We start from the raw sequence: 70,948 nt of genomic DNA, 5'->3' as shown, positions 1-70,948 counted from the left end.
AAAAAATATATCTCCTTGGGGTGTGTTGTGATGGCAGATGATAAGCACAGGCAGCAGGGCCAAGGAAGGGGCTTGGCTCCTACTGGCACTGGGGGAACCACACAAGGACTCTGCATCCCCTTGGGGCTTCCAGGATGTGGCTGACACCAGGAACAGGAGTGGGTGCTAGATAAGGAGTATTTGTGAATGGTGGGGTGGTATAGCTGGAGATGAGACAATGAAGGGGGGCTCCTCACCGACAGATGCTGCCTAAGGGGGATGGAGACACACCGGTGCCCAGCTATCTTGGAGGAGCCCTGGGGCTGGTCAGGAAGCAGCAGCACACATAGCGTTGAATTGCTGAGGTGAATAGCTTGAGAGAGGATGCCTTCAACACCTGAGTGGAGGGAAGCTCAGCATTCAGGAGCCTCAATTCAGAGGAGCAAGAGCCACCGAGGGAAGCTCAAGTACTTGACAGGACTTTCCCAGGAGATGGCAGCTCAGCTGACACAAGCAGGTGACTCGCGGTGGGGGGGGGGCACCACGAAGAGCAGTACCATCCCTGACTAGTTAAAAACCTGCCTCAGGGAGCACGAGTGACCATGAGCACAGCGACCAGGGCTGGTCGAGGCAGTTTGCACGGGATGGTGAGCACTTGCCATACGACCAGGGCCCGGTCTGGGAGCTCTGCTCTGGCTGCCCCAGCAGTGGCCAGTGTAGGCGCCCAGGCAGAACCGATGAGAGGGAAAGCTGCAGTGCAGAGCTCCGAGTGTAGAGGGTGTCTGCACTGGTCTTGTGAGGCGAGGGTGCACAATGGGCAGGGCTGCACTTGGTGCTCCCTGGTGGAGGTCCTCCCACAGCAGGTGTCTGAGCTGTGGGATGCTGTCAATCGGATAAAAGATGTCGGGGAAGCCGTGACGAAGCTGGAATGCTTACTCCAGGCCCAAACTGTGCAGGGGCCTCAAGCATCCGCTGTAGCTCATGGAAGGAAGGAGGCCGCTAACCCGGGAAGCTGGGAAATAGTGAAACAAAGAGGCACAAAATGTAATCAGTTCTAAAGTAATGATAAGTTTGGCTTTGTAATGAAAAGTAACCGTTTTGCCTGAAGGCAGTTTCAGGTCCTCAGAACCTCAATACAAAAGGTGTGACAAGAACAGAATGGAAAACGACCAAGGGGTGGGTAGCACCTGGGACTAGCTGATGGCCAGGATGGCAGTAGTTAAAACCTATTGATAAGTAAAAGAACAGGATGATTGCTATATCTGTAATGTTAATTAAGCTGGGAACCACCATCATATTTTGTATGAATGCGGGAAACTTTCTGGAAATGATGTAATGTTCTCAGTGACCATATAAGGATGACCTGTAGAGCAATACGGGGACACACGTTAGGAGGAGCTATCCCCCGTGTCTCCCGGCGCCGTAATAAAGAATACCTGCTTGTCAACTTGAAACTCTGTTGGCGAGTTTGTTCATGGAGTTTTCTCCGAATCAATTTGGCGACCCAGATGGGACCCTCTCTGCTCGGCTGCAGGACCCGCTGAGGACAGGGCTCCCTAGGGCCCTCGGGAGTTTTTCCTGGAGGGACCCCTCGACTCATTCGGATCACTGCGGGAGCAGACAAGGACCATCTTCAGAAAAGGTATTCTTTTATATTTTAAGGGGGGATCCTGCAAGACGCAGTGGCAGAAGGCGTCTTGTAGAAAGCATTGTATATTGGTTTGGTAAGCGTACGCATGGTGAGGAAGCCTTCCGTAAATCGAGATAGGAAATCTCGTGGGTAAAGGCGTATACCCGGCTGCTAGCGTCCGTTTGGTATACACCCACAAGAAGCAGTGGGCATCTTGTGGTTTGGGTTATGCAAGACGCAGTGGCAGTAGGCGTCTTGTAGGAAAGGTTTTTACCGGTATACAATCACAAGAGGCAGTGGGCATCTTGTGGTTTGGGTTATGCAAGACGCAGTGGCAGTAGGCGTCTTGTAGAAAAGGTTTTTACCGGTATACAATCACAAGAGGCAGTGGGCATCTTGTGGTTTGGGTTATGCAAGACGCAGTGGCAGTAGGCGTCTTGTAGAAAAGGTTTTTACCGGTATACAATCACAAGAGGCAGTGGGCATCTTGTGGTTTGGGTCATGCAAGACGCAGTGGCAGTAGGCGTCTTGTAGAAAAGGTTTTACCGGTTTACAATCACAGGAGGCAGTGAGCATCTTGTGGTTTGGGTCCGCAAGACACAGTGGGTGTCTTGTACAAAAGGTTTTACGCACGAGAGGCATCGGGCGCCCTGTGGTTTACAGACACAGGGGGCAGTGGGCATCTTGTGGTTCGGGTCCGCAAGGCACAGTGAACAAAAGGTTTTACGCACGAGAGGCAGCGGGCGTCCTGTGGTTTACAGACACAGGGGGCAGTGGGCATCTTGTGGTTTGGGTAAAGGTGTAAAACAAGAGGCAGCGGGCGTCCTGTGGTTTACAATCACAGGAGGCAGTGAGCATCTTGTGGTTTGGGTCCGCAAGACACAGTGGGTGTCTTGTACAAAAGGTTTTACGCACGAGAGGCATCGGGCGCCCTGTGGTTTACAGACACAGGGGGCAGTGGGCATCTTGTGGTTCGGGTCCGCAAGGCACAGTGAACAAAAGGTTTTACGCACGAGAGGCAGCGGGCGTCCTGTGGTTTACAGACACAGGGGGCAGTGGGCATCTTGTGGTTTGGGTAAAGGTGTAAAACAAGAGGCAGCGGGCGTCCTGTGGTTTACAATCACAGGAGGCAGTGGGCATCTTGTGGTTAAGGTCCTACAAGACACAGTGGGTGTCTTATAGAAAGTCCTGCAAGACACAGTGGGTGTCTTATAGGAAGGGTTTTGGATTTTACTGGTATTTGACTTCTATTGTGGCTTATTACAGTTGTGATTTTGGTCTTGTGATTTTTGGTATTGGTGACAGACTACTATAAATGTGTCTCTGTTTCAAGTATTGTAACTGTGGAGTGCCTATTCTGTGGCTTGTTATAGTGATGATTTTCGTCTTGTGATGTTAGTGTTGGCAGCAGGTTATAACTATTGTTTGATACGATTTTAGTCTTTGTCTCAAGTGTTGTAGCTGTGTGGAGTGTGTGTGTGGGATCCCGTGTGTGTGTGTGTGTGTGTGTGAATGCGAGATTGATAATGGGAAATCAGCAGAGTGGAGAAATCTTGAAAAAGAGTCCTTTAGGTTGCATTTTGGCCCATTGGAAGGAACTGGGAGGGTCTTCTGGGGGCTCGCTAAATAAGAAAACATTGGTGAAATATTGTAACCAATGGTGGCCTTTGTATAGTTTAAAAGATCAGGAAAAATGGCCTAAAAATGGAACTTTTAATTATGATACATTGTTATAATTAATGTTGTTTTTGAGGTGGCAAGGAAAATTGAATTAAGTAATGTATGCAGATATGACAGATGGAATGCAAAATTAATATACCTTCGCCAGATCCCTTAATTTTGGCTTTGGAAAAGGACAGGGAAAAACTTGAAAGCTAAGCTGGAGAGATGTTGTTCAGATCGTGATACTGGGGAAAGATGTTTAAAGTTAAGGAAAACCAAGAAGGAAAGTAGGGGAGCTCGGGCAGCTCCTGTGGTTGAGTGGGATGAATGCTGGGGAAATGCATGGGATGGCTCCGGTGGCTGAATTGGAGCTAGACTGACAGGAACCTGGGTAATCTACCCTAGTAGATCTACTGGTTAAATTAAAACCGGGGACTAGAGGAAATAAAGTAGAATTTTAGTGGATACAGGAGCAACTTGTTCAGAGTTAAGTCAGAGGGAAAAGAATTTGTTACAGATGTGGGAGCTAATGGTCACCAAGGAAAAAAAACAAACAAAACAAAACAAACAAAAAACTTTCTGAAACCCTTTCAGACAATTGGAAAAACAAAGGAGAATGCATAAATTTATGCATACTAAATTCTCCAAAATCTATATTAGGACTAGAAGAAGCATTTAAAGAAGGTAAAATGGAATTGAGAGTTAAAAATCAGTTAATTTCAGTTTTGAGTTTATATCTTCAACAGAAAAGCGAACAGGAGGACACCCCCTGAAATAGAAGAAATCCATAATCAAGTATATCTGGGAGTATGGGCATCTGAAGTTCCAGAAATGGCGATAAGAACTGCTGAAAAAAGGTGGACACATGCGTCCTGAGTAAAAGGACCCATAAAAGAATGGAAAAGTTGTGACTGAACCCAGAGACGCCAAGTTGACCCTCAAGAGGACTTGGGATAAGTAACTGAGAGAATTCATATTGACTCCTGTAAATTTGATATGGGAAATGCAGATATAGTTGAAATTATTTTAAGAAACCATAGGATAAGGGCCAGTACCAGTCCATGTCCTCCTAAGTGTCCCAATTGTTTGAAGCATATTATTACTCGTAGGGGAGACCAGGAACAATTTTTTGAGAAATCAATTACAGTTCTTTTGCATTCGGTGTGAAATTACCACCTCATTGGAACAGTTGTTGTGGGTCAAATACTACTGCCATAGTAGCCGACGGGGAATATACCTTTAAGCTACCAGAGAGGGCAAGACCGGAGGGAATCGGTGCTGCAGCTGAAAAGGTCTGCCGAGGGCTGCAACCCCTGGGGCTGTGACCGCTGAGCACTATGATCCTGACCGGACCTCTTTTGGTGTCGGTTCTGATAGGAACCATATGGGAAAATGCCGTGGCTTCTAAAATCATTCACAACTGTAGTGAATGCATTACCACAACTAGACAAGGGAGAGTAACCTCTCAAATGCTGATCTACCACACCTTTTATGAATGCAAAGGAACAAAGACAGGCAGTTGCATATACAATCAAACTCAGTGAGAACAAATTCAGACGGAAGATTAATTGGAATAAGTTATAATGAAGTTATAACCAATTTGAGTACCTCACTGTCAATAATTTTTGATGCATGTGATATTATAGATGATGATTTAGATACTAATTGTGGAAGTTCAGAGTAGAGGCGGTACTACAGTAGCCAACCAAAATATATTTGCCCAGGTGGATACCAATGTCACATAAATCCTGATGATGTACCTAGTCAAACGGCTAGATATCAGTCATCACACCTCTGTGGAAGAAAAGGATGGTCTTGTGTATGCTGGAATACTGCAGGCTGGAGATATGACTAAATTTAATAGCAGGAATAGCTGTACAACCCATGCCTGCAAGCCAGTAAATTTAACTGAAAAATTAGAAACAGAAAAAAAGTAACTAAAATTGGACTTAAAATATATGGAACTGAAGAAGACCCAAATGTGATTATTAGTATTAAGATCAAAGAAAAATATAAAGAGTCAATACAACATCATGTATTATCATGAAATGGAAACTGGAGTCCAATATGAAATTCCCACAGTTGCTAAAAAAATCTCTTTGTAAATCTTGCTGAAAATATAGCTAAAGCATTGAATGTAACTAACTGCCAAGGAAGGGGGGGTATAGGCATTTGTTACTAAATTGAATAATAATCAAATGGTTCGCTGTCTTGGATTTAAAGGACTCTTTCTTTGCTTAATATTGGCCAAAGAAAACCAGAATTTATTGGCTTTTGAATAAGGAAAATCCTGACACAGTAAGGAAAACTCAACTAATTTGGACAGTATTACCTGAAGGGTTTAAAACCAGTCCAACAAGTTTTGAAATCAGTTAACACTGGAACTAGAAACAAGGAATCCACCCACTCAGAGGGACTCTGTTACAATATGTGAATGACCTATTAATTGCTACAGGAACAAAGGAAGAATATGTCTCGTTAATGGTGGGATTATTGAATTTTCTGGGGCTGAATGAATATCAGGTATCCAGACAAAAGGCCAAACTAATTCAAACCTGAGTTTCCTACCTAGGATATGAAACAACAGGAGAACATAGAAGTTGGAACTGCTAGAAAGGAAGCCATTTATCAAACACCACTATCATCAACCATCAAGGAGTTCTGTACGTTCCTGGGAATGACTGAATGATGCAGACATGGATATGTGATTATGGTGTTCTGGTAAGACCACTATATGAACTGTTAAAAGAAACCTCTCTTTGGAATAGACCGATTCTGTAGAGGAGGGCTTTAAAACAGAGCTAATGAGAACTGCAGCTCTGTGACTTCCAGATGTGACTAAACCCTTTTGGCTATATTCCTATGAAGAGGGAATAGCTTTGGTCCTTGCTCAGAAGCTAGGACCCTATAAGAAGACAGTGGTGCATTTTTCAAAACAGCTGGATGAAGCAAGCAAAGGATAGCCCAGATGCCTAAGAGCTGTGGCTGCAGTTGTCATGAACATTGAAGAGGCTTGCAAATTTACCTTGGGACAAAAGATTACTGTACTAGTGTCTCATGTTGTATTAGCAGTTCTGGAACAGAAAGAAGCCCACTGGTTATCTTCTTCATGGTTTTTTTTTTCTTTTGGTTTTTGTTTTTACCAAATTTGAAAGAAACCTGGAACATGCTGAACAAGAGCCCTGGAACTGTCTAAAGACAAAAGGATAAATATTTGGACTGATTCTAAATATGCATTTGTGGTCCATGGACATGGTGACGTCTGAAAAGAATGAAAACTTTTTTTTAAAAAAAAAATAAATAAATAAATTTAAGCTGGTGACTCTGATCAGGAAACTGGAAATAATTTGGCCAATATTGGAGCCAAACAAGAAGCTGAACAATCTTAAAATCATTCTTTTAATCCCTGATGACAAACTAACAATTGAGAAATCTAAACCTAGATATTCAAAGGAGGATAGAAAATTGATTGAAGATCTCGAAGGACAGGAAAACAAAGAGGGTTGGGTTCAGATACCTGATGGGCGAATTGTAATTCCTTATAATCAACTCTGGAGGCTAGTTCAAGAGGAACATAATAAAACTCATTGGGGTAGCAACTCTTTGTATAAATATTTGGACAAACAAATTGTAGGAAGGAATCTATACACCACAGTTCAATCAGTGACAAAACAATGTCAGCTCTGTCTTAAGAATAATCCTAAAACTGAAAACAGAAATCAAATTGGGACCATTGGGAGAGGAAATTATCCGGGACAGCAATGGCAAATAGATTTCTCTGAATTACCAAGAAAAGGGGGTTACCAATATTTGTTGGTGTTAACGGATACTTTTTCAGGATGGCCAGAAGCATTCCCTTGTAGAATAAATAATGTAAGACAAGTAATTGGAACATCGTTGTATGATATACCTTGTTTTGGAGCACCAGAGGCAATTTCTTCTGACCGAGGCTTACACTTTAGAGCAAAATAGTTACAAGAAACTAGCAAAAATAGAAGCTGATTGGCAACTACATGTACCATACAGGCCCCAGGTCAGTGGGCAAGTAGAAAAGATGGTTCATCTGATCAGAACATCAGATTGGTAAAATATGTCAGGAAATAAATTAATATTGGTACCAAGCCTTACTGGCTCTATTAAGGCTTTGAACTAAACCTCGGTCGAAAGAAAAGGCTAGACCATGTAAAATTTTATATGGAAGACCATATCAGTCCCAGTTTAAAAGAGAAAGTCTTCTGGAAGTGGGAGAAGGCCATCTCTGAGAGTTTGACCACCTTTACAGCAGTGAAGATAAAGGAACAACCTGCTTGGATACATTATTCAAGAATAAAGAAAGCACCAGAACCAGAGAAGACATGGTGGATTGAACCCTCAGGCTCCTGGTGTATGAAATTGTATCGGTCGTAATTTGAACTTATATGATAACTGGTATACTAGTTTGGGACCAATACTTATACCTGAAATTAATGCAGAATGTTGCTAAAATTGTTAATTGTAGTGGCTGTTGAGTGTGTGCACAGTTGCCTGAATCAGGAGATCAGGGCCGTCCATTAATTGGCATTCCAGTTTCCAACACTATCTCATGGACAAATTTGTGGGTGATATCTAAAATGGTATTACAAAGCCGAATGGCTCTAGACATTATTGGCTTCACAAGGAGGGGGTTGTTCCATAATCAGTGAAAGTTGCTGTTCCTGAAACAAATCTGGAGGAAATTTGGAAATAAATTAAAATCTTTCATAAAATGGCCAAGGATGATACCTCCTGGGGGTTTAAAGAAATATGGAAAAAGTTAACTTCATGGTTACTTGATCTCTCCTGTTTAAGGCAACTGGTTGCAGGATATTGTCTTAATATTAATTACTTGTGGTATAACAAAATTTTCTTTCTGGTATTGTAAATGATCTATAATAAGTTATGAAGACTGGAAAAAGAAATGAAACTTAAGTATCAAGTAGAAACAGGACACTTTCAAAAGACTCTAGATGGTAATGGTATTATATAAAATGTTGCAAAAGAATTCGCAAAAGGACAGAAAAAGGGGGGATTGAAACAAAGAGGCACAAAATGTAATCAGTTCTAAAGTAATGATAAGTTTGGCTTTGTAATGAAAAGTAACCGTTTTGCCTGAAGGCAGTTTCAGGTCCTCAGAACCTCAATACAAAAGGTGTGACAAGAACAGAATGGAAAACGACCAAGGGGTGGGTAGCACCTGGGACTAGCTGATGGCCAGGATGGCAGTAGTTAAAACCTATTGATAAGTAAAAGAACAGGATGATTGCTATATCTGTAATGTTAATTAAGCTGGGAACCACCATCATATTTTGTATGAATGCGGGAAACTTTCTGGAAATGATGTAATGTTCTCAGTGACCATATAAGGATGACCTGTAGAGCAATACGGGGACACACGTTAGGAGGAGCTATCCCCCGTGTCTCCCGGCGCCGTAATAAAGAATACCTGCTTGTCAACTTGAAACTCTGTTGGCGAGTTTGTTCATGGAGTTTTCTCCGAATCAATAGTAACAGAAAAAAGAAGGAAGAGAACAATTAAAAGCAAGGGGCTTCCTCCTAAATCTGTTGTCCCCACCCAGAACTGCTTTGCAGTTCTGCAGGAAGCTAATGAGAAAACACACTCGTACCAGAAACAACCGGCTGGGGCACTGCTAAAGACCTCTACTGGTGCCGCAAAGAAAAAGCAGTGGATCATAGTGGTAGGGGACTCTACTTTGAAAGGAACAGAGGCACCTATCTGTCTGCCTGACCCAGTCTCAAGGGAGGTGTGTTGCCTACCAGAGGCATGGATCAGGGATGTTGCAGAGAAGCTTCCTGCTCTAATAAGTCCCACTGACTATTAACCACTTCTAGTGATCCATGTGGGCACTAGTGATATAGACAGCAGTAGCCTGGAGAACATAAATGACTATAGAGCCCTGGGAGAGGTGGTTAGGGGCTCTGGAGCTCAGACTGTCTGTTCATCGATTCTCCAGGATAAAGGGGAGGACCTTGAAAAGGCTAGGAAGATTGGCCAGATTAATAAATGGTTAGAAAGTTGGTGCCATAGTCAAGGGTTTGTGTGTCTTGAACATGGGAACCAAGTTTGTAAGCCAGGTGTACTGGGGGCTGGTGGAGCTGGTCTGACACAGAACGGGAAGAGTGATTTTGGTAGGAGGCTTGACAGACTGGTCAAGGATACTTTAAACTAGATGTGTTGGGGGAGGGGGACATCATTCCATCCCAACACAACCAGCTGCCAGAAACTATAATAAATGCTCAAAGCAATGTAGAAATATTCCAGCCGCTCCAGTGAATGAGCTGGCTTCATTTGGAGCTCGGCACACATGCCTCTATACAAACACACGTAGCATGGGGAACAAACAAGAGGAACTAGAGATGTGGGCACATCTACGGGGATATAACATAACAGGCATCACAGAAATATTGTGGGAAGGCTCCTATGACTGGAGTGTTGGAATGGAAGGTTACAGGCCCTTTAGAAAAGATAGGCCTGGCAGACAGGGAGGGGGAGTTGCCATTTATGTTAGGGATAGGCTGGAGAGTATGGAACTCTGTCTGGGGACAGGTGATCAGTCAACAGAGAGTTTGCGGGTCAGGGTTAAAGGGAGAACAGTGATAGGAGACATTATTGTGAGAATCTGTTACATACCGCCTGATCAAGAGAAATCTGTGGATGAAGCACTCTACAGACAGATAGGAACAGCCTCATGCTTGCAGGCCCTTGTTCTCGTGGGGGACTTCAACCACCCTGATATCTGTTGGAGGTATACTACAGCCAGACACAAGCAATCCAGGAGGTTCCTCGATTGTATGGAAGACAACTTCCTTCTGCAACTAATAGAGGAGCCAACCAGGAGAGGTGCCCTGCTTGTCCTTGTGCTCACCGACAGGGAAGGGCTGGTTGGAAATGTGACACTCCAGGGGAGCCTCAGTTGTAGCGATCATGAGATGGTCAAATTCAAGATCCTCAGGACAGTAAGAAGAGCATACAGCATGCTCACTGCCCTGGACTTCAAGAGAGCAGACTTTGACCACTTCAAAGCCTGCTTAGTAAAGTTCCATGGGATATAGCCCTAGATGGCAGGGGGACCCAAGACTGTTGGTTGATATTCAAGGATCACCTACTGCAAGCTCAGGAGCATTGCATCCCAACTAGAAGGAAATGCAGCAGGAGGGCCAGGAGACCTCCTTAGATGGATAAGGAGCTGCTGAGGAATATTCAAAGGACAAAAGAGGCTTATAAAAGGTAGAAGCAAGGACAGGCGGCCTGGGAAGAATACAGGGATGCTGTCCAGGAAGCTAGGGACCAGGTTAGGAAAGCTAAGGCCCAGTGAGAATTAAACTGGGCTAAGGATGTTAAGGATGTTAAGGGATTCTCTAAGTACATCACAAATTAAAGACAAACTAGGGACAACGTAGGCCACCTCTGGAAGCTATCAGGAGACCTGGCTACCCTGGATTTGAAGAAGGCTGAGGTTCTTAATGACTTCTTTGCCTCGGTTTTCACTGGCAAATGCTCTGACCACACCACCCAACCAAATCTTGGAAGGCAGATGCAGGGACTGTAAGAATGAAGACCTTAGGCCCACTGTAGGAGAGGATCTGGTTCGAGACCATCTTAAGAACCTGAACATGCATGGGAACCTGATGAAATCCATCCACGGGTTCTAAAGGAGCTGGCAAATGAAGTTGCTAAGCCACTGGCCATCATATTTGAAAAATCATGGTAGTCAGGTGAAGTTCCTGACAACTGGAAAAAGAGAAATATAACCCCCATTTTCATGATAGGGGAAAATGGATGACCAGGGAACTACAGACCAGTCAGTCTCCCCTCTGTGCCTGGCAAAATCTTGGAGCAGATTCTCCTGGAAGGCATGCTAAGGCACATAAAAAAGGACAAGCCGGTTGGTGACAGCCAGCATGGCTTCACTAAGGGGAAATCCTGCCTGACCAATTTGGTGGCCTTCTATGACGGGGCTACAGAACTGAGGGACAAGGGTAGAGCAGTTGACATCATCTACCTGGACTTGTGCAAAGCGCTCAAAACTGACCCACATGACATCCTTGTCTCTAAAATGGAGATATATCAATTTGATAGGTGGACCACTTGGTGGTCTCTCTGCTGGATGGGCAGAGAGTTGTGGTCAATGGCTCAGTCTATCTGGAGACCAGTAACAAGCGGTGTTCCTCAGGGATCGGTGTTGGGACCGGTCTTGTTCAACATCTTTGCTGGTGACATGGACAGTGGGATTGAGCGCACTCTCCGCAAGTTTGCCGATGACACCAAGCTGTGTGGTTCGCTTGATACCCCTCTACTCTGCTCTTGTGAGACCTCACTTGGAGTATTGTGTACAGTTCTGGTGTCCTCAACATAAAAAGAACATGGAACTGTTGGAACAAGTCCAGAGGAGGACCATGAGAATGATCAGGGGACTGGAGCACTTCCTGTATGAGGATAAGCTGAGAAAGTTGGGGCTGTTCAGCCTGGAGAAGAGAAGGCTGTGTGAAGACATCATAGCAGCCTTCCAGTATCCAAAGGGGGGCTATAGGGATGCTGGGGATGGCCTCTTCATTAGGGGCTATAGTGATAGGACAAGGAGTAATGGGCTAAAACTTAACCAGGGGAAGTTTAGATTGGATATAAGGAAGAAATTCTTTACTGTTAGGGTGGTCAGGCACTGGAACAGGCTGCCCAGGGAAGTTGTGAATGTTCCATCCCTGGTGGTGTTCAAGGCCAGGCTGGACAGAGCCTTGGGTGATACAGTTTAGTGTGAGGTGTCCCTGCCCATGGCAGGGGGGTTGGAACTAGATGATCTTAAGGTCCTTTCCACCCCTAAGTATTCTATGATTCTACCCAGGGACATTCCCACTGATATCAGGAAAAATGTTGGCCCATCAGGTGCCAAGCATGAGTAGCTGTAAAGGCAGGCAACGTAAGCAAAAACCCATGGGCATTGTGCCTTCAGAGAGGCCTGGGCAGAGGCTGCCAAACCCTATATGGCTCACAACCCCAAGCTCCTTCCTGAGAAGGGGCAATGAAAGCACCCTGTAAGAACTTGACCCTGAAGCCCACACAGCAGACAGGTCTGGGAACAGCTAACAGTCTGGGCAGACTGGGGGCACAGGGGAGAGGCAGAGCTATCACACTCCCCCCAGTCATGGGGGCTGGCAGTGCTGCCAGGGTTGCCCATAGGGCAGGAAATGGCCATGGGAAGGGGATGATCTTGGAAAAGGAACACCCATGGGGCATGGGATGGAACTTGGGAGGGCATGTCCATGGGGAAAGTGATACCTGTAATGGAGGAATGCCCTTGGGACAACACCATGGGAAGGGGATGCTCATGGGACAGGAATGCCCATAGACATGACCAATAAGATGACCTAGACTAGAACAGGAACCGTGCTGAGCCCATAAGAGTTTTGGGGTGCTGCAGGACCCCATTATTGGGGTCAAGAACCAGCCTCTAACACCAATACCTTGGCCAGGGATCCTTGCACATGACATCGCTAGGCCACACACAGTCCTCTATGTGGCCTGGCTGTAGCTCCGGGGCCACAAGGAAATGCCAAGCATGAGTGATGAAAGGGACTGCCCTCAGCTGCCCACCTTGCTAACCATGCTCCATCCAGGGCAAGCCCCAGCTGACAGTACCTTCCATCTGCCAGCACCTCTGGGGCTGCCCAGCCTCCCCAGCAAGGTGGTGGGTAAGGGAAGAGGGTGGCACAGGAAGGCTCTTGCCCATGTAGCTACCAGAGGGGTTCTTCTGCAGGGGTAGTCTCTGGAAAAGGGCACAGGTTGGGGCCAAACCTAGTCCCTGGTGGTGCCTATTTTTCTGGGGCTGCTAAGGGTAAAGAACAGTGCTAGCAGGCAGACAACTCTAAAGTAAGACAAAACACCTGAGCAGGGGCTACTCATCCTCCCCAAGGGTTCCCATGTCCTCCTACCACAGCTACTTAACCAGTGTTCCCAATTTCAGCATTTTTCTCCCCATTGCCCCCCTTTCATGGATGCTCCTATCCTCCTGCCATTTTGAGATGAGCCTCACCTCACCTGTCTCCCCTTAAATCTATCCAGATTGATGAAGCCTTCCAAGATCTGCCAGGCTTTAGGGCTGAAATTCCTACTGCCCAGGCCCTGCATAACTCCTGCCTCAGCATGGCTCAGCCCAAAGGCCTAGGACACCCTTCTGCCACACAATCTACATTTAAGCCTCTTTGCAGAAGCCCTTGGTTACTGCTACCCTGCTCCTCCTCCCCCCCCCCAAAAAAAAAAAACAAACAAAAAAAAAACAAAGGAAAAAAAAGCTAATAGCACATGGCCATTTTGTGCACCCGATGGTCATTGGCTCAAACAGGCTCTCCATATCCAGCCTGCCACAACTGCTCCTGTGCGTGACAGGACCAGACCCAGGCCATCTCTCATACAAAACACTGAAGTACAGCAGTAGCCCATTTTTAAGGTCAGAGAAAATAAACCAAGGAGCAAGGCAGCAACCTCTAAGTAGAAAAGGGTAAGAACCACAATTTGAACCCAACTACTGAGTATGAGGCACAACAAGGGTCAAGCTGGCAGCAGAGAGCCATGCTTGCCATCAGAAAGCCGAAGGCATACATGTAACAGTGCAGAGGAAGGAGGAAATCTCTCCACAGAGCCTGATAAACTGCTGCTGCAGCAGCATCAGAAGCTACCCTCTTCCCTGATCACAAACTCCAGAGAGAGCCTAAGAGCCCTCCTTGTGCATGCCTTCAGGCAGAGCAGATGAAACAGGGATTGCCAGACAAGTTCTTTGCTGCAGAGGAGCCAAACCAGCAGGAGACCTTGTGGGAATTCTTAAAGAGCCAAGGCCACGTAGTGAGCAATCCTGATACCCTGAGCCTTATTACTGTAAAGTAAGAAGATTTTTGGCAGGCATAAGCAACTTCAATTGTCTTGTTAGGCCTCTGTAATTTTCCACTGAAAACGTGCAGAGAATGATCTCTGCCAAGGTTGTAGTTTCCCACTGTATTTTTAGAGTAAGGTATTTAATTGCAATTATAACAAGTTATAAACATTAGCTCTGTAAACGATAGTAACCTCTAGACTAACCAATTAGAGCTCAGTATTCAAGGTTGTTACATAAGGGAGTAAGGGTATAAAAAGGAGCACTGTATCTAATAAAGGTTGGCAATCGCTTGATCACATTGATCGTCTCCGCGTTGTCCAGTGACTCCTGCGTCGACAAGACCTGACAGCTCAGGGCCAGCATCAGAGAAGCAAGAGGTATCTGCTACCTCTCTTACTTAGCACTTCTTGTCAATTAGGGCAGGGGAGAAAACTGCCAAAACAACTTCTTCTGTTAATGGGCTAAGAGGCATAAGAATGAAGAGCAACCTCAAACGCACCAAGGAAACACACATAGATGGGGTCTACCAGACTGAGGAGTGCTCAGACAGCATGTGACACAGGGTTAACAGGCAGCAGAAACTACACTGCACCAGTCCCCCACAAAGAAATTGCAAGGGCCTGCTTAGAGTTTCATGTGATTTTTTATTATTTTTGTGGGTTTTTTTTTTTTTATACAGGCTAGCATCATACTCTTTGTTAAAGCTGCTGATTCTGCCACATAAACTAAAATGGAAATTTCTGAGAATTTAAGTTGGTTCCCCTCCTTGTTAATGCACTGTCTGCCTCCCAACTGAACACTGGTCTGGATTTGTGTTTGCAGAAAACATCCCCCATATAAAGTCTGACATGCAGCTTACACCATTCTAACTGAGGAATGAAGAAGCTAAGAGTTCACTAACATTGGATTTTTTTTTCCTGTACAACGTGGCCTGATGTAGGGTTCAGTCCACAGAGGACAGCAAGTTAACCGTAGAGATCATCATCATTGTCTTCACTGTACACGTTGCCCCCGCTGTTGCCTCCTGTGCCTTGGCTTGGACCAGCACTGCCCTGGTTACTTGATGGGAACCTGTATGCAGTGGTGCAGAAGGGGAAAAAAGACACTGTTCAAAAGCCTCCTCAAAAAGTTCAGCACAATGCCCTCCCCTCCACACCAACTCCCCAGTGGCAAGGAGGACAAGGAGAAATGGGATGAGGCCTTATGGCAGGTTACACAAAAGGCTTAAACAGCTGCTGGATGTCACTCATGTTAAAAGAAGAAAGGATTGACAGACTTCAGGAGCACTAACAGAGCAGTTACAACCAACCTGCAGCACAGCCTACACCTGCTACAAGCTCAGCTAGCTGCTGTACATACTGGGGAGAATAGAAAAATGCAGTGGAAGAGGGAATTTGTTACCCAGAATCCAGCAGAAAGCTGTCTCAGTACTCTGCTCTGGGGCTGGCTGAGCTATACTACCCTCCCCCTATGATTACCTGAAGCTGCCAAAGCCACGGCTCTGCTGTAGAGTCTGTGCAAACATCTCGTATTTCCTGATGTCATTGTCACTGACAGAGCGCCGAGCAAAGCGCATGGCCTCCTCAAAGTGATCCCGGCGGATCTCAGGAACTGGGTCATCCTCCTCCACTTCCTGCAGTGGGACAGAGGGCCCAGGTGAGCTGTGTGCCCAAGCTCTGCAGCCCAACAGCTGCTCACATCCTCCCTCTAGGCCAGGATGCTCCAACACCCACCAAAGTAGGAGACACTGTGGCAGACTGAGTCACAGCTGCAGCAGGGGCCTTCTGAGCAATGCTGACAATGAGGCACCCCAGGAGGGCCTCAAGTGCCCACAAGATGAGAAATAAATGCTCCAGCTCCATGCTCTATGCTGAGAGCCCACTCATCCCTATCTGAGGATTATGGACAGAAACACATCCCATCTCATACATGAGCAGAACTGAGCTGCCTTGTCTCATGGAAAGCTCAGAGTGCCCCACTCACCATGGCAGAAGGGTTGGTCTGCCTTTCTCTTTCTCGTCTGATCTCACTCTCGATGGACTCACGGATAGCCAGTTTGCAGGCACGCTGGCAAATTTCTGTCAGGTCAGCCCCCGAAAAGCCATTGGTCATCTTAGCTAAGAAATCCAGGTCAACATCCTAATAACAAAAAAAACAAACAACCAAACAAAAAACCTCCAGAAAACCACAAAAACCACACACAAACAATCAAAACCAACCAACCAAAACCCAGAAAACCCACCAAAATGCAAGCAGACACAAAAAAAACCCAACCAAAAAACAAAACCAAAAAGAAACCAAAACCCAACCCCATCCAACTGTCCCGTGTTCAGCAGTAGTAGTAATTTTTTCTCCTTCTTGGTAGCTGGTGCAGTGCTGTGTTATTCACTTTTGGGTGAGAACGGTTGCTGATAGCAAGTATGTTTTGAGTTACTGCTCAAGTGTTTGGTTTTGTCCAAGGCCTTTTCTGAGCTCATGCTCTGCCAGGGAGGAGGGAGAGATCAGACACCTGACCCAGGCGAGCCAAAGAGGTATTCCATAGCACAGCACACCATGCTCGGGGAGGTAACTGGAAGTTGGCCGGAAGGGGGGGAGTTATCTCTCTTACGGGTTGGGCTCGGTTCTGTGGGTGGTATCATATTCTCTCTCCTTGTTTATTTCCTCTATCATTGTTTTCATTAGTGGTAGGAGTAGTGATTTGTGTTATACCTTAGTTACTCCGGGAGCGGGGAGGGCGGAGGGGGGAAGGGGTGTGTGGTGCTGCGGGAGACTGAGGTGGGGTTTTAAACCATGCAAGCTGTGTGGATTGGTTTAAACCACGACACAACCTATCCCCTGCCCATTTTCTTGGCCTATTTTCTGCTCTGGCAATGGGGAGGCTCCTGCTCTGCCCATCATGGCTCTCCTGACTGCCAAACTTCTTATTTTTCCTATATAGTTCAAGCCAAACAGATTAAGAAAAAGAGGGGGGAATTGTGATAAATACATAAATGTATTGGCTTTTGCAAATCATAGGTGTTGCTATGTGGATATATCTGTATGAGGTCACAAAGCTCACTAAAGACACAAGATTAGACAACAAGTTGAAAATGGCCAGAACTCTTGAGCAAAATGGAGTCACATAGCAAAAGAATTTGTAAAGGTAAAAGAAAAATGGGGAGGGGGGCTTGATATGAGGAAAGCTAGTGCCTGGAAAACATAGGGTTAAAGTACTTTTAGCCTAACTTAGGTCGAAGATAAAGAACAATGTGTTCTAAGTTTGTGGATTTTAGTGGCCCCACTAAACATGAATGAATGATTTCACACCATCCTTCTACTTATCAGTTAGTTTAGAGACAGAGCCTCCCAAACATCTGCTAGCTTGGGATACTCCTTGTCTGCCCATCTTGCAATAAATTTTGCAGGAAGGTCACACTGTTCTAAATCTTTGCCAGCTATCAGAAGAATTACAGATATGGCTGTTTTCAGCTCGTTTTGTGATTACTGGGCATCCAACTGTGCCAAACGTGAAAAGTACAAGAAACCAGTAGTTTTCCTAGCAAAATTATTAGAACTGGTAATCAGGGGCTGGCCATCATCTATACAGCCAATAGCTGTGTCATTGGTTCAGCAGTAGCAATCATTTTTTCTCCTTCTTGGTAGCTGGTGCAGTGCTGTGTTTTGACTTTCGGGCTGAGAATGGTTTCTGATAGCAAGTATATTTTGAGTTACTGCTCAAATGTTTGGTTTTGTCCAAGGCCTTTTCTGAGCTCATGCTCTGCCAGGGAGGAGGGGAAGTTGGGAGGAAGGAGAGATGGGACACCTGACCTAGGCTAGCCAAAGAGGTATTCCATACCATAGCACGTCATGCTCGGGGAGGTAACTGGAAGTTGGCCGGAAGGGGGGGAGTTATCTCTCTTACGGGTTGGGCTCGGTTCTGTGGGTGGTATCATATTCTCTCTCCTTGTTTATTTCCTCTATCATTGTTTTCATTAGTGGTAGGAGTAGTGATTTGTGTTATACCTTAATTACTGGATTGGTTTTTATCTCAACCCATGGGAGTTACATTCCTTCGGTTCTCCTCCCCATCCTTCCGGGAGTGGGGAAGTGGGGGGGAAAAGGGGTGTGTGGTACTGCCGGAGACTGAGGTGAGGTTTTAAACCACACAAGCTGTGCGGACTTGGTTTTAAACCACGACAAGCTGCCGCTGCCCTGTCAGCAGAAGAAGCTAGGAAATTAACCTTTGGAGGCAGGCTTGTGGTTTACACACCCCATGCTGTGCAAACAATTCTGACCCAGAGGTCAGGGTGCTGGATGACAGATTGCAGAATTCTCAAGTATTAAGTATGAGGCTATTTTAATGGAATGAGACGACTTAAACTTAACAGTGAATTCCTGTGTTAACCCTTCTCAGTTCTTATACGGGACAGGAAAGAATAAAGGTCTGGGGCATGACTGTTTGGAAATAATAGATTATCAGACAAAGGTCTGTGAGGACTTAATGGAGATTTCTTTGAAGGAAGGGTGACACCTGTTTACAGATGGGTCATCTCAAGTAATAAATGGTAAAAAAGTCAGTGGCTATGCAGTTATGGATGGCATAGAGTTAACCACAGTAAGCGCAGGTAAACTCCCCAGAGACTGGTCAGCCCAAATATGTGAACTATATGCTGTGGTAGCAGCGTTACAAGAAACAGGAGAAGGGATTGGAACAATTTATACTGGCTCTAAGTATGCTTGGGGAGTAGTTCATGTGTTTGGAAAAAATTTGGCAGGGAAGAGGAATGATAACCTCCCAAGGCAAACACCTGAGCCATGAAGCAGTAATTAAAACACTGCTAAAGGTTTTATTAATACCTCAAGAACTTGCAATAGTGCACGTAAAAGGGCATCAACAGGGGAACAGCATGATAGCCCAGGGAAATAAACAAGTAGATCAAGTAGCGAAGGCAGTGGCACTTGAGGAAAAAGTGAGGAAAAATCTCATGATGCTGATACCAGTTCAGGAAAAAGAACTATGCACAACATTCAATGAACAGGAGAAAGAGGAGTTAAAAAGAAATTGGGGCAATAGAAGATGTAACAGGCAAATGGGCACTCCCAGACAGGAGACAAATGTTACCCAAAAGTACCATGAGGGAGGTGCTCCATAAATTGTATGAAAGTACTCATTGGGGCACACAGGCACTAGTGGAGACCTTTCTTAAAACTTTTGGATGTAAGGAATATATACAGTTGCTAAGCAAATCACAAACTAATGTATAATCTGTCAGAGAATTAATAAGAAGCTACAGCAATCCTGGATAGCAAGGGGAAGGGACTTAGCTTTGTGACCTTTTCAAAGAATATAAGTGGTCTTTACTGAGTTACCCTTAACCCAAAGATGGAAATATTTATTGGTAATTGTAGATCATTTAACCCATTGGGTTGAAGCATTTCCTGTAATAAGGGCCACCTCCAGGAGTGTTATAAAAATATTATTAGAACAAATAATTCCCTGATTTGGGCTCCCTGATACAACAGACTCTGATTGGGGATCCCATTTTACAGCCAAAATCTTAAAATTGGTATCTGACAATTTGCAGATAACCTGGCAGGACCACACTCCCTGGCATCCCCAGAGCTCAGGCAGGGTCGAGTGAATGAATCAGACTCTCAAAAATCACATTACTAAACTAATCCTTGAGACTGGAATGCCTTGGACTAAGTGCCTACCTCCAGCGCTATTCAGAATACAAACTGCCCCTAGAAAGGACATCAGTCTTTCCCCTGTGAAATGCTGTTTCGATTGCCTTACTTATACCACAATGTAGAGGCCCCCACTTGGGAAAGTGGGGGGGGGGAAACACATATACTACTACATACGAGAAATATCCTCTCGATTACATAATTTGTACCAACAAGGTTTATTATCCCAGACCACAAAGCTGGAGATGCAGGTTCATCCGTTCAAAGTGGGAGACTGGGTTCTCATTAACACATGGAAAGAAGAACCATTGAGACTGCAGCAGGAGGGACCATGTCAGGTCCTACTCACTATAGAAACAGCAATTAGGACCGAAGAACATGGGTAGATGCACCATTCCAGAGTAAAAGGGCCAATGAAACCCCCAAAAGAGAACAAATGGAATATGCAAGGGAGTTATCCAAAATTTAAAATAACTCGACAATAAGTTCTCTTACAGTGACTGGACTGCTGAGCAAGTCGAAAAGAAACGCAGAGAAAAGTGCCCTAAGATTAATCTCTGGATGAGCAAGGATAATACCAGACATCACCTGCATCTCAGCATCAAACTGACTGTTAACTGGCACTGTCCTATAAATGGGTTTGGAAATTTTTCATGTAACCCATTATTCTGCATTATAAATGGTAATTATATAATGGTAAAATCATAGCATGGTACAATACCTCCACTACATTGTGCAGATAAGAAAATGCCGTTCACTAACACGCCCCCCTCCTTTCTCCCCCAACTCCCAGGGAACTGGGGAGGAGAATCCAAAGAATGTAGCTCCCACAGGTTGAGATAAGAACAGTTTAATAACTAAGGTATAACATAAATCACTAAAGCTACTACTACTACTAATAATAATGATAAAGGAAATAACAAGTGAAGAGAATACAACACCTCACCAGCCACCAACCCATAACTCACCCCACCCTGCCCAACCGAGCACCGACCGATACCTCCTCCAACCCCCCAGAGCACTAGCCCTTACAGGTAACTCTCGGTTACATCCTGGATATGACGTGCCATGGAATGGAATACCTCTTTGGCTAGCCTGGGTCAGGTGTCTTGTCTCTCCTTCCTCCCAGCCTCCCCTCCTCCCTGGCAGAGCACGAGGCTCAGAAAGTCCTTGGACAAACCAAACATTTGAACAGTAACTCAAAACATACGTGCTATCAGCAACAGTTCCCAGCCCAAAAGTCAAAACACAGCACTGCACCAGCTACCAAGAAGGAGAAAAAATGACTGTTACTGCTGAACCCAGGACAGAGTGTTTTGGCTGTAACCAAACCGTTTGGGTACTGTTCTGAGGCAATTTCTGGTAGGACAAGTGTGGGAATTGGTCTGACTGGGACAGAGTCAAATGATCAGGTGAACTCATGCAGATAACTTGTGGGAATCTAACAGATATAAGAGGACAATAATTGCATGGGTAGAGGGAACAATGGAAAACAGTGCCCCATAGTATCAGCAGAAGCCAGGGCATCTTTCTGTCTGAAGTGTAAAGATTGTCAACTAACAATAATTGCCAGGTGTGGATGGTGTAAGAGCCTCTTGAATTTTAACACTGAAATAACCTTAGAACACACATGCTTATGGTCTCGAGGCTATAGAAAAAAAAGTGGTTGAAATAATCATAAATACCACTGGGGAGGGTCTCCTAAAACTGGCAAAAATGGAAGTAAACTAAGAACAGCAGTTTATCAAAACAGACTAGCCTTAGATTATATGTTAGCTGTGGAGGGGGGAGTCTGTGGAAAATTCAGTCTCACAAACTGTTGCCTCCAAATAGATGATGAGGGAAAAGCCATTGAAACCTTGGTCGATGAAATTAAAAAGGTGGTTCACATCCCAGTACAAACTTGGAACGGGTTTGACTTGGGACTTGAAAAATGGTGGAATGAAAAATTGTGGAATGAAAAACGATGGAATTTTGGGGGATTGAAAAGTATCCTTCTGGGAATTATTGTAATTTTAGGATTATTATTTGTATTACCGTGTCTGCTTCCCATTCTGAGCAAGCAGATCCAACGCATCATAGCACAAACAAAATTTGAAGCCACAGTGATAGAAAATCCAAAACTGCAGGAAGCTCAGAAACTTTTAACTCGGTGAGAGAGAATAAGGAACAGCATGGCGCTCATTAACAAAGAAAGCAAGAAAAAGAAAAGGGGGAATTGTGAGAAAAATATAGGAGGTTTTGTTATGAGTGAGCTATAGGTAGAACAGAAAGTCTATAAGGCATGGGATTCCAGGGTGTGGGCATCAGCCAAGGGAGTCTGCGGCTGGTGTTAGGAACATCTGAATATAGATAAAGAGTTTATGTAACTGCAAGGCTTCAATGCATGCACCAGAAACAAAGTTCAGAAGCTTATTTGTGAAAAAGACTCGGAGCCTTCCTCCCCATGACCATCAGAGACCCTCCGAGAGCAGTCAGAGGGTAGGGGTTTGGGTTCACAGAAAATCTAAATAATTTCTCAGAGGAAGGCTGGCATAATCAGGAGGCAAAACCTAGAGAGGTATACACCAAGCTGTGTGGTTCAGTTGACACGCTGGAGGGAAGGAATGCCATCCAGAGGGACCTTGACATGCTTGTGAGGTGGGCTGATGCCAACCTCATGAAGTTTAACCATGACAAGTGCAAGGTCCTACACCTGGGTCGGAGCAATCCCAGGCACAGCTACAGGTTGGGCAATAAGGAAATTCAGTGCAGCTCTGTGGAGAAGGACTTGGGGGTGTTGGTCAATGAGAAAATGAACATGAGTCAGCAGTGTGCACTCACAGCCCAGAAAGCCAACCGTATTCTGGGCTGCATCAAAAGAAGCGTGACCAGCAGGTCGAAGGAGGTGATCCTGCCCCTCTACTCTGCTCTCAAGAGAGCCCACTTGGAGTACTGTGTGCAGTTCTGGTGTCCTCAACATAAAAAGGACATGGAACTGTTGGAACAAGTCCAGAGGAGGGCCACGAGGATGATCAGGGGACTGAAGCACCTCCCATATGAAGACAGGCTGAGAAAGTTGGGGCTGTTCAGCCTGGAGAAGAGAAGGCTGCGTGGAGACCTCATTGCAGCCTTCCAGTATCTGAAGGGGGCCTACAGGGATGCTGGGGAGGGACTGTTCATTAGTGACTGCAGTGATAGGACAAAGGGTAACAGGTTGAAACTTAAACAGCAGAGGTTTAGATTGGATATAAGAAAGAAATTCTTTACTGTTAGGGTGGTGAGGTACTGGAATGGGTTGCCCAGGGAGGTTGTGAATGATCCATCCCTGGCAGTGTTCAAGACCAGGTTGGATGAAGCCTTGGGTGATATGGTTTAGTGTGAGATGTCCCTGTCCATGGCAGGGGGGTTGGAACTAGATGATCTTGAGGTCCTTTCCAACCCTAACTATTCTACAATTCTATGATTCTATATCTGCTGAGTGGGTGTGCTCATCTGTCCGTGGATGATGTACCCAGCATGCTGCTATTAAAGGGCTCTTTGCTTCACAATTTCTGCCTGTAAAATTTTGATTGCTGAGCAGATTTCTCACAGTACTACATGGCTCCTTGGAACAGAGCACCAGGTAATTAAATTATTTGTAAGTACCTGGGAGAAAACAAGGGAGTGCCTGTCCGTGCCAGATGGTTGAGAACAGGCATCAGAAACATCTGATGCCCCCGATGAGAGCAGGATCAGGGCTGCTGGTGCAATACTGATGCGAAGGGTTAACCTATGTACAGGGTTGTTAGGGTCAAGCCGCTTGCTTAACAATGTTACTGCTTACTCAACAAATCCGTGCTCAAAACATATCATGCTTGCCAGAGCAGGGGGGAGGACCAAGGCTATGGATAAAAGGAATCACAATCAGAGAATCCCAAGGGTTGGAAGGGACATCAAAAGATCATCTAGTCCAACCCCCCCACAAGAGCAGGGTAACCTAGAGTACATCACACAGGAACTTGTCCAGGTGGGCCTTGAATACCTCCAACATAGAAGACTCCACACCACCCCCCCCGGGCAACCTGTTCCAGTGCTCTGTCACTCTCACAGTAAAGAAGTTCTTCCTGATGTTCACATGGAAACTCCTATGCTCCAGTTTACACTCACTGCCCCTTGTCCTATCACTGGACATCACTGAAAAAAACCTAACTCCATCATCCTGACACCCACCCTTTACATATTTGTAAACACTGATGAGGTCACCCCTCAGTTTCCTCTTCTCCAACCTAAAGAGACCCAGCTCCGTCAGCCTCTCCTCATAACGGAGATGTTCCACTCCCTTCATCATCTTTGTGGCCCTGCGCTGGACCCTTTCAAGCAATTCCCTGTCCTTCTTGAACAGAGGGGCCCAGAACTGGACACAATACTCCAGATGCAGCCTCACCAAGGCAGAGTAGTAGGGCAAGAGATGTTCTCCTCCCCCTCTAACCACACCCTTTCTAAATGCACCCTAGGATGCCATTTGCCTTCTTGGCCACAAGGGCCCATTGCTGGCTCATGGTCATCCTCCTATCCACCAGGACCCCCAGGTCCCTTTCCCCTTCACTCCTTTCCAGCAGGTCAACCCCCAACCTGTACTGGTACATGGGGTTGTTTTTCCCCAGCTGCAAGACTCTACACTTGCCCTTGTTGAATTTCATCAAGTTTCTCCCCTCCCAACTCTCCAGCCTGTCCAGGTCTCGCTGAATGGCAACACAGCCTTCTAGTGTGTCAGCCACACCTCCCAATTTAGTGTCATCAGCGAACTTGCTGAGGGTACACTCAGTTCCCTCATCCAGGTCGTTGATGAAAATATTAAACAGCACTGGTCCCAGCACCAACCCCTGAGGGACTCCACTAGTTACAGACCTCCAGCTAGATTCTGCCCCATTGACCACAACTCTCTTCCTTCTTCCTTTCAATCAGTTCTTGATCCACCTCACTACCTGATCATCAAAAGCCCACACTCCCTTAGCTTATCTATGAGGATGCTGTGGGAGACAGTATCAAATGCCCTACTGAAATCAAGAAAAACCACATCTACTGCTCTACCATCATCCCTCCACCTAGTTACTTCCTCATACAAGGCTATAAGGTTGGTCAAACATGACTTCCCCATGGTAAAACCATGTTGTCTGTTCTTAATGACCCCCTCATCTTTGAGATGTCTAGAGATGGTGTCAAGAATAAGTTGTTCCATCACCTTTCCAGGGATGGAGGTAAGGCTGACCGGTCTATAATTACCCGGGTCCTCCTTCTTGCCCTTCTTATAGACTGGCATGACATTTGCCATCCTCCAATCCTCAGGCACCTCTCCCGTTTCCAAAGATTTACCTAAGATGATAGAGAGTGGCCTAGCAATGAGCTCTGCCAGCTCCCTCAGCACCCACAGGTGTATTCCATCCAGACCCATTGATTTATAGATGTCCAGATTGCTTAGCTGATCCCTAACCCAATCCTCATCTACCAAAGCAAACTCCTCCTTTGTCCTGACTCCTTCTGGGGCTATAGGAATCTGGGGCCCCCAGGGAGAGTCTGCAGGAGTAAAGACAGAGGCAAAGAAGGCATTCGGCACCTTTGCCTTCTTTATATCCTCTGTCTCCAGGGCACCCACCTCATTCAGCAGTGGGCCTATATTGCCTCTTGTGTTAGCTTTATCCACTATGTATTTGAAGAAGCCCTTCTATTGTCCTTAACCCAACTAGCAAGATTAAGTTCCAAGGAGGCCTTAGCTGTCCTAATTGCCTCTAACCCTACATCCTCTAACAACCTTCCTATATTCCTCCCAAGTGGCCAGCCCCTCCTTCCATAATCCATAGATTCTCTTTTTCCACATGAGTTTGCCCAGCAGCTCCTTGTTTAACCATGCTGGTCTCCTAGCTCCCTTACTTGATTTCCTACCCATTGGGATGCTCTGAAGGAACAATAACTGAGTTCCTGCTCTCTGTACCCCTAAACCGGCTGAAATCGGCTTTGCTGTTTGGACAGTGACTAAATCACCAGGGAACATGTGCAACAACTAGAGGTGAAAAGTTCAAGGAAGACTCTTTTACTTCATCTTGAGACCCTCACCCACGACTACTAGGAGACACTATGCAAGCAAGGACCTTTTACCTCGTTATAAGATGAAGCGGGAATAGGTCATGAATATGTATAATATAATTGTAATAGTTTAGAGAATAAATATAGAGAAGAACAACACTGGGGTGCGCATGCCTTTGGAGGAGCGATCTGCCATGCTCCTCAGCACTGAATAAAGCATACCTACTTTACAACTTTAATAAGTTGTGGAGTCTACCCACGTATCAATACCACTTGGCTTCAGCAATGTTTCTGGCCCTAAGGAAATGTCACACAGGTGGAGATGCTTAAACAGACCAGGAAACAGTGCTTTGAGGGCAATGAGTCATAAAGGGATAGCCAGCAGGGGAGTTGTTTCAGATGGCTCAAGGAGAGCTAGAACTTCAAACCCCTGATGGGGCCATGGGGCAAGGGTTATACAACAACTGTTTGGGAACATGAGCCCTGCCCGTGTGGGGATGGGGAGAAAGAGTAAAGAGAAAAGAATGAAGCCTCTGGAGAGCATTTCCCCAAAGCCTCATCGAGGTCGTTCTGAAACCACCCCCAAGAGAACCAAACCAAGCTCACTGCCAGCACCCACATGCACAGCCCAACTGGCTGAACCCAGATGCGCTCACCGAACTCTGGCTGCTCCCCAAGACCTCACCTCTCACTCCTTCTCATCGACTGCAACTCCCGCCACGCACATCTCTTTCCTCGGCTGCAAACGAAACGAAGCTTACCCGAATGGCGTCATGGTGGGATTTTCGGTCTGGATTTTCCCATTGGTGGAATTTTGCCATTGGTTCCCCGACCTATGTCGCCCTGTAGAACAGCCACGGCAGGGGGCAGTGTTGTGCTTGGCTTGCGACGATTAGAAAGGGAAAGGGAAGGAGGGAAGGGAAAGATTTCCGTCTCCTCGATTGGCTGAGGTGCTGGCCGGGCGGATATTTCCGATTGGTCAGTGTACGCTGTTGCTAGGCGGGTGTGACATCACGAGAGGGAGCTTCCTCTTGATGAGTTGGCTTTAAGGTGCAATCAGCGTGAAGCGTCTAATTCTCCTGCGAGCCTCTCCGAGATTCGCAGTTGCCCGTCTGTTGTTTCTCGGCTTCCCCTTGGCCTTTTCCCTCCCCCAGCACCATGGCCTCAGGATCCGAGTAAGTGTGGGCAGACCGCGGCCTAGGCCCAGCCGTGGTGGTGCTGGGCCTGGTTCGGCCTGCTTCTTTTAATACTGTATCCGCGCTGCGCTGACCAGTCCGGGTCCGGCGGCAATCTCGTTCCGGCGTTGATCCCGCTGTGTCATGCAGGTTCTGAGGAGGCGGGAGTGGGGTTGGTAGGGGGATAGGCGGCTCCTCGCGCGTGCCTGCTCAGACGTGTGCCCGCAGGGGGGGCCCATGCGTTGCTGCCCCTCCCCCCTTCCTCGGCCGGGCCTTCCCGGGATGTGTCGAGTCGTGAAGGGGGGAGGCCTGGCTAGGTCAGGCCTCCCGCGGGGGCTTTGGCCATGTCCTCGCCAGGGGTCATCCACCCTGGAATAGGCCTCAGCCAGGGAGGGCTTTGTCTTCCAGGTTCCCTGAAATCTGTGGAGAGGCTGGTGGAGCAGCTACGGGGGAGAGGCACGTCCCGGCTTCCTCCCCACAGGCCCATAGCGGCCCTCGGGTCTGGACTAGAAGTCACTTGGTATTCGAAGAGGCCGGATATGTTGTCCCGGGCTGGCAGCTGAGGCAGTCGGCTATGTTTTCGTTTCCAGAGTCTTGCCTCACTCTGTTTTCAGTTCCACGCTGAGGGTCATCTTTTGTGCTCCTTAAAAATGAGTAATGCTGATCTTTCAGCTCCTAGTCTACATGTGCAAGCCACCTCATTGCCATTTAAGAGGAGTAAAAATAGAACCTAAAGAGAATTTCCAAATCCAAGAATATTTCAAATGACTTGTTGGCCTTACCAGAGGCACTTTCAGTCCTTTTAGTGTCCGTGGTTTATCTTCTTTCCTTTTGCAACTCCTGCAACTTAGACCTACTTGGTCCTACTAAATTAGTTCTAGCAAGGTGTGCTGAGAATTTAGTGTCCCTAGTAGAGCTTGTGATGGAAGTGATGGTTTCAAAGGCATGTTCTGAATCTGAGCAAGGTGAAGAGTTTCTTTAAAAATAAATTTCTACTTTTGCAGAGTTGTTCTCATCATGTAGGAGTTAACAGAAGTTACTCTGCAACTGGAAAACATTTGCCTTTTTAGTTGTAATTTTTGGGTCAATGCTGTTGGCAGCCATCTTGTTGAATTGAGCTTTAGCACAGAGTAGCATTGCAAGAGCTGTTAGAGTGTAGTTTTTGAAGAGATTCTCATCTTCATGTGCATACCTGTCTGAAACTGAGGACTTGGTATTTTGAGAGTGAGTGAACTCACTGCTTGGTTGTTACGTGCTGTTTCAGTAAGTAGCTGCAGTGGTCAGATGTTTCACTCATTTGCTTCAATGTATAAAATGTTTTATGGATTTTTATTTATTTAATACTTACCTGGGGAAAGTAGTTCGGTCTATAACATGGATGTTCAGGGTGGTAAGAAACTACTGTCAGGTTTTATCTAGGAAGCAAGCTCATGAGGGTATTGATAAAATGGCACACCAGCATACAAAAGGCATGACTTTTCACTTTTGGTACTGAAGCTGGAATCATTTTGAGTTGGTGAATTTTCATTGTATGTTTAGCATAGACTTGCAGGAGCAACTTAATTACCTACTTCATGTGGAGCTTTGGTGATTGGTAGTAATTTTCAGAAGAATCAATAATTACTTTCTGACCTCTTCATACTGTCCACCACAGTGCATAGCTTCTGGGCATTATTGTATGCTGAACAAGGGGAGCTCTGACACAGAGATAAACAATGAATAAGTTGTAAAATGTTCCTCCCTACCTCTTGTGTCAAATGGGGCTATTGGGCTGCTTTACTGAGAGAGAAAAGGGGTCTGAGAATGGAAATGGAGAACCCATTATTGTTGGTCTTTAGGGTGAGTACATATTTGCTTAAATAAAATTGAAGTCTTATGCTTTAGTATGCCATTAGCTGTGCCATTATGTCCTCTTCTGTCTAGAGTCAAGCTTGATGCAAGCTTAGACTTTCTTTTTAAAATTTATCTTTAGAGCTGTTTTGGAATTACGTTCAGTTTACCTCTGTTGAGTTAGTGAAAGAAAGGTGAGAAAGTGTGTGAGGGAGCTGACAGAAGGGATGAGTAGAAGGAAAATTGTTGAGGAGCTTTAGAAATTTCCTAGATTAACTCTGTCCTGCCCTTTGCTAAATATTACCAATGCATGTAAGAAAGTTGGCAGGAGAGAACCCCAACCCATGCTTTATACTTTCCTGCTTAGTATTTTCAGTTTGGGCTCTCCTTTCCTGATGCATAGATATCTGGGATTGTCTGAGCATGGTTGAGGTGCACAGACGTGTTTTCCTTTATCATCTCAGTTACAGTATGAGGAATCCCCAAAGAGATGTAATGAGGACAAATAGTGATGATGATATTCTGAATTGCTACTGGAAAATGGATAGTGCTTCTCTAAGTCCTTACACTTGTCAGTAGGAGAAATAACATCACTCTCCTGTGTAGCTGTCATGTAATTTCTTAACACCTTTGTTTCTTTGCAGATAACTGAAGCTGACCCCATGCATATAAATGTATGCATGCTGTTATTTGGAGACTTTTATTCTATTTTTGTAATGCTTTTGTAAAGCTTTTCACAGAATCACAAGGGTTGGAAGGGACCTCTGGAGATTGCCTAGCCCAACCCCCTGCCAAGGCAGGGCCACCTAGAGCAGGTTACACAGGAATGTGTCTAGGCAGGTTTTGAATGTCTCCAGAGAGGGAGATCCATAACCCTCTTGGGCAGCCTGTTCCAGTGCTCTGCCACCCTCAATTTAAAGAATTTCTTCCTCATGTTGAGGTGAAATTTCTTGTGTTTCAGTTTATGGCCATTGCTCCTCATCCTGTTGCTGGGCACCACTGAAAAGAGTCTGGCACCATCCTTCTGGCACCCACCTTTGAGATATTTGTATGTATTAATGAGATCTACTCTCAGTCTCTTCTTCTAGACTAAACAGGCCCAGCTCCTGCAGTCTCTCCTCATAAAAAAGGATGACCAGACCCCTGATCATGCTTGTGGCCCTCCAGGTGACCCTCTCCAGTAGCTCCTTATCTTCCTTGTACTGAGGAGCCCAGAACTGGACACAGTACTCCAGAAGTGGTCTCACCAGTGTCAAGGAGAGGGGGAGGATCACCTCCTTTGACTTGCTGGCCACACTCCTCCCAACGCATGGCCCTCCTGGCTGCAGGGGCATACTGATGGCTCATAGTCAACATAGCATGTGTCAATACTCCCAGGTCCTTCTCACGTGACTTTCTCTCTAGTAGGTCAGCCCCCAGCCTGTACTGGTACTTGGGGCTCTTTCTCCCCTGGTGCACTACCCTACACTTGCCCTTGTTGAACCTCATTAGGTTTCTCTCTGCCCCCAATTCAGCCTCTCAAGGTCCCACTGAATGGCAGCACAGCCTTCAGGTGTATCAGCCACTGCCCCCCAGCTTTGTATCATCAGCAAACCTGCTGAGGGTACACTCTAGCTCTTGATCCAGGTCATTGATAAGCAACTTGAATAAGACCAGACCCAGTATTGATCCCTGGGGAATGACACTGACTACAAGGCTCCAACTGGATTCTGTTCTGCTGATCATAACCCTCTGAACTCTGCTATTCAGCCATTTCTCAAAGCACCTCACAAAGAGAGAGAAAACTATAAAAAAAAAACCACAAACCAACAATAAACAGAAGTGTTGCACAATACAATTACTCACTGCCTCCTGATGGATACCCAGCCTGACCCAAGCAGTGGTTAGTGCCTTCTGGGTGATTTCCCCCCAGTTTCTGTACTGGGCATGACATGCTGTGGTATGGAATACCCTTTTGGCTAGTTTGGGTCAGGTGTCCTGTCTCTGCTTCCTTCTGGCTTCTTGTGCCCATCCTCACTGGCAGAGCATGAGAGACTAAGGAAGTCCTTGATTGGGGTAAGCATTACTTAGCAACAACTAAAGCCATTGGTATGTTATCAGCACTGTTCTTAGGCTAAAGCCAAAACACAGCACTGGATCAGCTACTGGGAAGAAAATTAACTGTATCCCAGCTGAAACCAGGAGACTGTCCTGGGTTCAGTAGTAGCAGTCTTTTTTTTTTTTTTTTTTTTTCTTCTCAGTAGCTGGTGCAGTGCTGTGTTTTTTCACTTTCAGCCTGGGAACAAATGTTTTTAGTTGTTGCTAAATAATGTTTACTCTGACCAAGGACTTTCTGAGTCTCATGCTCTGCTAGGGAGGAGCAGAAGCCAGGAGGAAGCAGAGATGGGACACCTGACCCAAACTAGCCAAAGAGGTATTCCATACCACAGCCTGTCATGCCCAGTATATAAACTTGGGGCAGTTACCCAGAAGGGCTAGGTCACTGCTCAGGTCGGGCTGGGTATTGGTTGGTGGGTGGTGAGCAATTATATTCTCTTCCTTGTTATTTCTGTTATCATTATTATCATTGGTGGTAGCAGTAGTGGTTTTGTGTTATACCTTAGTTACTGAACTGTTATCTCACCCTGTGGGAGTTACATTCTTTCGATTCTCTTCCCCATCCCTTTGGGGGGGGGGGGGGGGAGTGAGCGAGTGGCTGCATGGTTTCTGGGTTGCCAGCTGGGCTTAAACCACGACACTGACAATGTGTTATTTTCAGTTTTCTCATTGAGCTTTTAGTTTTCCTGGAAATCCCAGAACTTTTATGGCTTTACCAAGACCACGTATTAGGTTAAAGATGCAATTCATGAGCTCCTTCTAGATGTGTCTCCCGGTCTGTCTTGTGTCTTTTTAGGTTTAGAGAATATATCTGTAACATCTCACATGGTCATTGAAAGGGGTGGATGTCGATTTCTTACCTCTTGCACTCTTTAATCAAGACTTTAATCTAATCCTGGAAAGGCATGTTTTACAACTCCTTCTGTTGTTAATTTAAATAATGTTGCCTTTTAATTTTTAACATGTTTCCTATGCTACCAGGATTTATGCAAAGGTTGAAAACCTTTTGGAAACAAGCTGGTTCCCCTTGTAAGCTTGCTTGGCGATGTTCCCCCTTTTACATGACAAAGAAAGGAGACAATACCATGTAGTCTGTTTTGGGAAAAAGCTCTATTTTGAGAAGTAGGGGGACTTTCGTTAACATAACACTTTGTAGGTATGTCACCACTTTCTGATACACTTAAAAATGCAGTGAGTGTGCCAAGTAATGCACTGTTGCCCCGGTCTGTGTTCATGCTGTGTAGCTGCTTGCTCTGCCATTTCCACTCAAGGTTTGATTTCTTCTGGTTATTTTTTTCCATAAAACATTGAAATTGAGCCAAAGTGTATGGCCAACACCAATATCTACAAGGCTTCCTACTCTTTACTGATGCTTCCTGCTTGCTTAGGACAAAGGAAGACTTTATGTTTTCTTTTTGGTGAGAATCAAACCAAACTGTGTCAAGTTTTCTGTTCTGACATTAGTGGCACATCTGGACTACTTTGAGAGAGTAGTCAGATGCCCACCAGGGGAAGTTACAACAGTCTGCTGCTGTTGTGGCGGGCTAATATACAACTTCCAAGAGCTCCTTTGGGAATCAGTTGGTTCAAGTTTATATTTATTTCAAAAGTGAATTGATTGCTGTATTAGATTTTGAAGTAAATAATTTAATTTGCCTTTCTTCTATTTCCTTGATGTTTGATGTGTTCCATTTTGTCAAGACAAACAAATTATCTGCCATTTATCTTGTGGCATAGTCGGCTAGAGCTGCAGTGACTCCTGTGAGGGTATTATGGAAAGGTGCTTATATAGCAGCCTTCCAGTATCTGAAGGGGGCCTACAGGGATGCTGGAGAGGGACTGTTCATTAGGGACTGTAGTGATAGGACAAGGGGTAACGGGTTGAAACTTAAACAGCAGGGGTTTAGATTGGATATAAGGAAGAAATTCTTTACTGTTAGGGTGGTGAGGTACTGGAATGGGTTGCCCAGGGAGGTTGTGAATGCTCCATCCCTGGCAGTGTTCAAGACCAGGTTGGATGAAGCCTTGGGTGATATGGTTTAGTGTGAGGTGTCCCTGCCCATGGCAGGGGGGTTGGAACTAGATGATCTTGAGGTCCTTTACAACCCTAACTATTCTATGATTCTATGATATGTATAAAAAAAATCATGAACACTTGAATATTTCTACTGGCTTGCTAGGTTTAACTAGTAGGCATTGACAGGCTAAACTTCTACGACTCTTTCTGTCAGGGGAGCTGCAGCATTGTCTTTTAATTCCCCTATTTATTTGGGATTTGGCCTGAAATAGAATTGAACTTCTGTTTTGGTGGTGGTGGTTGCATGTGATTTCAGATGAGTCTGACCAATTCTTTTGGGCAAAATATCTTACATTCAGCAACATCTCACTGATCACTTCATAGATAGCTTCATAGCTATTTCCATTTCAGGCTAGTAAAGTAGTTATATTTAGTGACAGGAAATATTCTGCTTTGAACTCCTGAAACTGATGCCTAGGAATAACATTCTCCTTTTTCTTACAAACAGTAATAGTTTCTAAAAGACAAAACAACAAAGAAATGGGTAGGCAGTGGAGAACAAAACAGTGGGGTGGCTGGAAAGGGGGGAGCAATATTACTTAGACTCATTAACTTTTGTTTTCTTTGCCAGTTTTAAAGTGGATGACTTATCAACTGCAATTCTGAAGCAGAAGAACAGGCCAAATAGGTTAATTGTTGATGAAGCCATCAATGAAGACAACAGTGTTGTGTCACTGTCCCAGGTGTGTAATCTATAAAAGCAAAGCATTTAATCTGATAATATGCAAGCTGTTGCTGTCTATTAACTTGAGTTGCAGCTTTGCAACATGAATCTAAGTATTTGTGTCAGAAGCTGCAGCAGTTACAAGTGAGGGAGGTGCTTTGTCTTGTTTTCTAACACTCTTCTATGATAAAATATATTTTGATTCTCAACTTTTAGGCTTCAGATGAATTTGTGCCCTTAGTCTGGCTTCAGGATTAGCTTTTGACTGATATAATGGGAACCTCTGCCTTTATAGATCTAGTATATTGCTTCCAAGATGTAATTCTACGAAGTCAAGTAAGTCTCCTTCAAATGCTTGTATTCTTATTTTGTCAAAAGCTTGTTCTATGCTGTTATTGTTTACAGGCAAAAATGGATGAATTGCAGCTGTTCAGAGGAGACACTGTTCTGCTAAAAGGAAAGAAGAGGAGAGAAGCAGTCTGTATTGTTCTGTCAGATGATACCTGCTCAGATGAGAAGATTCGCATGAATAGGGTTGTTCGTAACAACCTGAGAGTGCGCCTGGGTGACGTGATCAGGTGAGGACTAGTTTGCTAACTGTTGCATATCCCCGGGTGTCCTAAATAATTTGTGCATTGGCTCCGAAATTATTTGGTCTGTAGCAGAGACAGGGCCTGCAGGAAGTATTCCTGCATCTTCCAGAGGAGGTCACTGAAATCTGTTCAAGCATACGTCTTGCAGGTTAGTACTAAAAAATTTATGCTAAAGATTCTTGAAGTCTCTTCAGGACCTTCACGAACCCAGGTCCTGTCATTAAATTAAGTTGTTCTATTACCCCACTGTTGTCACAGTCATCTTCCCAAATTTACATTGTTAAATGAATTCACAAATTTTTCATGTCTAAATTTTTTATGTCCACAAAGTTAACTGTGGAAAGCTGTAAGCAACATTGTAATTGATCTCACAGTAGGGTTAGCTCAAGCACTGTGCTGCCCTATGAGAAACAGAAGTTAAAACTTGCCAGAAGTGAATGATAGAAACGTGAAACAGTCAAATAGCAAGATTAAAAGTCCTCTAGGGTTGTTTATATTCCAGTTTTTGTTATAAAATAATTTTAAAATTAGGAGTGCTTTGACAGTGTTGTAGGAAATTTGTGCAGTATTTGCAGAAGGTAGTAGGAAAGCACTGAAGTATACATCTTGGCTTATAGGAGGCAGATTCCATTCTATGATGGGAGTGGGGAGATGGGAAACATGAGCATTTCTTAAACATAAAAAAGCTAATTTGCAGGCTTAAATATGTGAGGGCTGAACATCTTCCTAATCTGGAATATTGTGCATGTTCTGGGAAAATTTGAGCCTGGTTTCTGACACTAGACTTCATGGGGTGATATCTGGAATAATCTTTAAATGCCAAATGTGTTTCATGTGAACTTTGTAGAGGGGAGGAACAAGTCTGTTCCACCCATCTCTCTACTGCTAGAAAATGCAAGTTTTAAACATCACTGTAGTTGGAAAAGAACAGTGCTTTGAGACAATCTTGATTTAAAACAAAAGTGAATCCTTACTTTAACCTGATGTGACACTGCTGTTGGAATAATTTCTAGTGTGACAGTTGTGCACTCCCCTTTTATTCTGGGACTGTCTGTAGTGGTTCTTAGCATTCCGAATGTGTTACTGATTGTCTTAGCTTTGTTGCAAGGGTCAGAACATTCATACTTCTTACCCTTAAAAGTTTTTCTTGCTGATCTTTAAGTACTTACTGTGTGACTTTCTGTGGCCTGATTTCTGCTAAAATCCAGGCTCATTAATTAATTGTTTCCTGCTTGTAGTCTGTCAACTTTTCCTTCTGGGGCAGTCTGTCTTTTTCTTTTCTGCTGTATCCTCTCTGTAAAGCATGTGGTAAAAGACTTAAGAGTATCAAAGTAACATATGAGAAGTTGCATGCTCAGCTGCACTTCCATGTAGGCTTTTCTTAGCTGTCAAACCCAGTTGAGCTTTCTGCCTCTGCCACAGCTTGGTACTCTGAGGTTTTGCTGCAGTATTTGCCTACACTGTAAAATAATAGTTGAAATTTTGATTTAGAGAGAGACCCAACCCTGTACCAACTCTTACAGTTTGTTCAGCAGTAGCTCCTTGTTGAAACAAAAGTTAGCTTATGACTCTCACAGGTCTTGAGGCTGCATTAGTAACTTGTAAATGTGCCTTGGGGATGGTGAAGGGGGACTACAAAAGAGCCAGGGGGTAAGAAGAAAGTATGAGACTCCCCAGCAGTTTTGGATAGGGCTGAGAGGAGTGAAGGAGTAAAGGCATGTGTTGTTAATACTAATGCTCTGATGGGCATGATTTTTGCCTTGTCAGCATTGTTATGCAGGAGGGAAGCCTCACCAGGGTGTTGGAAGGGCTTTGCTGGCATTTGTACTGGCTTGGGAAGGGACATCACTGTCTTTTCCAGACTAGGGTATATGCCCAGGATGATATGGTTAACTGGAGTTTTCTTCTGTTGCAGCATCCAGCCTTGCCCAGATGTGAAATATGGCAAACGTATACACGTGCTGCCAATTGATGACACAGTAGAAGGGATCACAGGGAATCTGTTTGAAGTCTATCTCAAGCCGTACTTCCTGGAAGCATACAGACCTATCAGGAAAGGTAATAGGCCCTGTTATTAAAGTCCTGGTAGGCAGCGAGTGTGAGCTAGTACTAAGACTGAATAAAGAGAATTTCTAGAAGCTTTCACAGATCTCCACAAAGCATTAGACTGACATCTGAAAAGTGAGACTTTCCTGGTGCTGGTTTAATTTTTTCCTAATCTTCAGAAGAAAGGGTAATATCTGTTGCTGACTGGCAAAGCAGCTTGATAGTTCTCTTATGTTTTTTTTTGCTACATGGGATGGGAGAGCATCAGAAAAGGTTCAGGTAGAACCTCTGTTTAATGAGATTTTTCTCCACTTGATGGGATTGTGGAGTTGCCAGAATATTAATCAGTTGACTGGCACCCTGACTAAATTCAGTTTTTCAAAGTAATTTAATAACTGTGAGAGTGCATAAAAAATATACTTTTAGAGTTATGCTAGTAGCACTTCAAATAGATCCTAATGGTGGAGTTTGAGATCCTTAGGGTGGCTAGGAGGGTGTGCAGCAAGCTGTCTACCCTGGACTTCGGAAGAGTGGATTTTGGCATCTTGAGGGATCTGCTTGGTGGAGTACCATGGGATAAAACCCTGGAGGGCAAGAGGGGCCCAATAAAGCTGGTTAATATTCAAGGATCACTTCCTCCAAGCTCAGGAGTAATGCATCCCAACAAAGAGGAAGTCGGGCAGGAACACCAGGAGGCCTGCGTGGATGAACAAGGAGCTCCTGGAGAAACTCCAGTGTAAAAAGGAGGCCTACAGAGAGTAGAAGCAAGGACGGGTAGACTGGGAAGAACATAAAGAAATAGTTGGAGCATCCAGGGATCAGGTTAAGAAAGCTAAAACCCTGACAGAACTCAGTCTGGCCAGGGACATTAAGGACAACAAGAAAAGCTTCTATAGGTACATTGAAGATAAAAAGATGAGGGGAAAATGTGGGCCCTCTCCATAAGGAAATGGGAGACCTAGTTACCTGCGACATGGAGAAGGCTGAGGTACTCAATGACTTTTTTGCCTTGGTCTTCACCAGCAAGAGCTCCAGCTATACTGTCTGTGTTGCAGAAGGCAGGGACTGGGAGACTGAAGAAGATCAAGTTCATGATCATCTAAGAAACCTGAAGGTGCACAAGTCCATGTGACCTGATTGAGATGCATCTGTGGGTCCTGAGGGAACTGGCAGATGTAGTTGCCAGGCCATTATCCATCATATTTGAGAAGTTGTGGCATTCTGTTGAAGTTCTTGCTTACTGGAAAAGGGGAAATATAACCCCCATTTTTCAGAAGGAAAAAAAGGAAGATCCAGGGAACTACAGCCCAGTCAGTCTCACTTTGGTGCCTGGCAAGATCATGGAGCAGATCCTCCTGGAAACCATGCTAAGGTACATGGAAAATAAGGGGGTGATTGGTGACAGCCAACATGGCTTCACTAAAGGCAAGTCATGCCTGACCAATTTGGTGGCCTTCTAAGATGGGGCCATGGCATTGGTGGATAAGGGAAGAGCAACTGACGTCATCTACCTTCACTTGTGCAAGGCATTTGACACTGTCCTGCAGAACATCCTTTTCTCTGAACTGGAGAGGCATGGATTTGATGGATGGACCACTTGGTGGATAAGGAATTGGCTTGATTGTTGCACTCAGAGTTGTGGTCAATGACTCTGTCCAAGTGTAGATCAGTAACTAGTGGTGTCTCTTGGGGGTCATTGTTGGGACCAGTCTTGTTCAACATCTTTGTCAGCAACACGGACAGTGGGATTGAGTGTGCCCTCAGCAAGTTTGCTGATGACACCGAGGTGTGTGGTTCTGTTGATACACTGGAGGTAAGGGATGCCATCCAGAAGGACCTTGACAAGCTTGAGAGGTGGGCCAGCACAGATCTCATGAAGTTCAACAATGCCAAGTGTGAGGTCTTACACCTGGGTCAGGGCAATCCCAAGCACAAATACAGGCTGGGATGAGAATGGATTGAGAGCAATTCTGAGGAGAAAGACTTGGTGCTGGTTGAGGAGAAATACATGAGCCAGCAGTGTGTGTTTGCAGCCCAGAAAGCAACCATGTCCTAGGCTGCATCAAAAGAAGTGTGACCAGCAGGTCGAGGGAGGCGATTCTTCCTTCCATTGTGCTCTCATAAGGCCCCACTTGGAGTACTGTGTTCAGCTCTGGGGGCCCCAATGCAAGAGGGATGCAGACCTACTTGAGCGAGTCTACAGGAGACCATGAAAATGCCCTGAGGGCTAGAGCACGTCTTCTATGGAGATGGGCTGAGAGAGCTTGTTCAGCCTGGAGAAGGCTCAGGGGACACCTTATAACAGTCTTCCAATACCTAAAAGGGGTGACAAGAAATCTGGAGAGGAACTTTTGACAAGGGCCTGTAGGGATGGGACAAGGAGGAATGGCTTTAAACTGACAGATTGAGATTTTAGGAAAAAATTCTTTAGTATGAGGGTGGTGAGGTGCTGCTCCAGAGAAGCTGTGGCTGCCCCATCCCTGGAAGTGTTCAAGGCCAGGTTGGACAGAACTTTGAGCAACCTGGTCTAGTGGAAGATGTTCCTGTCCATGGCAGGGGTTGGAACTAGATGATATTTCAGGTCCCTTCCAACCCAAACTGTTCTATGATTCTTTGACTCTAATGCAGTATAAACACCAGTTGAAGTTATACAGGTTCTATAGCCCAGTTTAACCAGGAGTTATAGCACAGTATTATATGTAATTCTGCTTCTTGAGACAATTAGTAACAACTAGTTATAACAGCTTTTTTTTTATTAAGTTGGGCCTTTTTGCCTGTTTTAGAAATGTTAAATTGAAACTGAGTAGAAAAGAAATGTGATTCCTTGTGTTTGTATTCTTAAATAGAATGTGTTCTTTTCTGTTGTATGCTGGTTTTGTTTGCTGTTTGTTTCTGGATGAAATTTGAGAACTTCATCTGCTTCAGGTGCTTGGGTAGTTACAGTACATGCAGCTTTTGAGTTAAAAATTCAGAGCAGTGTTAAAAATGCCAGTAGTGTATGCCTGTGTAACCCACTTCCTTGTCCTTTGTAGTATAGGGTTGACATTTTGCAGACATCTGTTGCAGCAGACTACTGAAGTGTGGGGTTTTATAGGTGACATCTTCTTAGTGCGTGGAGGGATGCGTGCAGTGGAGTTCAAAGTGGTGGAGACAGATCCAAGTCCTTACTGCATAGTGGCTCCAGACACAGTGATCCATTGTGAAGGAGAGCCCATCAAACGAGAGGTGAGCAGAATCATGCTGTGTGGTTCTACTGAGTCCCCCCCATCTGAAATCTGTTTTAGTGATAGTCCTTGAGAGCAGCAGTATTTGCAGTTCCTGTTTTGGCATTTTGCATATTGAATATAATGATTAAAACATCTGCTGAAGGTAGCCAGAGAAATGGGCTTCCTGTATCCTTTCTTAGATGCTGAGAAAGCACCAATGCTTAGGTTTGCTAAAGAGATGTTATACTTTGGCAGCAGCTGGCTTTACATCTGCTTCCAGATATCTCATTCTGTACTTAGATGAATCTTTTAATTCTAAAGTTCCCTCAGTCCATAGCAGGGAGGGCTAATTTCATGCCATGTGAAAAGAAAGCAATTAGTACTCTTTCAGTGAGAAACATGAGATCTCTAAATGGTTTTTAATATTTTTATTATTATTCCCCCCCAGTCCCTTAAGGTATCTAGCCTTGAGTGTACCAACCTTGAGGCAGCCTGAGTGGATTGTCTATCAGGTCTTGGCCGCCTTACTGTTACAGAGTAGGATATCTCAGAGAAATGAGCCAAGGTGGTTGTATACTTCATAAAGTAAGTTCCTTTTTACTACCTGCAAGTGAGGGTGAATGCTGATTTGTAGTTAACTGCCTTGTGAAAAAATCACCTCTCTTTGACACTTGTAAGATTATGACTGGGCACTGGGTGAGTGCAGTTTGGGTTCTTCAGGACACAGCAGAGACAGATGGGTTCAAGTTCAGCCAAGGAATGAAGGAGAAGCATCTGGGAGAGTGGGTTGACACAGCATGGAAAAGGGAAGGCAGAGGCAGGCTTCCTGGTAACTGCCTGATGGGAAGGGGTAACTAACCAGGCTCTTGAGAGAGCTATGCGCAGGGGCAGGACTAGAGGCAACGACATGAGCTGGATCAAGGAAAATTCCCAATAGATACTGGGAAAAAGACTTTCCCAAACCCTGGAGCAAGGCCTGGAGACCTTCAGTGCTTGATAGAGCCAGACCCTGAGCAACCTGCTTTGAAGTAATAGTTCCTGTTTGTGAGGCTTGGACTGAAACCCCTCTGAGATTCCAGGCTGTGTTGTTTTATTATTTTAGTGTTGCCTAATGTTGCAGATAACGAAGACCAGTAGAGATCTGGACAGCCAAATGAATGGATACTGCAAGAGTTGGTTACAGTTGGTCTTATCTGCACATCTGGATCTTGACATTTTCTCTTAATTTGAGACAGTCCCAAACGAAAATGCTATGTTGGGGAACTCTGTGGTAGCTGGGGTATGTCAAGTAATTAGAAATATCACTTAGAGTTTAAGTATATTTTGTACTGGGCTTCGTTGTCTATTGTTATCTTTGTTAACCACATCAGAAGGTTTCAGAGCTTGTTTTATGCTGGAGTCTGTAGGGAACCTGGCAGTAGAGGCTTTTATTCAAGAGGATATGCTTCAGTGAGGTGTAGGTATGTGCAGGCATTTCCCTTTGCATATCTAGGAAGAGAGAGCTAAGAAACAGTTGTAGAAGACACTAGGAAGACTTGAAAGTGAGACTCTCAAGACAGCAAAGAAATAGCAGCAAACAAAAACCCAGATTCCTGGGTTCTGTAGACTGAAAGGGGTTATTGAAGTATTGTTTTCACTGAAATGTTTAACATATTTCCTTCTGGGTAGGATGAAGAAGAGTCACTGAATGAAGTGGGCTATGATGACATTGGTGGCTGCCGGAAGCAGCTGGCTCAAATCAAAGAGATGGTGGAACTTCCCCTCCGACACCCTGCCCTCTTCAAGGCCATAGGGGTGAAGGTAAGTCCTCATGTGCACCATGTGGGTGAGTGGGCTGGCCCTTGTGGATGACTTTTGATGTTAGAGGTTTACGAGGTATTGGGAGGGGAAGAACTAATTTGGGTGTTGTTGGTTTTTGTTTTTTTGGTTTTGTGTTGTGATTTTTTTTTTGGGGGGGGGTAGTGTTTGCTTTGTTTTGGTTTAATGCTAGTGTTAGAAAAGTATTTCCTTACATGTTTTGGACACATTAAAGTACTGGCAACTTGGAAAGCGGAGGGATACTTTGAATCAGTGCTGTCAGTTATTGGCAAGGTTTTTGTTTGTCATGCAAAGTAGTGAAGGCATTGGTTAGCAATGCTGGGATGACAGCTGTTGTGTGAGTTTGCATCACAGTTTTGGACTGGCTTTATCAAATGCTTAGTATTTCACTGTGAAGGTACTTAGACATTCAGATACTAGCTCTTCACCTAAGTTCTTTGCCTTTGTCCTCAGCCTCCACGTGGGATCCTGCTGTATGGTCCTCCTGGCACTGGTAAAACACTAATTGCCCGAGCAGTGGCCAATGAAACAGGGGCTTTCTTCTTCCTGATCAACGGTAAGTTTTGTGGCTGCTTTGGGCACAGGTCTTCTGTGTGCTCATTCATCCATCTCATAATGAATGGTATTAATGGGGATTGAAGAGCTACGTATTCTCCCTGACATCCTTCCTTACCTCTTTGAAATGTGCTCTGGGGATACTTGGAGGCCATTTCTGTGGAAGTATCTATAGTGACACTTCCCTTGAGCTCGACTTGTTTTGTAGCAGGCCGGTTGGAATGACACCTTTGTGATGCAGGGACTTGGAGTTTGTCTGATTGACCATTTATGTTGGTGAAGGCAGAGCTGGGAGGGAAGTGGGTGAGATTGTTCTATATGGGTGCAGGACACTAGTTTCTGTTGCTGTCAGCATGTTGTATTCAGAAAAGGAGTAGTGCTGGTTTTCTGATTTCAGTCACTTAAACCCATGAAGGTGAAAGCAAAAGAGTGCGTGGCACAGCACAGCAGTGAGCACTGGTAGGAAAGTGACTTGCTTTATATCTCAAGGTGCGCTGAGAACCTGAATGTGCGCTGAGAACCTGAATGTGCGCTGAGAACCTGAATGTGCGCTGAGAACCTGAATGTGTGCTGAGAACCCGCATGTGCACAAGTCCATGGGAACTGATGAAATCCATCCGTGGGTCCTGAAGGAGCTGGAAAATGAAGTTGCTAAGCCAATGTCCATCATATTTGAAAAATCATGGCAGTCAGGTGAAGTTCCCGATGACTGGAAAAAGGGAAATATAACCCCCATTTTCAAGAAGGGGAAAATGGATGACCCAGGGAACTACAGACCAGTCAGTCTCACCTCTGTGCCTGGCATAATCTTGGAGCAGATTCTCCTGGAAGGCATGCTAAGGCATATGAAAAGCAATAAGGTGGTGACAGCCAGCATGGCTTCGCTAAGGGGAAATCCTGCCTGACCAATTTGATGGCCTTCTAGGATGGGGCTACGGAACTGATGTCAACTGTTCTATTCCTGTACATCATCTACCTGGACTTGTGCAAAGCATTTGACACTGTCCCACATGACATGCTTGTCTCTAAATTGAAGAGAGATCAATTTGATAGGTGGACCACTCAGTGAATAAACAACTGGCTGGATGGGTGGAGAGTTGTGGTCAATGGCTCAGTCTCTATCTGGAGACCAGTAACGAGTGGTGTCCCTCAGGGATCGGTGTTGGGACCAGTCTTGTTCAACATCTTTGCTGGTGACATGGACAGTGGGATTGAGTGCACCCTCAGCAAGTTTGCCGATGACACCAAGCTGTGTTGCTTGTTTGATATGCTGGAAGGAAGGAATGCCATCCAGAGGGACCTTGACACGCTTGTGAGGTGAGCTGATGCCAACCTCATGAAGTTTAACCATGCCAAGTGCAAGGTCCTACACCTGGGTCGGAGCAATCCCAGGCACAGCTACACGTTGGGCAAAAAGGAAATTCATAGCAGTCCTGCAGAGAAGGACTTGGGGGTGTTAGTCAATGAGAAAATGAACATGAGCCAGCAGTGTGCGCTTACAGCCCAGAAAGTCAACCGTACCCTGGGCTGCATCAAAAGAAGCATGACCAGCAGGTCACAGGAGGTGATCCTGCCCCTCTACTCTGCTCTTGTGAGACCTCACTTGGAATATTGTGTGCAGTTCTGGTGTCCTCAACATCAAAAGGACATAGAAGTGTTGGAGCAAGTCCAGAGGAGGGCCATGAGGATGATCAGGGGACTGGAGCACCTCCCGTATGAAGACAGGCTGAGAAAGTTGGGGTTGTTCAGCCTGGAGAAGAGAAGGCTGCGTGGAGACCTCATAGCAGCCTGCCAGTATCTGAAGGGGACTATAGGGATGCTGGTGATGGACTATTCCTTAAGGACTGTAGTGACAGGACAAGGGCTAACGGGTTAAACCTTAAGCAGGGGAGGTTTAGATTGGATATAAGGAAGAAATTCTTCACCGTGAGGGTGGTGAAGTACTGGAATGGGTTTCCCAGTGATGTTGTGAATGCTCTATCCCTGGTGGTGTTTAAGGCCAGGTTGGATGAAGCCTTGGGTGATATGGTTTAGTGTGAGGTGCCCCTGCCCATGGCAGGGGGGTTGGAATTAGATGGTCTTAAGGTCTTTTCCATCCTTAACTATTATTTCCAACCCTAACTGTTCTATGATTCTATGTCAGATGTAAGTGGACCATTTCTAACCTTATGTTGCTCTTGTCAAATACTTTCCAAGTGTGCGGAAGGTATCACTGCATGTCATTGTGCCAGACAGTACTTTAGATATTTGTTCTTCTGTTGCGTAATAAAAATAACATTGTCCGTCTTAGTAATGTCTTTTCTGTGTGCTGGTCTGAAGCTTAGAGCTGCAGGCAGTGTTGTAGATTGAGTTGGTACGAATTGGTAAGTTACTTGTAGTGAAACACTCTTAGTACCTGCCTGTACCAGTGGCTCTGCAGCTGGTGGGTGCCCTTTAGTCAGCTAGTGGCTTTGCACTCCTGAGGGTCAAGTTTCTTTTTCTTGGATATTTTAGAAGCATACTTTTCATTTGCTTTGGCTTGAAATATAGATGCTTCCTTGTGAACATTGTACTAAAAAGAATTTAGCTGCATGCCTTGGGGTAGCTGCCTCTCTTCTGGGTGCCACAGTGCTGTTATTCTCTTTCAGGTCCTGAGATCATGAGCAAGCTGGCTGGTGAGTCTGAGAGCAACCTGAGGAAAGCCTTTGAAGAAGCAGAGAAGAATGCTCCTGCCATCATCTTCATTGATGAACTGGATGCCATTGCTCCTAAGAGAGAGAAGGTAAAGAAAGCCTGTAGCAAGTAAAGGAGTACATCTTCTTTGATAGTGGCTGATGTGAATCCGCATTTGTCTACAGCGTAAAGTAGTATTTAACTTAATGCTTGAGTTCATTTGAGTGTTAGAAGTTGGATATTGGAAGAAGCTGATCTAATTCATGTCTGTTCTTGTGCAGTACTAGCTCCCATGCTGTGTTTTAGAGCTTTTGGTCTAATTACTTTCTCTCTTCATAGACACATGGAGAGGTGGAACGTCGCATAGTGTCTCAGCTGTTGACTCTTATGGATGGACTGAAACAGAGAGCACATGTGATTGTCATGGCAGCTACCAACAGGCCGAACAGCATTGACCCAGCACTCAGGCGATTTGGTAACCACAACTGCTTTTTTGTTGTTGTTGTTTGTTTTGGAGTTGGGGTTTTTTGTTTGTTTTGGGGGAGGTTGTGTATTTTTTCTTTTTTTTTTTTTTGTATGTGTGTAATAAATATTTTGTTATGAGCTATGCTTCAGGGGCCTTGGAAAGTTTGAGCAGAAATTAATATTAAATATCATCTGTGTGTTACATTAAACTATTGAATTATCTCCAGCTACTTGTTTGAAATTCATTTCTAGGCTTCCAGCCTTTGGTATAATTTTCTGTGCTTTATTAGGTTAGAACTTGTAGAAATAACAAAATACTTAGAGGACTGCACATTTTTTCACTTCATAAATTAAGTGAAGCTATTTCATGACTAAACACTTAAGGGGTTGTTCATGTCTCAGGTTGCAGAAGGCTCTGAATTGTCCAATTCCTCTTTTGATTGATGGGAAGTCTGGTAGTTGCTGAGATTCAGGTTTTTGAAACTTTGCAGTGTGAATGAATGTCTGCTGTATGATCAATTGGTAAAGTCAAGTTTGAGGGGAAAAAATGGCCTCTTAAATGTGTAGTGAGGTGTTTGAATGCACAGCTATGGCTAGAGGAAAATGATAGGTGTGCATACCTTAGTTAATATTGCAGTAATATGTAGGTTTCCTGCTTCCCCAGATATTGGGGCAGTTCATATTTTTCACCACTTGGGTACTGCTATGAAAGTTCTGAAAAATTAAGTCTTGGTATTTGTGTGTCTCTCTTCTGTGCTGAGGACACAAAAGTAGAAATAAACAAAAATGTCTCATGGTATGTTGGTTAGGGGAAGTATATTTTCTATAATTGAGTCTCAGGGGAGGGGAAGCAAAACAGAAATTGTTTGTGTTTATATAAACTTGAGCTCTGGTTAATATAGTAGTCTCACTTTCCCGAAATGGTTAAAGCCTTTCCTCCTTCCCTAATCTGATTCTGCTGCTGTGCTGATAAATGCTGCAGAAACTCAAAGGTCTGGCATTTTCTGAAATCATACGAGTTTGTGGCTCGTCATCATATTCTTCTGTCAGAGGAAGACAGCAGTTGCAGCACCTGTAGTTCACAGAATCAGCAGCTCAACATATGTTTTATATTCCCCAGGTCGTTTTGATAGAGAGGTAGATATTGGTATCCCAGATGCCACTGGGCGCCTGGAGATCCTGCAGATCCACACAAAAAATATGAAACTGGCTGATGATGTTGATCTGGAACAGGTGAGTAGCATGCTCTTAGGAAAGCTTGTCTCTGCTCATTTAGGACAACATGAAACTGGGCAAGTGTATGATCTCTGGGCTTCCTTCTAACTAGTTTACCAGTGACCAAAAATCCTCACTTGCTAGCGAAGAATGGCATGACCAAGTGAAATGTGTATCGGTCCAGTCTGGAAGTGCTTGTCCTCCTGGATTTGTTTGCTGTGTCATTTTCTTTAAAAATAAAGCAAGCCTGAAACAGTGCTTCACAGAGCTGGGTGAACATTATGGTGATACTGGATGGTTACTGTGATCTCTGTCCTGAATGAAGAACTGCAGTCCTTAGGGTTATCTTTCTGCACACCATCTGAATTCCAGCTGCAGCTTTGATCTAAATAGGAGGTGGAATGGCAGTGTCTTTGCCTGTTAAATATGCGATGGCACTTGTCTTGAATTTGCAGCAGAGCACTGATGCTCCTGTCCTCCAGTGTTTTGTTGTACCTCTGGGTGAGTGACCATTGCTTTGCAGAATGCTTTCTTGTATCCCTGTGAGTCATAGTGCTCCTCTTTCAGGTGGCAAATGAGACTCATGGCCATGTTGGTGCTGACTTGGCTGCTCTTTGCTCAGAAGCTGCTCTTCAGGCTATCAGAAAGAAAATGGATCTCATAGACCTAGAAGATGAAACTATTGATGCTGAAGTGATGAACTCGCTGGCTGTGACCATGGATGACTTCAGGGTAATGCAGGAATGCCCCTTTCTTTTGGGTGCAGTGTCTAATTGCTTATCTGAAGTGTGTGAACATAATGTGTTATAATTTATATAATGCTGTTTCCTCTAATGATAGTGGGCTCTGAGCCAGAGCAACCCTTCTGCTCTTCGGGAGACTGTGGTGGAAGTGCCACAAGTTACCTGGGAAGATATTGGTGGTCTAGAAGATGTAAAGAGAGAACTCCAGGAACTTGTACAGGTAGGGGTTTCCAACAGAATTTTTCCTAGTCAGATTGCAAAATAATTATGATAAAATTCAGAACCTCTTCACATTCCTGTTTGGGCTGTAAACAGGGTAAATGCAGAGTTTTTATGGTGTTTTCTTGTAATGGACTGAAAATACCATGCTGTTCCATCTTAGCGAACTTAAGCAGAGGAAGGTGCTGAGAAGCAGCATTGGGTTTTCCTTAGCTGAGTCTACAGTGACATCTTGGGTGTGTGTTTTGCTATATGCAGAAATGACAGCAGTTCTGCTTCTCTTAAGTGGAGACCAGCAGTGGGACCACTGCTGAGAATCTTGTTACGTGATGGCTTTATATGCCAGAAAGTGGATGAAATTTCTCATACCAAGAGCCTCTGAAGTGCTTTCCATCAGTGTTAGCATAGGGACAGGTGAGAAGTAATTTTGAAGCCTTCTATGGAAGGAGAAACTAGAACAAAGTTATGAATGGTCTGGAAATTTCTAGTGCCTGCCAGTGTTGGGTGGTTTGGGTTTGATATGTCCCTGCTTTCAGTTGTCACTGTATAAACAGCCTGTCTGTGAATAAAAATCTACTTTTCAGTCTTAATTTTCTGGCATTAAAATCATTGTATATCTCTGACTTTATTGCAGAGAATAAATGCTCACATCAGACATCTTGCCTGTCTCTGGAGGGCAGAGCAAATAGGTTAAATAATGAGCTGTTCCCTTTTGTTTCTGCAGGGCAGAGTGAAGCTGGGGTTAAGTGTGCTGGAAAACTACCTGAACTGGTACTTAGTTCATAGGTAGAAGTAGACTGTTTAAGGCAGCTTTACAGTTTAGCTGTGGTGCTTTTCAAACCAATGTACATTTAAAATTTCCAGTGGCACTGAGCAGGCAGAATCTTGTGCTTAACCTACTAGAAATATCACAGTGTTTCTGGTAGGAGCAGAAACAAAACTGATCTAGTAAAAGATGTCCCTGCCCATGGCAGGGAGGAGGTTGAACTAGATGATCTTTGAAGGTCCCTTCCAACCCAAACCATTCTGTGATTTTAAGGTACAGACCTGTTCTGGCTCATTGAGAGGTTTTTGTTTGGTTTGTTCCTCTTCAGTATCCTGTGGAGCACCCAGACAAGTTCCTCAAATTTGGCATGACCCCTTCAAAAGGGGTTCTGTTCTATGGGCCACCTGGCTGTGGTAAGACACTGCTAGCCAAAGCCATTGCTAATGAATGCCAGGCAAACTTCATTTCCATCAAGGGGCCAGAATTGCTCACTATGTGGTTTGGCGAGTCTGAAGCTAATGTGCGTGAGATCTTTGACAAGGTAAGTGTATCTTCTAGTCCTTGTACTGCATTTGTGCTGAGATACCCCCAAAACATTGTCTCTGCTGCACCTGCCTTACTGGCCTAGTTCTTTGTGTATTTTGTGTTTTCCCCATTTGCACCAAGAGCAGAGGCTGCTTTCCTGATGTTTAGGGAATTAATTCTCTTTGACAACATAACTATTTAAATAGCTTCCTCCTGCTATAATTTATATCTGTTGTTACAGGATGATAAATGTCCCAGTATCTTAGCAGTGAGGCTAGCATTAGGATGACGTAGATATTCTCCACATCCCTGAAAACTTGCTTTGGTGCCACATTAACCATCACCTACATACTTTCAAAACATACTACGGGTTCTTATTTTTCTGTAGATGGACTTACATGATCACTGTAGGTCCCTTTCAACTGAAGTATTCCATTCTTGTCTTGAAATATATATAGCTTGGAAAGGAGCTCACTCCTACTGCCCAGTTACTCCATAGATAGTGTGACCTCCTGTTCCAGAAGGTACCTGCATGGATTATCTTGAGAATCCTCAGTCCTGTGGTCAGGGGAGGTGCTGAAAGCAAAACTGGAAGGAGAGTGAGAGAGAAAAAATTAAATTGAGAGGGAAGCTCAGAGGCCATCTGCTCAAGCTATTTATCCAGAGCAGGAAGACAACTTGGAAATTGGGGCCTCATGTTCTGAACATGTGCTAAGGCTGGAGAATCCCTGATCTCTTCAGGCCTCATGCTAGTCTTTGAGATCTTTCTGAAGATTTTTTTCCTTATTTCTAACTGGAATTTTCTTTGCAGTCATTTGTGCCTGTGGTTTTTCATCTTTTACTGTGCATCTCGAAGGATCTGGCTTCCTTTTTCCTATATCCATTAGATAGCTGAAGACAATTATTGGATTTCCCCCCTTCCACTTCATATATCTCACCTACTGATATGAGTGCCTAAATAACTGGTTGACATCCCCAGATCTTGCAAGGAGATTTCTGGTCCAGGCAGGTTAGCTCCAGCTTTCCCTCTTCCCTCTAGGCATTGGAGTTACCACCCTTCTGCTTGTTTTATAATGCTCCTAACTTTGGGGAAATTCAGCTTGTTGGTCAGGAGAGTTTAATTGAGGGCTTGTGTGGCAGGAGACTGTTTTGGAGCAGTTCCTTCAAGTTCTTGAAGCAGCAATGTTCTGGTACTCCCCTGAGCTGCTTTAATGGTAGGGTAGGCTTAGTGTGATATCAGCATACTCTTTGCTGGGTGGTATTAACATGGAGTAATAGTTTCCGGTTGCTTTTTTCAGGCCCGCCAAGCAGCCCCTTGTGTGCTCTTCTTTGATGAGCTAGATTCCATCGCAAAGGCTCGAGGTGGGAATATTGGTGATGGTGGTGGTGCTGCAGACCGCGTCATCAACCAGATCCTGACAGAGATGGATGGCATGTCCACCAAGAAAAATGTCTTCATCATCGGTGCCACCAACAGGCCAGACATCATTGACCCAGCCATCTTGCGCCCTGGCCGCCTGGATCAGCTCATCTACATACCTCTGCCTGATGAGAAGTCCCGGGTGGCTATTCTTAAAGCCAACTTGAGGAAATCACCAGTTGCCAAGGTAGGACCTGCACTCTGATCATGTCTGGATTGGGTTTGCTGTGTGCTGCATGTGCTCTTCACAAGCTGGGGATAGAGTGGAGGGCTGGTGACTGCTCCATGCAGTACAGAGCTGGGAAGCTTTCAGTCCCTGAAGGATGGAAATTAAGAGTTAGGGAGAGGCTTGAGCTCTGAGACTAGGTATTAGGTGTGTAAGCATAGCAGGTCTTTATCATGTAGTAGAGTTCTGCCCATGATGTGGAAACAGGAAAGCCTGTTATGGCAAGATGGAAAATATTCTTTTACTCTGAAAGAAAAGTAAATGTAAAAAAAATGGGTATGAAACAGAAATTGAAGAGGAACCATTGGAGTTAATTATTGCTGAACTCTGTCATAGGCAAGAGCTGTTTCCCTTGCCTGGGGAGCAGGCAATAATGCAACTGATAGTTAATCAGGAAAAGTAGTTAAGAGCTCAAGCTTTTTTATGCTAAGCTTATTTTTTTAGGTGTTGTTGGGAAGGAAAGCTTTAAAGGTCACAGTACTACTCCCTTGATTGAGGGGAAGGAGAAGGAGGTTAGTTATCTTGGTCTGCTTGTGGCCCATCTCCATTTCCAGTCTGACTGTTTCATTTAACTCCTAATGCTGAGACCTGAGCAAATTGTATCCGAAATCCACACATCAACCTGCTTCTTCTTGAGTGTGAACAGTGCAGAAGCATTCTCCCCCTCTGCTCTTGTGAGACCCACCCCCCCCTGCAGTCTGGTGTCCAGCTCTGGGGCAACAATACAAGAGGGACATGAAGGTGTTGGAGCAAGTCCAGTGGAGGGCATGGAGATGCTTTGAGGGCTGGAGCCACCTCTCCTATGAGGAAAAGCTGAGAGAGCTGGGCTTGTTCAGCCTGGAAAAAAAGACTCTGGGGAGACTTTATTGCAGCCTTCCAGTACTTAAAAGGGACCTACAAAAAAGATGGGGGAGAGTCTCTTTCTCAGGGTGTGTAGTGATAGGATGAGGAGTAATGGTTTTAAAGTGAAAGAGGGTAGATTATATTGGATATTAGGAAGAAATTCTTTACTACAAGGGTGGTGTGAGGCACTGGACAGAGAAGCTGTGGCTGCCTCATCCCTGGCAGTGTTCAAGGCCAATTTGGATGGAGCTTGGAGCAACCTGGTCTAGTGGAAGGTGTCCCTGTCCATGGCAGGGGGTAGGAACTGGATGATCTTTAAGGTCCCTTTCAACCCAAACCATCCTGTGATTTACAGCTGCTTTGCAGGGTCTTGCTGGGTGTGTGGGGAGTGTGGCCTGCCTTTCTATGTGGTTACATTTTTTCCCCAAAAGCAAGAGCCTTTTATCAGCTCATCTTTTCCAAATTGGCCAAAGATAAGGCAGCATGTTGATACCCTGGGGTTTAAAGACACTCCTTCATTGCATGAGGGTGTAAGGTGTAAAGACAGGCATTTCTTTGCTTTGGGATATTTTGTTTTGTTGAGTTGTTGGTTTTGTGTGCATGTTGTCTGGATTTTGTTGTTGTTTGTTTGGGTTTTGGTTTCTTTTTGGTTTTGTTTTTTGGTTGGGTTTTTTTTGTGTCTGCTTGCATTTTGGTGGGTTTTCTGGGTTTTGGTTGGTTGGTTTTGATTGTTTGTGTGTGGTTTTTGTGGTTTTCTGGAGGTTTTTTGTTTGGTTGTTTGTTTTTTTTGTTATTAGGATGTTGACCTGGATTTCTTAGCTAAGATGACCAATGGCTTTTCGGGGGCTGACCTGACAGAAATTTGCCAGCGTGCCTGCAAACTGGCTATCCGTGAGTCCATCGAGAGTGAGATCAGACGAGAAAGAGAAAGGCAGACCAACCCTTCTGCCATGGTGAGTGGGGCACTCTGAGCTTTCCATGAGACAAGGCAGCTCAGTTCTGCTCATGTATGAGATGGGATGTGTTTCTGTCCATAATCCTCAGATAGGGATGAGTGGGCTCTCAGCATAGAGCATGGAGCTGGAGCATTTATTTCTCATCTTGTGGGGCACTTGAGGCCCTCCTGGGGTGCCTCATTGTCAGCATTGCTCAGAAGGCCCCTGCTGCAGCTGTGACTCAGTCTGCCACAGTGTCTCCTACTTTGGTGGGTGTTGGAGCATCCTGGCCTAGAGGGAGGATGTGAGCAGCTGTTGGGCTGCAGAGCTTGGGCACACAGCTCACCTGGGCCCTCTGTCCCACTGCAGGAAGTGGAGGAGGATGACCCAGTTCCTGAGATCCGCCGGGATCACTTTGAGGAGGCCATGCGCTTTGCTCGGCGCTCTGTCAGTGACAATGACATCAGGAAATACGAGATGTTTGCACAGACTCTACAGCAGAGCCGTGGCTTTGGCAGCTTCAGGTAATCATAGGGGGAGGGTAGTATAGCTCAGCCAGCCCCAGAGCAGAGTACTGAGACAGCTTTCTGCTGGATTCTGGGTAACAAATTCCCTCTTCCACTGCATTTTTCTATTCTCCCCAGTATGTACAGCAGCTAGCTGAGCTTGTAGCAGGTGTAGGCTGTGCTGCAGGTTGGTTGTAACTGCTCTGTTAGTGCTCCTGAAGTCTGTCAATCCTTTCTTCTTTTAACATGAGTGACATCCAGCAGCTGTTTAAGCCTTTTGTGTAACCTGCCATAAGGCCTCATCCCATTTCTCCTTGTCCTCCTTGCCACTGGGGAGTTGGTGTGGAGGGGAGGGCATTGTGCTGAACTTTTTGAGGAGGCTTTTGAACAGTGTCTTTTTTCCCCTTCTGCACCACTGCATACAGGTTCCCATCAAGTAACCAGGGCAGTGCTGGTCCAAGCCAAGGCACAGGAGGCAACAGCGGGGGCAACGTGTACAGTGAAGACAATGATGATGATCTCTACGGTTAACTTGCTGTCCTCTGTGGACTGAACCCTACATCAGGCCACGTTGTACAGGAAAAAAAAAATCCAATGTTAGTGAACTCTTAGCTTCTTCATTCCTCAGTTAGAATGGTGTAAGCTGCATGTCAGACTTTATATGGGGGATGTTTTCTGCAAACACAAATCCAGACCAGTGTTCAGTTGGGAGGCAGACAGTGCATTAACAAGGAGGGGAACCAACTTAAATTCTCAGAAATTTCCATTTTAGTTTATGTGGCAGAATCAGCAGCTTTAACAAAGAGTATGATGCTAGCCTGTATAAAAAAAAAAAACCCACAAAAATAATAAAAAATCACATGAAACTCTAAGCAGGCCCTTGCAATTTCTTTGTGGGGGACTGGTGCAGTGTAGTTTCTGCTGCCTGTTAACCCTGTGTCACATGCTGTCTGAGCACTCCTCAGTCTGGTAGACCCCATCTATGTGTGTTTCCTTGGTGCGTTTGAGGTTGCTCTTCATTCTTATGCCTCTTAGCCCATTAACAGAAGAAGTTGTTTTGGCAGTTTTCTCCCCTGCCCTAATTGACAAGAAGTGCTAAGTAAGAGAGGTAGCAGATACCTCTTGCTTCTCTGATGCTGGCCCTGAGCTGTCAGGTCTTGTCGACGCAGGAGTCACTGGACAACGCGGAGACGATCAATGTGATCAAGCGATTGCCAACCTTTATTAGATACAGTGCTCCTTTTTATACCCTTACTCCCTTATGTAACAACCTTGAATACTGAGCTCTAATTGGTTAGTCTAGAGGTTACTATCGTTTACAGAGCTAATGTTTATAACTTGTTATAATTGCAATTAAATACCTTACTCTAAAAATACAGTGGGAAACTACAACCTTGGCAGAGATCATTCTCTGCACGTTTTCAGTGGAAAATTACAGAGGCCTAACAAGACAATTGAAGTTGCTTATGCCTGCCAAAAATCTTCTTACTTTACAGTAATAAGGCTCAGGGTATCAGGATTGCTCACTACGTGGCCTTGGCTCTTTAAGAATTCCCACAAGGTCTCCTGCTGGTTTGGCTCCTCTGCAGCAAAGAACTTGTCTGGCAATCCCTGTTTCATCTGCTCTGCCTGAAGGCATGCACAAGGAGGGCTCTTAGGCTCTCTCTGGAGTTTGTGATCAGGGAAGAGGGTAGCTTCTGATGCTGCTGCAGCAGCAGTTTATCAGGCTCTGTGGAGAGATTTCCTCCTTCCTCTGCACTGTTACATGTATGCCTTCGGCTTTCTGATGGCAAGCATGGCTCTCTGCTGCCAGCTTGACCCTTGTTGTGCCTCATACTCAGTAGTTGGGTTCAAATTGTGGTTCTTACCCTTTTCTACTTAGAGGTTGCTGCCTTGCTCCTTGGTTTATTTTCTCTGACCTTAAAAATGGGCTACTGCTGTACTTCAGTGTTTTGTATGAGAGATGGCCTGGGTCTGGTCCTGTCACGCACAGGAGCAGTTGTGGCAGGCTGGATATGGAGAGCCTGTTTGAGCCAATGACCATCGGGTGCACAAAATGGCCATGTGCTATTAGCTTTTTTTTCCTTTGTTTTTTTTTTGTTTGTTTTTTTTTTTGGGGGGGGGGAGGAGGAGCAGGGTAGCAGTAACCAAGGGCTTCTGCAAAGAGGCTTAAATGTAGATTGTGTGGCAGAAGGGTGTCCTAGGCCTTTGGGCTGAGCCATGCTGAGGCAGGAGTTATGCAGGGCCTGGGCAGTAGGAATTTCAGCCCTAAAGCCTGGCAGATCTTGGAAGGCTTCATCAATCTGGATAGATTTAAGGGGAGACAGGTGAGGTGAGGCTCATCTCAAAATGGCAGGAGGATAGGAGCATCCATGAAAGGGGGGCAATGGGGAGAAAAATGCTGAAATTGGGAACACTGGTTAAGTAGCTGTGGTAGGAGGACATGGGAACCCTTGGGGAGGATGAGTAGCCCCTGCTCAGGTGTTTTGTCTTACTTTAGAGTTGTCTGCCTGCTAGCACTGTTCTTTACCCTTAGCAGCCCCAGAAAAATAGGCACCACCAGGGACTAGGTTTGGCCCCAACCTGTGCCCTTTTCCAGAGACTACCCCTGCAGAAGAACCCCTCTGGTAGCTACATGGGCAAGAGCCTTCCTGTGCCACCCTCTTCCCTTACCCACCACCTTGCTGGGGAGGCTGGGCAGCCCCAGAGGTGCTGGCAGATGGAAGGTACTGTCAGCTGGGGCTTGCCCTGGATGGAGCATGGTTAGCAAGGTGGGCAGCTGAGGGCAGTCCCTTTCATCACTCATGCTTGGCATTTCCTTGTGGCCCCGGAGCTACAGCCAGGCCACATAGAGGACTGTGTGTGGCCTAGCGATGTCATGTGCAAGGATCCCTGGCCAAGGTATTGGTGTTAGAGGCTGGTTCTTGACCCCAATAATGGGGTCCTGCAGCACCCCAAAACTCTTATGGGCTCAGCACGGTTCCTGTTCTAGTCTAGGTCATCTTATTGGTCATGTCTATGGGCATTCCTGTCCCATGAGCATCCCCTTCCCATGGTGTTGTCCCAAGGGCATTCCTCCATTACAGGTATCACTTTCCCCATGGACATGCCCTCCCAAGTTCCATCCCATGCCCCATGGGTGTTCCTTTTCCAAGATCATCCCCTTCCCATGGCCATTTCCTGCCCTATGGGCAACCCTGGCAGCACTGCCAGCCCCCATGACTGGGGGGAGTGTGATAGCTCTGCCTCTCCCCTGTGCCCCCAGTCTGCCCAGACTGTTAGCTGTTCCCAGACCTGTCTGCTGTGTGGGCTTCAGGGTCAAGTTCTTACAGGGTGCTTTCATTGCCCCTTCTCAGGAAGGAGCTTGGGGTTGTGAGCCATATAGGGTTTGGCAGCCTCTGCCCAGGCCTCTCTGAAGGCACAATGCCCATGGGTTTTTGCTTACGTTGCCTGCCTTTACAGCTACTCATGCTTGGCACCTGATGGGCCAACATTTTTCCTGATATCAGTGGGAATGTCCCTGGGTAGAATCATAGAATACTTAGGGGTGGAAAGGACCTTAAGATCATCTAGTTCCAACCCCCCTGCCATGGGCAGGGACACCTCACACTAAACTGTATCACCCAAGGCTCTGTCCAGCCTGGCCTTGAACACCACCAGGGATGGAACATTCACAACTTCCCTGGGCAGCCTGTTCCAGTGCCTGACCACCCTAACAGTAAAGAATTTCTTCCTTATATCCAATCTAAACTTCCCCTGGTTAAGTTTTAGCCCATTACTCCTTGTCCTATCACTATAGCCCCTAATGAAGAGGCCATCCCCAGCATCCCTATAGCCCCCCTTTGGATACTGGAAGGCTGCTATGATGTCTTCACACAGCCTTCTCTTCTCCAGGCTGAACAGCCCCAACTTTCTCAGCTTATCCTCATACAGGAAGTGCTCCAGTCCCCTGATCATTCTCATGGTCCTCCTCTGGACTTGTTCCAACAGTTCCATGTTCTTTTTATGTTGAGGACACCAGAACTGTACACAATACTCCAAGTGAGGTCTCACAAGAGCAGAGTAGAGGGGTATCAAGCGAACCACACAGCTTGGTGTCATCGGCAAACTTGCGGAGAGTGCGCTCAATCCCACTGTCCATGTCACCAGCAAAGATGTTGAACAAGACCGGTCCCAACACCGATCCCTGAGGAACACCGCTTGTTACTGGTCTCCAGATAGACTGAGCCATTGACCACAACTCTCTGCCCATCCAGCAGAGAGACCACCAAGTGGTCCACCTATCAAATTGATATATCTCCATTTTAGAGACAAGGATGTCATGTGGGTCAGTTTTGAGCGCTTTGCACAAGTCCAGGTAGATGATGTCAACTGCTCTACCCTTGTCCCTCAGTTCTGTAGCCCCGTCATAGAAGGCCACCAAATTGGTCAGGCAGGATTTCCCCTTAGTGAAGCCATGCTGGCTGTCACCAACCGGCTTGTCCTTTTTTATGTGCCTTAGCATGCCTTCCAGGAGAATCTGCTCCAAGATTTTGCCAGGCACAGAGGGGAGACTGACTGGTCTGTAGTTCCCTGGTCATCCATTTTCCCCTATCATGAAAATGGGGGTTATATTTCTCTTTTTCCAGTTGTCAGGAACTTCACCTGACTACCATGATTTTTCAAATATGATGGCCAGTGGCTTAGCAACTTCATTTGCCAGCTCCTTTAGAACCCGTGGATGGATTTCATCAGGTTCCCATGCATGTTCAGGTTCTTAAGATGGTCTCGAACCAGATCCTCTCCTACAGTGGGCCTAAGGTCTTCATTCTTACAGTCCCTGCATCTGCCTTCCAAGATTTGGTTGGGTGGTGTGGTCAGAGCATTTGCCAGTGAAAACCGAGGCAAAGAAGTCATTAAGAACCTCAGCCTTCTTCAAATCCAGGGTAGCCAGGTCTCCTGATAGCTTCCAGAGGTGGCCTACGTTGTCCCTAGTTTGTCTTTAATTTGTGATGTACTTAGAGAATCCCTTAACATCCTTAACATCCTTAGCCCAGTTTAATTCTCACTGGGCCTTAGCTTTCCTAACCTGGTCCCTAGCTTCCTGGACAGCATCCCTGTATTCTTCCCAGGCCGCCTGTCCTTGCTTCTACCTTTTATAAGCCTCTTTTGTCCTTTGAATATTCCTCAGCAGCTCCTTATCCATCTAAGGAGGTCTCCTGGCCCTCCTGCTGCATTTCCTTCTAGTTGGGATGCAATGCTCCTGAGCTTGCAGTAGGTGATCCTTGAATATCAACCAACAGTCTTGGGTCCCCCTGCCATCTAGGGCTATATCCCATGGAACTTTACTAAGCAGGCTTTGAAGTGGTCAAAGTCTGCTCTCTTGAAGTCCAGGGCAGTGAGCATGCTGTATGCTCTTCTTACTGTCCTGAGGATCTTGAATTTGACCATCTCATGATCGCTACAACTGAGGCTCCCCTGGAGTGTCACATTTCCAACCAGCCCTTCCCTGTCGGTGAGCACAAGGACAAGCAGGGCACCTCTCCTGGTTGGCTCCTCTATTAGTTGCAGAAGGAAGTTGTCTTCCATACAATCGAGGAACCTCCTGGATTGCTTGTGTCTGGCTGTAGTATACCTCCAACAGATATCAGGGTGGTTGAAGTCCCCCACGAGAACAAGGGCCTGCAAGCATGAGGCTGTTCCTATCTGTCTGTAGAGTGCTTCATCCACAGATTTCTCTTGATCAGGCGGTATGTAACAGATTCTCACAATAATGTCTCCTATCACTGTTCTCCCTTTAACCCTGACCCGCAAACTCTCTGTTGACTGATCACCTGTCCCCAGACAGAGTTCCATACTCTCCAGCCTATCCCTAACATAAATGGCAACTCCCCCTCCCTGTCTGCCAGGCCTATCTTTTCTAAAGGGCCTGTAACCTTCCATTCCAACACTCCAGTCATAGGAGCCTTCCCACAATATTTCTGTGATGCCTGTTATGTTATATCCCCGTAGATGTGCCCACATCTCTAGTTCCTCTTGTTTGTTCCCCATGCTACGTGTGTTTGTATAGAGGCATGTGTGCCGAGCTCCAAATGAAGCCAGCTCATTCACTGGAGCGGCTGGAATATTTCTACATTGCTTTGAGCATTTATTATAGTTTCTGGCAGCTGGTTGTGTTGGGATGGAATGATGTCCCCCTCCCCCAACACATCTAGTTTAAAGTATCCTTGACCAGTCTGTCAAGCCTCCTACCAAAATCACTCTTCCCGTTCTGTGTCAGACCAGCTCCACCAGCCCCCAGTACACCTGGCTTACAAACTTGGTTCCCATGTTCAAGACACACAAACCCTTGACTATGGCACCAACTTTCTAACCATTTATTAATCTGGCCAATCTTCCTAGCCTTTTCAAGGTCCTCCCCTTTATCCTGGAGAATCGATGAACAGACAGTCTGAGCTCCAGAGCCCCTAACCACCTCTCCCAGGGCTCTATAGTCATTTATGTTCTCCAGGCTACTGCTGTCTATATCACTAGTGCCCACATGGATCACTAGAAGTGGTTAATAGTCAGTGGGACTTATTAGAGCAGGAAGCTTCTCTGCAACATCCCTGATCCATGCCTCTGGTAGGCAACACACCTCCCTTGAGACTGGGTCAGGCAGACAGATAGGTGCCTCTGTTCCTTTCAAAGTAGAGTCCCCTACCACTATGATCCACTGCTTTTTCTTTGCGGCACCAGTAGAGGTCTTTAGCAGTGCCCCAGCCGGTTGTTTCTGGTACGAGTGTGTTTTCTCATTAGCTTCCTGCAGAACTGCAAAGCAGTTCTGGGTGGGGACAACAGATTTAGGAGGAAGCCCCTTGCTTTTAATTGTTCTCTTCCTTCTTTTTTCTGTTACTATTGATTCGGAGAAAACTCCATGAACAAACTCGCCAACAGAGTTTCAAGTTGACAAGCAGGTATTCTTTATTACGGCGCCGGGAGACACGGGGGATAGCTCCTCCTAACGTGTGTCCCCGTATTGCTCTACAGGTCATCCTTATATGGTCACTGAGAACATTACATCATTTCCAGAAAGTTTCCCGCATTCATACAAAATATGATGGTGGTTCCCAGCTTAATTAACATTACAGATATAGCAATCATCCTGTTCTTTTACTTATCAATAGGTTTTAACTACTGCCATCCTGGCCATCAGCTAGTCCCAGGTGCTACCCACCCCTTGGTCGTTTTCCATTCTGTTCTTGTCACACCTTTTGTATTGAGGTTCTGAGGACCTGAAACTGCCTTCAGGCAAAACGGTTACTTTTCATTACAAAGCCAAACTTATCATTACTTTAGAACTGATTACATTTTGTGCCTCTTTGTTTCAATCCCCCCTTTTTCTGTCCTTTTGCGAATTCTTTTGCAACATTTTATATAATACCATTACCATCTAGAGTCTTTTGAAAGTGTCCTGTTTCTACTTGATACTTAAGTTTCATTTCTTTTTCCAGTCTTCATAACTTATTATAGATCATTTACAATACCAGAAAGAAAATTTTGTTATACCACAAGTAATTAATATTAAGACAATATCCTGCAACCAGTTGCCTTAAACAGGAGAGATCAAGTAACCATGAAGTTAACTTTTTCCATATTTCTTTAAACCCCCAGGAGGTATCATCCTTGGCCATTTTATGAAAGATTTTAATTTATTTCCAAATTTCCTCCAGATTTGTTTCAGGAACAGCAACTTTCACTGATTATGGAACAACCCCCTCCTTGTGAAGCCAATAATGTCTAGAGCCATTCGGCTTTGTAATACCATTTTAGATATCACCCACAAATTTGTCCATGAGATAGTGTTGGAAACTGGAATGCCAATTAATGGACGGCCCTGATCTCCTGATTCAGGCAACTGTGCACACACTCAACAGCCACTACAATTAACAATTTTAGCAACATTCTGCATTAATTTCAGGTATAAGTATTGGTCCCAAACTAGTATACCAGTTATCATATAAGTTCAAATTACGACCGATACAATTTCATACACCAGGAGCCTGAGGGTTCAATCCACCATGTCTTCTCTGGTTCTGGTGCTTTCTTTATTCTTGAATAATGTATCCAAGCAGGTTGTTCCTTTATCTTCACTGCTGTAAAGGTGGTCAAACTCTCAGAGATGGCCTTCTCCCACTTCCAGAAGACTTTCTCTTTTAAACTGGGACTGATATGGTCTTCCATATAAAATTTTACATGGTCTAGCCTTTTCTTTCGACCGAGGTTTAGTTCAAAGCCTTAATAGAGCCAGTAAGGCTTGGTACCAATATTAATTTATTTCCTGACATATTTTACCAATCTGATGTTCTGATCAGATGAACCATCTTTTCTACTTGCCCACTGACCTGGGGCCTGTATGGTACATGTAGTTGCCAATCAGCTTCTATTTTTGCTAGTTTCTTGTAACTATTTTGCTCTAAAGTGTAAGCCTCGGTCAGAAGAAATTGCCTCTGGTGCTCCAAAACAAGGTATATCATACAACGATGTTCCAATTACTTGTCTTACATTATTTATTCTACAAGGGAATGCTTCTGGCCATCCTGAAAAAGTATCCGTTAACACCAACAAATATTGGTAACCCCCTTTTCTTGGTAATTCAGAGAAATCTATTTGCCATTGCTGTCCCGGATAATTTCCTCTCCCAATGGTCCCAATTTGATTTCTGTTTTCAGTTTTAGGATTATTCTTAAGACAGAGCTGACATTGTTTTGTCACTGATTGAACTGTGGTGTATAGATTCCTTCCTACAATTTGTTTGTCCAAATATTTATACAAAGAGTTGCTACCCCAATGAGTTTTATTATGTTCCTCTTGAACTAGCCTCCAGAGTTGATTATAAGGAATTACAATTCGCCCATCAGGTATCTGAACCCAACCCTCTTTGTTTTCCTGTCCTTCGAGATCTTCAATCAATTTTCTATCCTCCTTTGAATATCTAGGTTTAGATTTCTCAATTGTTAGTTTGTCATCAGGGATTAAAAGAATGATTTTAAGATTGTTCAGCTTCTTGTTTGGCTCCAATATTGGCCAAATTATTTCCAGTTTCCTGATCAGAGTCACCAGCTTAAATTTATTTATTTATTTTTTTTTTAAAAAAAAGTTTTCATTCTTTTCAGACGTCACCATGTCCATGGACCACAAATGCATATTTAGAATCAGTCCAAATATTTATCCTTTTGTCTTTAGACAGTTCCAGGGCTCTTGTTCAGCATGTTCCAGGTTTCTTTCAAATTTGGTAAAAACAAAAACCAAAAGAAAAAAAAAAACCATGAAGAAGATAACCAGTGGGCTTCTTTCTGTTCCAGAACTGCTAATACAACATGAGACACTAGTACAGTAATCTTTTGTCCCAAGGTAAATTTGCAAGCCTCTTCAATGTTCATGACAACTGCAGCCACAGCTCTTAGGCATCTGGGCTATCCTTTGCTTGCTTCATCCAGCTGTTTTGAAAAATGCACCACTGTCTTCTTATAGGGTCCTAGCTTCTGAGCAAGGACCAAAGCTATTCCCTCTTCATAGGAATATAGCCAAAAGGGTTTAGTCACATCTGGAAGTCACAGAGCTGCAGTTCTCATTAGCTCTGTTTTAAAGCCCTCCTCTACAGAATCGGTCTATTCCAAAGAGAGGTTTCTTTTAACAGTTCATATAGTGGTCTTACCAGAACACCATAATCACATATCCATGTCTGCATCATTCAGTCATTCCCAGGAACGTACAGAACTCCTTGATGGTTGATGATAGTGGTGTTTGATAAATGGCTTCCTTTCTAGCAGTTCCAACTTCTATGTTCTCCTGTTGTTTCATATCCTAGGTAGGAAACTCAGGTTTGAATTAGTTTGGCCTTTTGTCTGGATACCTGATATTCATTCAGCCCCAGAAAATTCAATAATCCCACCATTAACGAGACATATTCTTCCTTTGTTCCTGTAGCAATTAATAGGTCATTCACATATTGTAACAGAGTCCCTCTGAGTGGGTGGATTCCTTGTTTCTAGTTCCAGTGTTAACTGATTTCCAAACTTGTTGGACTGGTTTTAAACCCTTCAGGTAATACTGTCCAAATTAGTTGAGTTTTCCTTACTGTGTCAGGATTTTCCTTATTCAAAAGCCAATAAATTCTGGTTTTCTTTGGCCAATATTAAGCAAAGAAAGAGTCCTTTAAATCCAAGACAGCGAACCATTTGATTATTATTCAATTTAGTAACAAATGCCTATACCCCCCCTTCCTTGGCAGTTAGTTACATTCAATGCTTTAGCTATATTTTCAGCAAGATTTACAAAGAGATTTTTTTAGCAACTGTGGGAATTTCATATTGGACTCCAGTTTCCATTTCATGATAATACATGATGTTGTATTGACTCTTTATATTTTTCTTTGATCTTAATACTAATAATCACATTTGGGTCTTCTTCAGTTCCATATATTTTAAGTCCAATTTTAGTTACTTTTTTTCTGTTTCTAATTTTTCAGTTAAATTTACTGGCTTGCAGGCATGGGTTGTACAGCTATTCCTGCTATTAAATTTAGTCATATCTCCAGCCTGCAGTATTCCAGCATACACAAGACCATCCTTTTCTTCCACAGAGGTGTGATGACTGATATCTAGCCGTTTGACTAGGTACATCATCAGGATTTATGTGACATTGGTATCCACCTGGGCAAATATATTTTGGTTGGCTACTGTAGTACCGCCTCTACTCTGAACTTCCACAATTAGTATCTAAATCATCATCTATAATATCACATGCATCAAAAATTATTGACAGTGAGGTACTCAAATTGGTTATAACTTCATTATAACTTATTCCAATTAATCTTCCGTCTGAATTTGTTCTCACTGAGTTTGATTGTATATGCAACTGCCTGTCTTTGTTCCTTTGCATTCATAAAAGGTGTGGTAGATCAGCATTTGAGAGGTTACTCTCCCTTGTCTAGTTGTGGTAATGCATTCACTACAGTTGTGAATGATTTTAGAAGCCACGGCATTTTCCCATATGGTTCCTATCAGAACCGACACCAAAAGAGGTCCGGTCAGGATCATAGTGCTCAGCGGTCACAGCCCCAGGGGTTGCAGCCCTCGGCAGACCTTTTCAGCTGCAGCACCGATTCCCTCCGGTCTTGCCCTCTCTGGTAGCTTAAAGGTATATTCCCCGTCGGCTACTATGGCAGTAGTATTTGACCCACAACAACTGTTCCAATGAGGTGGTAATTTCACACCGAATGCAAAAGAACTGTAATTGATTTCTCAAAAAATTGTTCCTGGTCTCCCCTACGAGTAATAATATGCTTCAAACAATTGGGACACTTAGGAGGACATGGACTGGTACTGGCCCTTATCCTATGGTTTCTTAAAATAATTTCAACTATATCTGCATTTCCCATATCAAATTTACAGGAGTCAATATGAATTCTCTCAGTTACTTATCCCAAGTCCTCTTGAGGGTCAACTTGGCGTCTCTGGGTTCAGTCACAACTTTTCCATTCTTTTATGGGTCCTTTTACTCAGGACGCATGTGTCCACCTTTTTTCAGCAGTTCTTATCGCCATTTCTGGAACTTCAGATGCCCATACTCCCAGATATACTTGATTATGGATTTCTTCTATTTCAGGGGGTGTCCTCCTGTTCGCTTTTCTGTTGAAGATATAAACTCAAAACTGAAATTAACTGATTTTTAACTCTCAATTCCATTTTACCTTCTTTAAATGCTTCTTCTAGTCCTAATATAGATTTTGGAGAATTTAGTATGCATAAATTTATGCATTCTCCTTTGTTTTTCCAATTGTCTGAAAGGGTTTCAGAAAGTTTTTTGTTTGTTTTGTTTTGTTTGTTTTTTTTCCTTGGTGACCATTAGCTCCCACATCTGTAACAAATTCTTTTCCCTCTGACTTAACTCTGAACAAGTTGCTCCTGTATCCACTAAAATTCTACTTTATTTCCTCTAGTCCCCCGGTTTTAATTTAACCAGTAGATCTACTAGGGTAGATTACCCAGGTTCCTGTCAGTCTAGCTCCAATTCAGCCACCGGAGCCATCCCATGCATTTCCCCAGCATTCATCCCACTCAACCACAGGAGCTGCCCGAGCTCCCCTACTTTCCTTCTTGGTTTTCCTTAACTTTAAACATCTTTCCCCAGTATCACGATCTGAACAACATCTCTCCAGCTTAGCTTTCAAGTTTTTCCCTGTCCTTTTCCAAAGCCAAAATTAAGGGATCTGGCGAAGGTATATTAATTTTGCATTCCATCTGTCATATCTGCATACATTACTTAATTCAATTTTCCTTGCCACCTCAAAAACAACATTAATTATAACAATGTATCATAATTAAAAGTTCCATTTTTAGGCCATTTTTCCTGATCTTTTAAACTATACAAAGGCCACCATTGGTTACAATATTTCACCAATGTTTTCTTATTTAGCGAGCCCCCAGAAGACCCTCCCAGTTCCTTCCAATGGGCCAAAATGCAACCTAAAGGACTCTTTTTCAAGATTTCTCCACTCTGCTGATTTCCCATTATCAATCTCGCATTCACACACACACACACACACACACACGGGATCCCACACACACACTCCACACAGCTACAACACTTGAGACAAAGACTAAAATCGTATCAAACAATAGTTATAACCTGCTGCCAACACTAACATCACAAGACGAAAATCATCACTATAACAAGCCACAGAATAGGCACTCCACAGTTACAATACTTGAAACAGAGACACATTTATAGTAGTCTGTCACCAATACCAAAAATCACAAGACCAAAATCACAACTGTAATAAGCCACAATAGAAGTCAAATACCAGTAAAATCCAAAACCCTTCCTATAAGACACCCACTGTGTCTTGCAGGACTTTCTATAAGACACCCACTGTGTCTTGTAGGACCTTAACCACAAGATGCCCACTGCCTCCTGTGATTGTAAACCACAGGACGCCCGCTGCCTCTTGTTTTACACCTTTACCCAAACCACAAGATGCCCACTGCCCCCTGTGTCTGTAAACCACAGGACGCCCGCTGCCTCTCGTGCGTAAAACCTTTTGTTCACTGTGCCTTGCGGACCCGAACCACAAGATGCCCACTGCCCCCTGTGTCTGTAAACCACAGGGCGCCCGATGCCTCTCGTGCGTAAAACCTTTTGTACAAGACACCCACTGTGTCTTGCGGACCCAAACCACAAGATGCTCACTGCCTCCTGTGATTGTAAACCACAGGACGCCCGCTGCCTCTTGTTTTACACCTTTACCCAAACCACAAGATGCCCACTGCCCCCTGTGTCTGTAAACCACAGGACGCCCGCTGCCTCTCGTGCGTAAAACCTTTTGTTCACTGTGCCTTGCGGACCCGAACCACAAGATGCCCACTGCCCCCTGTGTCTGTAAACCACAGGGCGCCCGATGCCTCTCGTGCGTAAAACCTTTTGTACAAGACACCCACTGTGTCTTGCGGACCCAAACCACAAGATGCTCACTGCCTCCTGTGATTGTAAACCGGTAAAACCTTTTCTACAAGACGCCTACTGCCACTGCGTCTTGCATGACCCAAACCACAAGATGCCCACTGCCTCTTGTGATTGTATACCGGTAAAAACCTTTTCTACAAGACGCCTACTGCCACTGCGTCTTGCATAACCCAAACCACAAGATGCCCACTGCCTCTTGTGATTGTATACCGGTAAAAACCTTTTCTACAAGACGCCTACTGCCACTGCGTCTTGCATAACCCAAACCACAAGATGCCCACTGCCTCTTGTGATTGTATACCGGTAAAAACCTTTCCTACAAGACGCCTACTGCCACTGCGTCTTGCATAACCCAAACCACAAGATGCCCACTGCTTCTTGTGGGTGTATACCAAACGGACGCTAGCAGCCGGGTATACGCCTTTACCCACGAGATTTCCTATCTCGATTTACGGAAGGCTTCCTCACCATGCGTACGCTTACCAAACCAATATACAATGCTTTCTACAAGACGCCTTCTGCCACTGCGTCTTGCAGGATCCCCCCTTAAAATATAAAAGAATACCTTTTCTGAAGATGGTCCTTGTCTGCTCCCGCAGTGATCCGAATGAGTCGAGGGGTCCCTCCAGGAAAAACTCCCGAGGGCCCTAGGGAGCCCTGTCCTCAGCGGGTCCTGCAGCCGAGCAGAGAGGGTCCCATCTGGGTCGCCAAATTGATTCGGAGAAAACTCCATGAACAAACTCGCCAACAGAGTTTCAAGTTGACAAGCAGGTATTCTTTATTACGGCGCCGGGAGACACGGGGGATAGCTCCTCCTAACGTGTGTCCCCGTATTGCTCTACAGGTCATCCTTATATGGTCACTGAGAACATTACATCATTTCCAGAAAGTTTCCCGCATTCATACAAAATATGATGGTGGTTCCCAGCTTAATTACATTACAGATATAGCAATCATCCTGTTCTTTTACTTATCAATAGGTTTTAACTACTGCCATCCTGGCCATCAGCTAGTCCCAGGTGCTACCCACCCCTTGGTCGTTTTCCATTCTGTTCTTGTCACACCTTTTGTATTGAGGTTCTGAGGACCTGAAACTGCCTTCAGGCAAAACGGTTACTTTTCATTACAAAGCCAAACTTATCATTACTTTAGAACTGATTACATTTTGTGCCTCTTTGTTTCACTATTTCCCAGCTTCCCGGGTTAGCGGCCTCCTTCCTTCCATGAGCTACAGCGGATGCTTGAGGCCCCTGCACAGTTTGGGCCTGGAGTAAGCATTCCAGCTTCGTCACGGCTTCCCCGACATCTTTTATCCGATTGACAGCATCCCACAGCTCAGACACCTGCTGTGGGAGGACCTCCACCAGGGAGCACCAAGTGCAGCCCTGCCCATTGTGCACCCTCGCCTCACAAGACCAGTGCAGACACCCTCTACACTCGGAGCTCTGCACTGCAGCTTTCCCTCTCATCGGTTCTGCCTGGGCGCCTACACTGGCCACTGCTGGGGCAGCCAGAGCAGAGCTCCCAGACCGGGCCCAGGTCGTATGGCAAGTGCTCACCATCCCGTGCAAACTGCCTCGACCAGCCCTGGTCGCTGTGCTCATGGTCACTCGTGCTCCCTGAGGCAGGTTTTTAACTAGTCAGGGATGGTACTGCTCTTCGTGGTGCCCCCCCCCCACCGCGAGTCACCTGCTTGTGTCAGCTGAGCTGCCATCTCCTGGGAAAGTCCTGTCAAGTACTTGAGCTTCCCTCGGTGGCTCTTGCTCCTCTGAATTGAGGCTCCTGAATGCTGAGCTTCCCTCCACTCAGGTGTTGAAGGCATCCTCTCTCAAGCTATTCACCTCAGCAATTCAACGCTATGTGTGCTGCTGCTTCCTGACCAGCCCCAGGGCTCCTCCAAGATAGCTGGGCACCGGTGTGTCTCCATCCCCCTTAGGCAGCATCTGTCGGTGAGGAGCCCCCCTTCATTGTCTCATCTCCAGCTATACCACCCCACCATTCACAAATACTCCTTATCTAGCACCCACTCCTGTTCCTGGTGTCAGCCACATCCTGGAAGCCCCAAGGGGATGCAGAGTCCTTGTGTGGTTCCCCCAGTGCCAGTAGGAGCCAAGCCCCTTCCTTGGCCCTGCTGCCTGTGCTTATCATCTGCCATCACAACACACCCCAAGGAGATATATTTTTTATAAATACTTTATTTTTTCTCTCAATACAGACGTTAAAACAAACAAGTAAAACTCCCAGAAAATCCACAACCCTCCACTATAAAATATTTAGGTCTCATTGAAACAGAAAAACAAAAAAAAAAAGCTTGCATCTGTGTGTTGACCTCTCTTCTCACTCTCCAGCAGTGTCTACCAGGTTTCTCTACATCAAACTCCACAGCTACTAGCAGAGGGAACCAGTGGCATACCCTCACCAGTCAAACCAGGCAAGTAATTAAGCAGTGCCTTGATTCGGAGAAAACTCCAGGAACTTGCCAACGAAATTTTAAGTTGACAAACAGGTATTCTTTATTGCGGCGCCGGGAGACACAGGGCTCCTCCAAGCGTGTCTCCCCCAAGCATCAACCAGGCTGTGATTATATTGTCCTTAAACATATGTATTCATTAGATTATATACATTACATCATACTTCTTAGAGAATGTCTCCTGTATACGTACAAAAATGTGGTAGTGGGCTTTCAGACCCCTGGTGGTTATTTCTTCATCACTTTGTTTTAGGATCGTTGTCATATCAGTAGCTATCAGGTGGTTCTGGCAAAGCTTATTTTAGTAATTTACTTTTCTCTATAGGGGCTAACAAAGCCTAACATTCTTGAGGTTACTTATTTACAACCCTATTCTTCAATCAACCTCATTCTTCAGCCTAACAGGTCTCCTTGCCCCTTTCCACAGGGGCTGTGTATGATACAGTGTACAGCTGTACACCTAGCTGCGATGGGTGCCCTACGCTTGACCCCTTCTCCTCAAAGACCACCCTGTTTCAAGTCAGTGGTTCCTCTTTTAAAAAAATTATTCGGGGGGGGGGGGGGGGATATTTTGGCAGAGATTTTCTCAGCAGGTGCTGTAGAGGAAGAGGAGCTATACAAAGCCAGATCAAATGCACTTCTCATTCTGTAGGAGCCCTTCCTAGGAATAAAAAAAAAATGGCATTTGGCAGAGTGGGCCAAAAAGGTAAGAACTATAAAAATTCTCATGATGGAAATCAAGACTTAAAAAACCTACAATATTAAAAAACAGATTGCCTCATGTGCCTTCCAGCTCCACCCTAATGCCCAGAAATACCTCCTGAATTAATTGTCCCTGTAGAAAAATATATATGTGCATTTCTCTTCCTAGTAAAATCCTGAAGGTTGAACAGAAACACTAGTGAAAACCACAGCTCTACTAACAGTTGGCTCTGCTTTTGCATCCAGGTGTGTGGTACATATGCATGCGGCACACATGCACAGCTTGCCACTCCAGGAATCCCAAAACAGGCAGAGAAAGCCCCTTATGGAATTTATCTAATGAGCTCTCTATATATGTAATTAAAAAAAAAAAAAAGCAGCAAACTCAACACCATCTGAACAAGAAAGCCCCACCTAGGGCAAAGGAGAGCAGACCATGGTTGGACCCTGTACTGTGATCCCAGGTTAGAAACAATCTATCTCGGGGGGGGGGGGGGGGGGGGGGGGGCACTGCGGGCAGGCGCAGTCCCTCTGCCTTACGTGTGTGGGACACTCTCTTTGGCCCAGTACAGCTGGGACCCTGAACAGCAGCAAGCATCAGAGAGGAAGAGAAAACTAACAGTGGGAATGTGAGATCCTGTGGAGTCCTAGTTACTGTGCCAAACCCCAACAAGTCCAGCTTCTCATGGGAAAAGTGGCCTGAAAAGAAGATGACATTAAAACCCAGAATGTGATGTACCTCCCCAGGCAAAGGGCCCATGCTACTTGCTTGTGCAAGGTGGGAAAGCTGGACCTCTGAGGAAAAATAAGAAGTTTGGCAGTCAGGAGAGCCATGATGGGCAGGGCAGGAGCCTCCCCATTGTCAGAGCAGAAAATAGGCTAAGAAAATGGGCAGGGGGTAGGTTGGATGGAAATTTTGGGAAAGTGGGTGTGTAGGCTTAAATTATAGGTTTAAACTAACAATAGTGTGTGTGGCTTTAAACTAACATAGTAAAATATAGCAAACTGTACTAACTTGCTAACACATAGAGAGAAAGGAATGTTTGGCTGACGGGGGAAGGAACATTACGGGACTGATAACAACTAAGGAGACAGTAAATAAGACCAAGGATGTCAGCCTTCAAGATAGCAGAGTGGCACCCAACATGGAGAGAATGGAACAGAACAGAAGCAAGGACATATCAACTGCAAACTCAGCACTAGGATCTTGCGAGTGTGTGCAAGCACTGAGGTCATTCAGTAAACACAGTGAGGAAGGCTAGTGATGACCACCAAAGACCCCCACTCAGCAAGAAAGCACATGTGTAATTAGACTGAAAATATAGCAATTAGTTCCTGATAATCTCATGAATATGTAAATAATTTCCCGTAAATGCTGTGAATATGCATGAGTATGTTAAATATAGAACTGCTGCCAGCAAGTAATGGGTGTGCTCACCTTTGCGAAAGTGTTCGTGTGTGCATCCAGCTCTGCAATAAAGAATGCCTGCTTTCTAAAAGTCCAAATTGAGTCTTAGAGAGTTTCTCTGACTGACTTTTGTGGTAACAGGTGGGGGGTTGTGAAATACGAGCTCACTCCTCTAATAGAGATAACAGGGCTTAATTGAGGGGGACAGTCAATAAAGTAAAAGCAACAGCCCTGGGCGCATGACCATAGCCAGAGGTGCACTGATTAGCACTGATTGTCTGATCTTGTGTCTTTAGCCAGCTTTGTTTCTGCTACTGTGAACTCATACAGTTATATCCACATAGCAACACCTGTGATTTGCAAAAGCCAATACATTTATGTGTTTATCACAATTCCCCCCTCTTTCTTAATCTATTTGGCTTGAGC

General features: G+C 45.0%; 2 protein-coding genes across 3 annotated transcripts; one reads left to right on the top strand and one right to left on the bottom strand.

Moving 5' to 3' along the window:
- Positions 1-14,821: 14,821 nt before the first annotated feature.
- Positions 14,822-26,776, bottom strand: LOC117438243 (transitional endoplasmic reticulum ATPase-like). The gene is made up of 4 exons (XM_034073762.1): positions 26,643-26,776; positions 16,156-16,311; positions 15,651-15,805; positions 14,822-15,243 (listed from the first exon to the last, which is right to left on the bottom strand). The coding sequence occupies exons 1-4, from the start codon at positions 26,700-26,702 to the stop codon at positions 15,138-15,140; spliced, it is 477 nt and encodes a 158-aa protein (XP_033929653.1). The 5' UTR covers positions 26,703-26,776; the 3' UTR covers positions 14,822-15,137.
- A 112-nt stretch (positions 26,777-26,888) lies between these two features.
- Positions 26,889-53,329, top strand: LOC117438242 (transitional endoplasmic reticulum ATPase-like). 2 transcript variants are annotated; one of them, XM_034073760.1, is made up of 17 exons: positions 26,889-27,056; positions 33,632-33,743; positions 34,130-34,302; positions 36,233-36,375; positions 39,458-39,588; positions 41,238-41,369; positions 41,841-41,943; positions 44,570-44,703; positions 44,934-45,069; positions 46,180-46,292; positions 46,842-47,006; positions 47,115-47,237; positions 48,331-48,543; positions 49,826-50,134; positions 51,814-51,969; positions 52,321-52,475; positions 52,883-53,329. In XM_034073760.1, the coding sequence occupies exons 1-17, from the start codon at positions 27,040-27,042 to the stop codon at positions 52,986-52,988; spliced, it is 2,421 nt and encodes an 806-aa protein (XP_033929651.1). In that variant the 5' UTR covers positions 26,889-27,039; the 3' UTR covers positions 52,989-53,329. The 2 variants fall into 2 exon arrangements, with proteins under 2 accessions (XP_033929651.1, XP_033929652.1); XM_034073761.1 differs by lacking the exon at positions 48,331-48,543.
- The last annotated feature ends 17,619 nt before the right edge of the window (positions 53,330-70,948 follow it).

The sequence above is a fragment of the Melopsittacus undulatus genome (assembly GCF_012275295.1).
Source record: "Melopsittacus undulatus isolate bMelUnd1 chromosome W unlocalized genomic scaffold, bMelUnd1.mat.Z SUPER_W_unloc_3, whole genome shotgun sequence".
Taxonomy (NCBI): Eukaryota; Metazoa; Chordata; class Aves; order Psittaciformes; family Psittaculidae; genus Melopsittacus; species Melopsittacus undulatus.
This window is presented reverse-complemented; position numbering and strand designations above follow the sequence as displayed.

What these genes read in the sequence shown, in the direction of transcription:
- LOC117438243 (XM_034073762.1), bottom strand. Translation starts at nt 26,702, where the DNA reads ATGGCAAAATTCCACCAATGGGAAAATCCAGACCGAAAATCCCACCAT. An exon ending in CCCACCATGACGCCATTCGG is followed by an intron (nt 16,312 to 26,642) that starts GTAAGCTTCGTT and finishes TTTTGTTATTAG; the next exon opens with GATGTTGACCTGGATTTCTT. An exon ending in CGTGGCTTTGGCAGCTTCAG is followed by an intron (nt 15,244 to 15,650) that starts GTAATCATAGGG and finishes CACTGCATACAG; the next exon opens with GTTCCCATCAAGTAACCAGG.
- LOC117438242 (XM_034073760.1), top strand. An exon ending in TTTCTTCTTCCTGATCAACG is followed by an intron (nt 41,944 to 44,569) that starts GTAAGTTTTGTG and finishes ATTCTCTTTCAG; the next exon opens with GTCCTGAGATCATGAGCAAG. An exon ending in AACTCCAGGAACTTGTACAG is followed by an intron (nt 47,238 to 48,330) that starts GTAGGGGTTTCC and finishes GTTCCTCTTCAG; the next exon opens with TATCCTGTGGAGCACCCAGA.